The 72,089-nt window shown below is 35.3% G+C and overlaps 1 long non-coding RNA gene across 1 annotated transcript; it reads right to left on the reverse strand.

Annotated features, from left to right (window-relative positions):
- Window positions 1-21,120: 21,120 nt before the first annotated feature.
- Window positions 21,121-41,045, reverse strand: LOC148222820 (uncharacterized). The gene is made up of 5 exons (XR_015805262.1): window positions 40,481-41,045; window positions 34,865-35,020; window positions 25,740-25,839; window positions 24,401-24,539; window positions 21,121-22,686 (listed from the first exon to the last, which is right to left on the reverse strand). It is a non-coding gene; the product is annotated as an uncharacterized LOC148222820 (long non-coding RNA).
- Window positions 41,046-72,089: the final 31,044 nt, after the last annotated feature.

The raw sequence follows: 72,089 nt of genomic DNA on the forward strand, positions 1-72,089 counted from the left end.
AGTTTTGGCAAATTTGAATTCTGATTACCTTTCCTGTCCCAAATTAACAGAAAAGCAGGTTATGTGCACATACTGTAAAACTCACTCGAAGCATATTGTTTCCCTAACTTGATAATAGTGGTGAATGTTACCAGGTATAGTATAGGAATATTTGTTCCATTTAGAGGAAAAAATTAACAAGATGGATGAGAAAATCAACTGAACATGCTGCTTTGCCTACCCTACAACAGGTGCATCCAAACTATATTTGTATGCAAGGATTACTAATTACATTAAGTTACTGTATCTACAACAGCTTTTAGCTATTTCACATATGCACTATAGCTCTGCATATAAACAAGGTAAGTCAAACATTTTTCTACTACTTTTACAGCTGTTACAGAGTGGCAGGTCCTAACCTATATTCAGTTTGGTGCAATAGCTTTCCCATAAAGAGGAGGAAAAAAAAAAATACACTGTTTGCTGTAGATCAAAACTTAATTTCAATTTTCTGAACACACTCCAACAATTGTTTGGCAAGCAAATTCAAAGCTTCGGTTTGGAAGGGATAAAGGACATCAGATAAGCCTATTCAATTCTTATTCATCTGTTTTGCATGGATTCTATTTGTTTTATGTGTGTGTGTATATATGTGTGCATTGCAGGTAGGAAAAGATTTCACATTTGCAAACACAAAGTTCAGTAAGCTTAATCATACATTTTAAAACCTCTGTCTGCAAATTGATATTATACCCTGTGATATTATACCAGGCACTAACTTTTGAGTTAGTGGACTGTTAACTTCTGATATTTTGAATAACTTTTTATGCCCTCACTTATTACAGATAACAAAAATTACATTATGTCAATACCTACACCAATGAAACAATTATTCATCTTCTCTACCTGCCCATATAACAGACACAAGAATTGTCTGTATTGAGGAAAGACTATTTAATTTAAATGAAGACCTTAGATTTAAGTGATCAATACCAATAATCTGTTGTCTTCATTGGTTTGCAACTGGACAAATGAGTAAAGTTAGATTTAAAGAGATATCCTCAAAATCTGAAAGACCTCATAAGTAGTCAAGTTTTGCTAAAAGTATAAAACCATGTTTTCTGAAATAAATTAACACAAAGTATTATGATGAGCAATAAAGTATTTGTGCAACATCATTTTTATTTCACAATGCTTGTTTTACACGGTTTGTGAAATGCCTAAGAATTTTCAGAGCAATATTTGATTAATACTATTCAGACAGTTGTATTAGTAATAAGATACACAAGTGTTCCACGGTACACAACCATTTCTGTTTCAATATTTTAATGGGTAAACAACATTTCCCATAGTGTCCATTTCTACTTAAATTTCCTGATTGTCACTAATCAAAGCAGATATTATCCCTTTTCCTCCAAAACAACAGAGATTAATTTCCTATCTGAACCCAAAATTGTAGTTTCAGTTCAGGTCAGTGGACTGATGACCTATTCTCAAGAGACATATGGCTGAAATGTCACATTGTGGCCAAGATTTTAAACATTATAACCCGTACTAAACACACATTTGGATTATAAATGGATTGGCCTTTGTGAGAATCCACCTCTCATGATTCCTTTTGAAAAGAAGACTGGCTTTGTTTCAAAGGCAAGCAGGGTATGACACAGGACACTGTTACACAAATACAGACACATGCACAAGAAGGAGCAGCATCCCAAGGCTTCTCACTTCTCAAACTGTCTGGCAAACTACCTTTTCACTAACAGAAGAGAGTCCAGCTGGACCAAGGAATCAGTTATTTACTGTAATGCAGACTGACTTTCTACTGACATCAGATAGTGAAGGCATTTACTGCAAAGTTAGAGAAGTTTGCAACAGAAGTTTGAACTATTTTTCAGTATTACTACAGATTTAATTTTCGGTTTACAACCCAGATTTGAAAACTTACTTTAGCAACAACCAATGTGAGATTCAAATTCCAATTTTGATGGCAGAAGTTGCTATTTACTAATCCCTTTTGCCTCTGATTGACAAGCAATTAGAGAGGGGGGGAAAAAATGTATTTTTTAACCTTTTGAACAGCTGAATGAGAAAGGTTTTGCCAGAAAAAGCAGGGAGACTTAGGTGGTATCCCCTGCTGCAAAACTTTAATAAGCTTTAAACTAGATCCTGTAACATTTCAGTGTTAAGGAAGAAGGAGAGAAAAGCATTCCAGCAGAGCTCCAGTAATAAAAAACTGTTATCTTAGGCTGGCAAAAAGAAATGACATTATGCAGTTTACATGGAGGTTTATGACGGATGAATGGCAGCTCAGTGACAGAACAGACTCCTGAGAGCAGCATGATGCTCCTACCTCAGGCCTAGCTGCTATAGAAGAACTTGGAGAGGATAAGACCCCTCATAGCAGCTCTGGTCAACTTTTGCTTTTTTGAGTTTTCTTTTTTCCATTATGGTTGACATTTTCAAGTGTATTATCTGTCCCAGAGTATTAGTCTATCACTGTGAACTGCTGAAGACTCCACTTAGAGACAGAATACATATTTTTAATTCTATATGAAAACAAAAAGGATTAATTTATTTTTAAATGTCTGCTTGAAAGATATTTTTAAGTGATAGAACCAAGAGGCAGATTTAATATATCATTCCAGGTTAAAATGTCTTTCTAAATTTGTTTCATTTTATAACTGTAGAGATAAATGAATTTATTATGTGATCAAATTAGAGCCTGACAGTGACAATAAACCCAGTTCTGTAGAGCATTACACTCACTTGGGAGGAACAGAACTGTAAAGAAATAATTTTGTATCTAGCATACTAAAAAAAAAAAAGAAAAAGTAATACAGCAGGTAATAAGGGACAAAATACCAAGTAGTAGAAAAATTCTGCATTTTACCATTCTCTAGTCATGTGAAATGTATTCTCCTTTAGAATTGGAATAAATCTTAAACTGAGTCTTCAATACCCTTCAAGGCACATGCTTAACTTATCTTCAGTTTAAGAAGTTTAAACTTCACTTTGAAATATTTACTGAGACAAATATTACGTGTATGATGCTAGAATAGGAGCAAAGTGTCTGAACAGTGCCTTAATTCAGGTATCTTAATTTCATAGCTTTACTTGCTTATTAGATTTCAAAGGGACAACATTTTTAACAGCAACCTCAATGTTTACATAGAGTTGACCAACAACTACTCTAGCTATGGCCAAAACTTGATAAAGTTACTAAAAATATATTGTTGACTCATAAGAAAGAGAAAAACCACAAGATACTTTTATTTGATTCTAAACAACCACAAATTTTCCCAACAGAACTGGTAGATTATGTTATCTTTGCTGAGATACAGTATAATTCACAAGGACCTTATTTGCTGTAGGGGTTTTTTGCACATATAGTAATCAAAATAGCATCAAAAGAGAAGAATTTTTCTCAGTAAGATACATGCATGAAAAAGAAAAATAGTTCTGTATTCGCATTTAACATCTTACCTTTGCAGAAATATGATGTCCATTTTGTTAGCAATAAAATTATTACATAGGTACTAAACTAGTGAAGTATTATGCTTGCCCTTTTCAAATTAAAAATACATATTTCCATATTTAAGACTAAGGGAACAAAGCAAGACCAAACAGAAAAACAAAAAAGGGCCTGTCTTCAGTAAGGACAGGCTACAACTGAACTGAACACACGATAGGAGTGGCTTCCTACAGGCAGCAAACTCACAGCAGATTAAAAAGTCAGTACTCAACAGTCACCCTACAATCATACAGATACACATCAGGAAAGTAAACAGTATCACAAGAAGTATTGACCAGTTTGCTGACTTGTATCCAAATCACAAAATTAGCTATTAATTTCATACATATTGTTGTATTCTTTTGTCAGTCTTTATCCCTTCTATTATGAAAATATTTAAAAAGATATGCACTAAGACTGGCTTCAGCTAGCAATCCTGTTGTCAGGCTTGACAAATATGCCAAGGCCAAAACAAAGCATGTTAACATCTTTGTCTGAGCCCTAAAATACATATATATGTATGTATACATGTATATAAATAGAGATTGCTGTTATATGAGCTCTACCTGCTTGTGGATGCAGTCGGAGAGGTTGACAGCACCTTTAGCTGAGGAAGTGACACATCCAGGTTCCTTTCAAAAAACAGATGGGATTTAAAACCTAATTATCTAATTTCTAGCTGTCTTTGTAACTATAAACACAGGATGAGACTCCTACTTACAGGCAAATCATACTAAATGCCAAACATAATGTGAAAGCTAACAGTAAACAGCTGTAAATCTTAAGAAACAAGACCTACCGGCCACAAGAATTTCTCAGCCCATACCAACTGATTGATTTCAGTTGCTGTTCTTGGTCTCCTTTATAAGATCAAATCTATTAACACATGTGCCTTTTTAACCCCTCTTAATTACCTATTTCCATTCCCTGGCAGGTTTTGGGTGAATCTATTAGGGGTGCTACTTGCAGCGTTGGGCAGTTCTTGCATCCCTTCAAACTGCTCTTCACTCCAGCTCCAATGGCACTTGCAGCCCCTCCTTTGTCTTTCCAGTGGCAACGTGGAGTGAAAAAACAGCACTTCCATGTCTACGTGGTTTGAAGCACTCTTTAGTATTTGCAGCTTAGAACAGCAAGTGTTCCTTCTATCTCAACAGGGGTCTGTCTGCAAAAACAGAAAGAGGCTGTAAAGCTTTACTTTACAGCATATATTGACCAGAAATAGAATTTGCTCTAATAATATGATTGTTGCCAGTAGACTTCTTATTACCACTGTGCTTCTTTTAAAATGTTAAATTAATCCAGAAACAGAAATATCTGATTAGATAAGGGCCAATGATGGAAACAGGTGCTTAAATAGCCTGGCATTAAAGCACGGAAGTGTAATGAAAGAAAAGTTGGTTTATCACACAGCTATCTAACTAGATTGACAGCAATTAAAGTGCATTTCTCACAATTAGCCAGCTGTACCTGACCTATACTAAAAGACTAATAAGGCTTACCTGACCTAAAACATTTGTTAATTTTACTTTTTGCTTCAAATTTGGATTGTGAAGGGAGGTTAATTAGGTAGCCAGACATTACTTTGAGTCTCACTGTGTGTTACAGTTGGCCTATTAGCAAGAGCTACCACTGCTTCATGTGTCTGCTCCCTTCTCTGAGGAGGTACACAAGAAAAGAATATTTCTAATTTTTGTGTTGTCACATATAAGACTGATATGTGACTACAAAATGTACATTTTGCTAAGAGTCATTGGGAAATGAGAAGAATCATGCATTCAACACCACGCAAAGCCAACACAAACACAGGGTACTCAGTGTCAATCAGAGAGTGTGTTGAAAAAAGCATGAGAGGAAAACGGAGTAGTGTAAAGAAAATAAATTACTTAAAGGACATAATGCTTATTCCAGAGGACTCTTAAATGCCAATAGTTTTCAAGGTAGTTGAGAGACTCAACTACTACTGAGAGGGTTTCTTCAGAACGTGATTACTGATCTTTCATATAGGAAAGCAAGGCAGAGTTTACCTCAGTTTCACAGGTTTCTTTTCAACATTTCCTGAATTCAGAAGTTTTTTGCTAAAATACCAATAACCCATTCATTCTTTGCATTTGCCATATATACAGTGAGTGCATCATGAAGATAATTTAAGATGTTCACATCTGGCACGTGATATAGTCTATTATAGCAAAAGTAACCAACATTCCATCATGCATTCTGAAAGAATGAATTAATTTTTTAATGATTTGTTTTTTCAGCATGGAGATTCCTACATTTCATTGCCATAAAGAAAAGTTTTCAACTTCAGAAATGGGTTATGTATCATGTGGAGATTAAAAACAGAAGTAACTATTTCACTTAATTCTATAGCTCTCACAACTACATTCTTGAAACAGGGCTTAGATTTTTTCTTACTTCTTGCTCTTACGGGTTCTTATTCCCTAATTAAATATGTATTAATGATATAAAATTTTCTAAAATAAGAGTTGGAAATTTACAATTGCTTTAAAAATTTTTAAATGTAGGTTTTTTAGAGCGATGGAATTCAACGTGTCATCTGAAAGCATTACTGATTTTTTTTTTAATTTCACACTAAAAGTTATTGCATCTTCATCATCCACTTGCTTTACCACAGAATGTCAGCATGCAATTTTTAAGTTGATTTCTTTCAATAAGGCAGTTCAAAACTTCAGTTTGTGCAATGTAGCAGTTGCAGCACAGACAAGGGCCCAGTTGTGTTTCTGTGATTTTATCCTCCTTGAGATCTACACTTCTCACACTGGGAATACTTGTCTGTAGCTCTAAGCCTCCCTGAAAGTTGAAATGTACTAAAAGGTAATAGGTGCTTTAGAACTGTTTTGGAATATCTCTGCATGCCACTTTTAATATGTAGGATTTCAAAACCATCAATTCATACCCATAAAGTACAAAGGAAGCCTGTATATAAAAGTAGTACCAACAATTTTTGAGGCGAAGTGAGGCCTATGTGAAAGTTTGATGATGTTAAAAAGAATAGGCTGTTACCTTTACAAATTGATATTTTGTTTATTTTGATTCTATCATGCAGCATAAAGTCCTTTAATATGTGTGCCTAGGTAAGTTTTCGAGTTATTGCTACAGAAATTTTATCTCCATCCTTACACAAAAGATTTTTTTTTCTCTTAGAGAGATGAATCTCAGTAGAAAGAGGAAAAAACCTCTAAATTACTTCTGTTCCCAATAATAAAACTGGTTCCTTTTTTTATCATGTTTCTTCATTTCAACGAGATTTTAAACTCAGTTTCTTGCCTATTAGCACATATGGGTATAATCCTCTGACAAGGATTTTGTGAAGTGGCAGTTCAAACTGTCAATTATTTCTTCAGGGTCCATGACTTCATGGCAAAATTTGCTTTTGATACCTTTGCAATTAAACATTTCACACAAATTTTGGGTTCCGGAACATTTGTATTACTATTTTCAAACTTAATGTACCAGTATTGCTGTCTTATCCTGTAAAGTGCATATGAGATAAGAACTATCATTAACTTCACATGCAATTCAGGGTCCAATCACTTGATGTTGTGCCATTCAGTTTTCTTTATTAAATATTTTAGCAGAAGGATACATAACTTTGCATTAATCTTTATTAAACATTACTTCCATTTTTACAGCAGTCTTTCTGAATTGTTTGTGATAGCAAAACAGCCTGCAATATCAACACTGTTAAAAAAACTTACTGTCTCATCATGATTTCTTTCTACTTCTATAGGATTAAAATAAAAACAATAAAGCAGAGAAGCCAGGTTATGAGAGCATTTTCCCAGTTTTGTGTGCAGTAAATGAGATGAGACTCGATTCAGCTTCACAGATCTGCTAATAATAACGGGAGTTGTAAGCCTAACTCAAAGCTTAAGAAATTGAAAGAACTGACCTTCTTTGATTCTACAATTCCAACATTCTCATTTCCCAGCTCTTTTAAAATAATCTTGTAGTGTTTAATGATGCCACAAATGATAATAAATTTATTGACAAAGTTTACAGCACTGCAAAGTATTTATTCAGAACTCTGTGTATGGATATCATAAATTAATCTATACTAAAGTGAAAGCTTTTAAATAATTATTTAGATTTTGGAGTTATATATCCTTTGGGATACAGTATGTCTCTCTGTCTTTAAGGTAATAGGCTAGAGTAGTGTAAGTGTGTCTGAACACCACAAAATATTACCGAAAAACTCAAAAACATAGCTGTGGATCATGAATGCTCTTGACTTCAGTGGTGCACACTTTCTGCTAATAATAATTTCTGCATAATGGCAAGCTGAGGAGGTCCATTTTTTAAAATATGTTGTGGATAGTACATTATCCTCTTTTTCTCTCAGATTGAAGAGTAATAACTCATCCATTTGAAATAGCAAAAAGGCACGAAGTGTAAACCTTAAATCTTGAGAATTTTTTTCTAGAGTTCTTACAATGTACATAATTGCCTGAGGGGTGGACTCAAAAAGACAAGCAATCTTCGGCCATTGATCCTGTCCTGCAGCCTATAAGCTTCATTGCTGTCTTACAAGAGCATAATAAACAAAATTATGTCTGTATCATTTACTAGTGGCCCTAACTCTGAGCTTCTTGATCAAAGCCAAGTAATTAGATTATTCACACATTTCCTTCTTTAGAAAGTCTAAAAGTGTGTCTACTTTATTGCTACAAAAGCCATTGCATGTGGGTAAAACAAATCAAGACACTTTGATTTCAGTTAGAATCATGAAAGTCACTGCACAGTCAGGTTCATGGAGCTAGAGATTATAACTTGATTTTTTTACCTTGTCGATTTCATTGTTTGCCAGATAAACTTCAGAACACATTAAAATTCTTTCAATGGAATCCTACCTGCACATGGCATTTTTAATATTGTTATTTCTCAAAATTCTTTTACCATCAGGTCTACAAGAGTTCTATTTACATGTCAAGGGGAATTTACTTTTCATTTAGGACATACTACATAACAATGACTTTATATAACAAACAAGGTATTCATTCAGTGCTGATAACACTGCTGTTTGGGGTGTTTTTTAAATTTTTTATGGTTTAAGAGATTAAAAAACATTCTACAGACAAGAATCAGTTACACACAAGACCCTGGAAATCAGATGAGGTCATGACTTCACAGCTGGCTAAACTATTCATCTGGAAGTTCAATCCAGCTGCAATTGCCATTTTTTCCATATTTATGCGGATTGGCCATGAAGTACAACAAAAGTCCTTGCTACTGGAAGAAAAACTACAAAATTTTATTCTCTTTTTATAAAACATAAGGAATTTCTATAGACAGAGTCAGAAGTAACTTGCTCTACAGACATCTGCTATAGTTGTGTGCTAAATACAAAACGTTATGTTAAAATGAACTAATATTTAGAAATTGACATCACAAAACGTTAGGCAAAGTAACAAATAAATATCTACTTATGTTTTTAAACTGTCCCATTTTTACACAGCATCTGTTTCTGGGGATATAGATAAATGCATGGACCGGAGAAGGAAAAGTAGATTTATTGTTCTTATAAGTCACATTTTCTAGAAAGATTATTGTCCCTTAGTGCAAAATTCAATTTTGGAAGAACGCTTAGAGTAAGGAGGAATTATTTTTATGAGGCTGGTGCCAAGTACATTGCTAAAAGCTTTTATACAGGTTTATCAGTACAAATACATGTATTGCCATGTAAAGTGTATGCTTCTCCTAATTTAATAAAAATGGGTATTTTTTCTCTCTCTAGCAATGGAGTCTCTTGAAGTATAATGATTTAAAGTGGAGAAAACTTTGGCTGAACAGAATATGCAGGGATATAATGAGAAACTCTGCAAACCCACTTATTATAACTTTAAAAGACATAATAATAAAGAGATAATGTCCACATTAAAACAGGGTTTGGTCATGAAAAAGTTTTGAAAGCACTATACACAGCTAGTCTGTTCTTCTTACCTTTGAAAATGGGAGTCAGAAATAAAATATGAGAAAGTAGTAAATACAGTGACTTATATCAAAAATAGGTTGCAATTACAATGAAAGGTATATTCCCTGTCTTAGTCTCATTGTACATTTTAAATAAAATCACTGGCAAATGTCTACTTATTTCTATATAAGCGCATGAATTGTTATGGCCTCTTAATTACCATAACTTTTATTCTGATAATTTGCATTTTATTAACATAAACTACATATTTCCTTTGGAGAAACATGCAGATTTCTGTAAAACAAACACATATCCATGTTCAATATAGCTGCTCCACTACAAAATTAAAACTCCATGACATTTAATTTCCAGGAAAATCTTATATATAACAGCTGTGGAACACACAATATTATAGTGTGCTGCAGAAAACCTTCAAAACATTAAGTGGAAGGATTTTCAAAATATACTGATTGACATTATAGTTTGAATTTTCCTGTCTTTAGAATGTTGACTATCCCAGAAGTATTTTTAAAAAGATCTTTTTCTTTTTCCATAAGTACATTATGATTGAAAATCACATATCTGAATAGTGCCATCTGCTAGAAGAATATTCCTGGTTATATTAGGTATCTGGGAATCATCCTCTGCTGATGGCTGAGACTTCAGTTTTTAACCTTGTGGACTGAATGTGTGTTAACCACATTTAGAGACATGGCGTTAAAACATCTAAGCAAGCTGTCACTGCACTGATTCTTCCCTTCTCTAGACTGGGTGAGTATAACTTGAGATGAAATCCCACCTCCAGTGGATGAGGAAAGGAGGACTTTAAAAGAGTCTTTTATTGTAATGGTAGCTGTGTGAACCTGCTGCAAGTTTTGAAGAGGAAGCCCTGGGAGAGAAGGATTCATAGGCAGAGGGCAGGTAAAAAAGTCAAAGGTTCAAATTGAAGCGATGTATCACATGGTTACACAATTTACCCGTGGTCACATGCACCATGGCCTGATGCTGTTATCACCAAAATCAGTTATAAATTGCACGTGTAAGATTCATGTTTCTCATTAAAAATTCTTTAGAAAGCTTTCAAGGGATTCAGAATCATCAACAGTAAACAATTTGTTCGCTTTGGCTTCATCAAGCAGTAAGGCTCAATTATTTAGATAGTAAATCTAAATAATCACTAAGGCAAAAGCAGGAATTTTATAATAAATAAAATTCACCCATTTATACTATGCTGAAATTAAAGAAAGGCAAGAAAAATACAGAAAATCTTTTCTGGCCTACTGGCCAGTTTTCCACTGTTTTTTCCCACGTCTCTACAGACCACTTTTTAGGGATGTCACAAAGTACTGCTTGAAGTTAATGGGCTAACTGGTAAATTTTTATATCCACTTATATAAAGAATTTTCTCTGCATTAGTGTGGCAACCTGTTTTGCAACTGCTGAGATACCAGTCTGCAGTTTTGAAGATATGTTTCTTAGTGTTAAAGTAAAAAGACTATGTGCACTTAGTTAAAATATTGAACGTGGAAGACAGTATTTCCCTAGAGGAGGAGATCAAAGAGCTGAAACATAAGCAAGAATTTTGATCAAACCTTAGAAGTGTTTGATATTTTAAATAAACAAATATTGACTCCTTGACTTCATGATAGTAAACCTGGAGAGCTCTTTGCTCATGCTTGCTCTGTTAAAGCTGTCCCTTCCAGCCTTTGCCTGATACTCTGTACGACCTCCATTATGTTCAAGTGGAGTCTTGGGACTGAGATTGATGGAATTCTTTTCTGTTTTTCTCTCTTAGTTTTCTTTACACAAATCCACAAGCCTACATAAACTGGCTGGATTGGAACTACAGCTGGATCAGGACACAAAGAAGAAAAGATTTCAGCTGGATGCAGCTGTCATCGCTGCAGACTGATCATAGGAGAAGTTGTTGGGAAGCAGATTGTTTTTCACTGTTGTATGAAAACTGAATATTGCTGATATAAGCCTCCCAAAGTGTATCTGAGGTTATTTTATTGCTCTTATTACATTCATTTCCCCAAAGCAAAATGTTGATATAACTCGTTTAAGAGTTCTCATTTATTCAGAAAGTCTCTTCCAGAGCATTCTGCAGGTGCCATTGTAAGAATGGTGGAAGTTGTAATATATTGTAATATTGGTGGAATTTTCCCCTTCAAATATAAGAAAGGAGCTAAAATTAAAGTAGAAAAAACAAAGTATCACGGCATGATGAATGTCGTGCTGTCTAACATCCTCTGCTGTGCAGGAATCTATTTACTTTCTCAATAAATACAATTACAGAACAGTTTTCTATCTATGAAGCTGTCCCTTAACTCTCCCTTATTGCACAGGAGACACTGGGAGAAGTCAGAGGGCCAGGTTCCTTCCGTGAACATGATTATAAAATATTTTTTTATCTCCTCATTAGTTTCTTGAGATTTTTTTTTTAATCCCTTTAACTGTGACTGTCTGGGGTTTTTTCTTACTTTCTGGGCAATTAGTGAGAGAATTCTAACAGTGACATCGTCTCTTTCTTCCCTTCAGTCTTTATTAGACAAAAAGGAGGTTTCCTTTGTTCTCTGACTAGAGTGGCTAAAAGAATATAGGCTTTCATGGAGCACCTTCTTGTCTTTTCTTGTTTCAAAGGTGCAGTAAAGTAGAAGCTTAGCAGGCCTACTGACTCAGAGGCTATTCCTGTTAATTGTCTAGGGGGGGTTGTTTGCTTGTTTTGAGTTCAAAGGGGCACTAGACAAGAATGTGGAGGGCAGAGGCTGTACATCCTACTAAGTCAATGTGTTACATCCATACTGCTACTTTACCTGATGTCCTCCCAGAAAGCTGCAGGGAAAGTTCTTTTCACCCCTTCCTGCTTCTATTTCACACAAATTAAATCAAGAGTTTCTTGCATGAACATGAGCATCTCTTTTTTACAGTGAACAAAAGCAGATTTATCTCAACCTTGGGTGAAAGCAAAGAACTCAGTCTAAAACAAATACTAAAGAAGGGCAAGAACTTTACATATGAAACAGCTTTGGCATCTACAAGCTTTTACATAATACACTGTTGCTGAATAGTGACTTATGATTTAGGTAAAATATCATGCTGCCGTACTGATGACTATAAAGCCAGAAAATAACAGTCACAACAGCAATATTGAAATTTATTTTGGGCAAATACTGCTCCAGTCTATGAGACATTGCAAGACTTATTTGTTTTCATTGTATCGGAAAACAATAGAGAATGGGAAAAATATGATGATGAAACTTCTGTAATCTGAGTAGGTCAGTTAATACAAAGCCTTCAAAGCTGAAGGATAACTCAAGTTTACTTTACTTACCTAAGTTAGAATGTGTTATATACTTGATGCAAAATCAAAATATAGTATGTCAACTCACAAGCAGTTTTATTACAACCAAGATAAAACAGGACTTTCAAAACTCTTGTGAATGGGAAAAAATATTGTCTAATCGCTTGACATATAAAGGAACTTGCTTTTTCTCAGCAGCAGATAGAGTTGAGGGGAAGAAACAGCTCCAGATTCATTTTTTTAAGGAAACCATTTATATTTTAAGTTTATATTCCACCTTTTTTATACGGAGCTGTAATGTCAATATCATCACTGTACGCTTATGAGAAGACAACTGACATACTTAATGTCTACAGATTCAGATGCCAGGCTGTGTTGTGTATTATAATAATTGCTTCCTTTTCTTTTTATGTCGTCTTCTCAAACAGGGTGCCACAAAGGCAAGAACTTTGCAAGAATCTTAAAGGCAAGAGGAATACATTTTCCTTGCAGCGTGGGACTGAAATTTGAATACTTTGTGTTTGAGGAGGAGAAGATAAACAACCCTTTGGGATACTTTTATACAGTACTTTGCCATGGGATTTTAACTCTCATGTCATTAAAACCCTCATTGGACCACCCAAAGGCAGGAGCAAATCCAGAGCCAGTGGGTTCTATAGCATGTACTTCTACCAATAAAAAGAGTCCCAATGGTGTTGTCAAGGACTCTCTCAGGATCTTTGAATTCTCTCAGTGACTGCTCAAATGAACCATTTTAAAGTTTAACACTTAAAATTACACAGAAAATATTCTCCAGGATTTTAATTCAAGCTGTTGAACAGCTTCAAGGCCATTCATCTTTTCAAGTAAACATAGATTATGTGTTTAATATACACATAACATCCAAATTGCCAGCTCATGCTTTACAAGACAAATGTACATATATATTTTATTACATACTTACTAAAAAGACACAAGGCAAAAAATAATCAAACAGCTTCTAAAAGCAATCAGGTATAGTCAAAGATAAAAACATCTTGCCCCATTGTATTTATCTTATTTTTCTTCTAAATTTGGGATGAAAATACAAAAGAGCAGTGATTTTAAAATCAGTTGCATAAAACATTTATTTTCTTAAGGCTTAAGAAAACTTAGATAATTTGAGGAAATTCAGTTCAAGTTTCTTAACATAAGGAAAAGCAAGGTTTTATTCCAATTATTTTGAATAAAATAGAGTAGTTAGAGAGCTTCACTACTAAAACCCAACTGTTTTGTAGACACATGAAATCTCTTTCCTTACACATTCAGAAATTCTGATAAATTTGAACCCCGAGACTGAGGCAGGCAATGCTAGGAGTAACATGGAGGCCAGCTGTGCAGATATTTATCTCACAGGGCATGAAATTGTATTAATCTCTGTTAAAACTTCAACATAAATTCAACATCCCCTCAATCTTTGGACCTGGGATTGACAGACCCATTCAAATTAGCAAATTTGAAAAATTACACATCCAGGGAAAGATCTTAATCCCTGGAAACACAGAATACAATGAAGCTGTAATTTTCTGTCATTTATGACAGATCCAGGTGACAATTAAAAAATTAATGTTACCTATATGCCTGTTATAGCCATACAGTGTTATCTATATGCCTGAATTTTGATGGTACATTAAACTGCTGAATCTGACGTCTGCTTTACAAAGAATTCAAAGAGATTTTCCTGAACTCACATTATAAAAATATCTGTAGAGAATGTTATGTCCCTGAGAGAAGACATATAATTTCAAAAGAAAAACAGGTTTAAGAAAGACACTTACAATATTATAAATGTTTTTGCCCACAGGTCTTTATACCAGAAAATTAGAACATATATCAGTTTGGCTGAAATTTTGGCTTCAACCTGCCTTTTCAGTGCCCCTGTTCTCCACACGTCAAATGAAGATAACACCTTCTTTTGTCTGTCTTATCCTGTTGACCTTTTCAAAACCGTGGCTGTGTCAATACATCTACAACACCTACAAGTGAGATTCTGCCCTCTGGATTATCTCTAGGTTGCCTATATGATAAAATGAGTAATAAAAATAAGACTCCATACTGACTGACATCTAATCTCAGAAAACTAAAATTTTCACAACAATGCACATTATGAAGTGTGAGAACTGTACTGCAAAATCTTAGTTCTAAAAAAGCCATGTGTTTGCAATACAGAAAACCAATTCTTCTCAACCTTTCTTTTCATACTGACAATTATTTTTAGCCTAATGCTGGAAGCCCTAAGATTTCCTTCAGTGAATTTTAAAATAGGCTCATTATTCGACTGAAGAAGCCAAAGTGATTGTTCACATCAGGAGAATTACTTGCACAGGTTTTAATCCACTGTGCCAGGACCTTAATTTACTGTGCCATTTCCCAACTATTTTCATAGAACCTGAGCAAAGAACCACAGAATAGCACAAAAATCTTACAAGTAATCTTCTATTACTTCCCAATAATTACTTAGTCTCTCTACATTTCTTTCAGCGTCTTCAAAGAAGTAAAAAAAATGTTGTCCATGTTAAAATTTGAAGGTGGAAAGCATCAAGAAATTTCCAGCATTCCTTTTTATTTTTGAGCTAGGAACCTGAGAAAGGAGCTGAAGAGTTTAATAATTCTTCACACAATATTGACATGAAATTTCTTTCTTAAAAATAACCAGCTCACAATAAAGTTTTGCTGCACTTTAGTTTTGCAAAAGTGCAGCATATTCACAGGTTTATTAACCCAGGTATTCATGTTGGGGAATACAGGCTTCAATAAAATGTGCTTGTACAATATATTTTTGATTCCAATTTGAAGGCACTGAAAAGAATTAATTTGAAATTTAGGCAGATTAATTAAAATATCCAGGTACGTGTTGTTATCATATTGAATTTACATCTTTTTATATTAAGGTTGCATTAGCTTGATAAAATGATATATTAATCCCAAGAGGTGCTAATTAGGTGTGAATAAATGTCACAATGAACTTTTCAGGGAAGCTCAATAGGACATTGTCAGTCAGTGTCAACGTAAATGTCTCTTACTGATAAACACACAAACCCTCCAATCCTGTCTTCAGAAAGGCGAAGCAGAATTTCAATAGTAACAGCAGGGACCAATCAGTTTCTTGGGTTGCATTACCTACTAATGTTTGTAGATTTGGTAAAAAGAGTTATTGTAGCATCAGGCTATAGATGTCATTACAGCTGATGGCACATGTATCTGGTCATTCACCTTAAGAGTCTAGTATTTGCCTTGCAATATTCATTTTACAGACAATCTGCCCCCACCTTCACAAATGAGGTAATTTTAGATCTATCCTTTTAGTGAAGCTTTTTTAAAAGCATCTTTTTTTAACCAGTAAGAGAAAACAATTTCTTTCACTTACATCACATATCTATGAAGTAGAAATCTACATTCTGCTCATGTGTTGAATTGTATCTAATTCTAGTATAAATTTCCATAGCTCCAGTTAGATATGTAAAAGACTACATGTGCTGTTTGAGCTACATCAACAAAGGAAACCCCAGTGAAATGGCATGAAAAACAGCTGTAATAACTGGCACCTTGCTTCGTAAATGATTCCCTCACTGGGACTGAATAAGAATTTCAGTATCTGGCATTCTACAAGAAAACGTCCATCAACTATAATACAGACATTCACACATAATATATATATTTGAAATTTGGGATGATTTTTGTATTCACTAAAATAAAGGACTGACAACATGAGAGCACAGTATAACATAGACAGACACTGCACAGGCTTCCCCACAAAACCTTGTCAGTGAGCAAGTGACTTGCAACCCTTCTGCTATTCCAGTTCTTGGCCTTTTTTGACTAAAGACTGCCAAGTGTGGTGAACAAAGCCAAACTCTGTGATGTGAATAAATATCCACTGGCCACATGGATGTACTTTCAGCATGCTAAATATTATTTGTAGTATAGTAAAACTTAGAGCTATGGAAGTCAGTAAAATCCGAATTGACAATCCAGCTCTATTGCTGTCTTTTAAATTTTTTTTTAAACTCTGAAAATTTCCATCTAAAAGGAACTAAGGTTAAGGTACTATTTAATACTACCTTTGGAAATTCTTATTTGTACTCTATGGTCAATTCCAGCTGGTGCTCCCATTATGACCTCCCCTGAGAGGCACATACATCAAGTGAAAGCTGATATTATTGGAGGAGACTGTATGAAGCAAAGTATCTCAACTTACAGATTTCATTAGACCATAAACATTCTGGACAGACCTGTCATTTCAAAATTTGTTTGCTTGGCTGCTTTCTCTTTGATGATTCTTGAAGAGGCTCCCTCTCTAGAGTCATCTAGAAGCAGTGCAGGAATAAGAGCACTTTTAAAATGCCAGGACTAAGGAGCCATTTAGAAGTAAGCTCACTTACTTTGCTTCCAGTGAACTCCCTCCACTTCAAAAGTTTAGGCCAAGAATATGCAAAACTCTTCAGGCATCATTAATATGAAGAAGGGAAACTCCGATTCAAGCTATTGTTTTAGTACTTCAAGCTCAAGCAAAATTTTGAAGTATTACTTATTTCACATACCCTAGGTAAGAGAATCTGCATTTTCTTCCCTACAGACTTCAAACACCCCAGACAAACAGTGTCCAAAGTATTACCCTGTTACCCAAACTGGCAACTTGCATGAATGTCTAAATTCTAAGTGGATTGTTAAAAAAAAACCCTAGAAATTATATCACAAAGAATTGTCTCATGAACCTTCTGGTACATTTTCATCAGCTTCAAACACCTTTCTTAAAGTCGTTGAGGAAACATTACAAATGTGATCCAAAATTAAATTGGAAATGTTTCCCAACTAACTTCAAGAGACCTTTGAACAAAGCAAGGAAAAGAAAAAAAGTTTGAAAATTTAATGTGTTTCTTCTGTCCCCTGCTGCTGAATCAATCATTGTGCATGAAGAAAAATGTGAACCTGGAGAGGTTATATATAAATAAATATATCTCCCTCAGAAAATGTTTTTTATTAAAGCTGAAACACTTTTCAGGAATAGAATTGACCTGACAAAACTTTCAGAAGAAACTAGAAAAGCTCTGAGATGAACAGCCTTTCATAATTCCTAATATGGGAAAGCAATTCTCTATGTCATTTACAGTAATTTCATAAAGCAATTTAAATTCTGCAATCTTAAGAAAGAAATTGTAAAAATTTTGTTAAAATAAATCATACTACTGTTGTGTATTCATTTGTAATGTCCCAAATTTTAGCAAAAATAGAAATTAATACCTCTAGTTGTTTTCATTACACTTGAATGATTGAGAGCTCAGAGTGCCCAGCCTAAATTCTATTCTTTGCTTCATTGCTGGGAGTAGGGACTTGAATAGACCATACGGGAAGTAATGATGGCTTTAAATACTTACTGGTAGCTCTTGGACTTCACACTCTGAGTGAATATGGGCCAACTAGCTATAAAACAAGTATCATACCATTTTGCTAGAGGAAATGACCCTTTTGAGATTCAAACTTCATTCTAGCTCTATTTTGTACAATTTATTAGGTGAGAACAGCTTTTGTATAGTATAGCTTAGCAACTTCAGTGACAGATTTAATTTCCAGTTATCTCTGCTACAATAGTAAATAAATCTCTCAACTGACAGTGTTCCTGTGTGTTTCCATATTGTTCTAAAATGAAACATATTCCACCATAACTGTTTATTGGCCATTCAACTTTAAGTGACCAATTTTTCGGCAGTTATCAGTTGGCTATTTTCTTTAGAGTAGATAACATTCCTGACAGTCAAACTCCTTTTCCTTCCCTGTTGGCAATGAGTAAAATTATGTATTTGTGAAACTTTATAAAACATTTCCTCCATCAGCTGAAACATGGAATTGATGGAAAAAGAGAACAATACCCTGTGACTGGGGTGCATATTTCCTCTTTCAGTCATGAAGGGTTTACAGCAAATTACAAATGGGTATCCTAAAAAGTAAGCGTTTTTCATTATTTCATTATCTAAAATAAATAAATAAAATTACAAAATAAAATAAAAAATTAACAAAACAAAATAAAATCCTGAGTGTCTTTTACAAATCTTCAGTATTATTTGTGAGTGCCTAAAATCCAAATATAAAAAGATTGCTTACCAATATGGCAACTAAGCGAGAAACAGACACTAAGAATTAAATTCAACTTGATATTTTCAATTCAGCTTGGTTTTTATTTTTCTTTATGGTTGCCAAAATGTTTTTAAGATATCTTTCATGGAATTCTGCAGTCCTATGAAATGCCACTTAGTAGTTTAAATCTGTGTCACCAAGTAGGGAAAAGTATATACTTGATATTAAAAGGAAAAAAGGTAACAGAAATAGATTTCATTTTCAATTCACTGCCAAAACCCATCTGACAAATGCTTGGCTTTTTGCCAATCACAGTTGAGGCTGACATTAAGATTTGTCAAACTGGGTTGACATTACTATAGGAATTCTATTCTTTATTTTGGGAGGTTGGCAAGGAGAATTCCTAGTAGAGGTGGTAACAATCTGGAGACTAACAGTAAGCTATTGGATAATGCTTTGTGGAAATGAAGTAGATGGAAAACAAATAATATGTTGTCACATAGCCATCTTTACCAGAGCAAACACAAGCAACAGTGAAATACTGAGGCAAGTATAGATGTTCTACACATACATGCACACAAACATTCTAAGTAATGCTCTCTGATATTAAGTGGCAAAGACTAATAATTTAAAGTTAAATACTCCTTCTTCAGCCTTAGTTAGATCCTGTTTTGGTATGTTTTATCTTATAACTTTAATAATATGAAGTACATACTCTAACTAACTCCATATTTTCTTCAGTAGTGCCTGATCTTGAAAAATGGCACTCTTTCTGTGACTTACCATGACAGCAGAACAGAAGATTAAGCAGGCTGTTTGGATCTTTGAATCCAGTGCCAGAAGTTGATGTATCATAAAATTTTTCTGAATATTTCAGATGTCTGTACTCAGAAATTTGACCACATCTTGGTCATGCCTTGCCAAACTTTAGTGTGCTGTAACTGTTACTTCGAGATTTCTTTCATTTTCCTGGTTTCTTCTGACTCCCTTCTCCCATACGCCCTTCCTTTGCATTTCTGAATTCAAGGAGCACAAGGTCTTACTACCCCATACAATCATATCTGGTTTTTTTAAGTTAATTAGAGAATACTGGGTGATCAAATATTCCAAAGTTGAAACTTTGAGAGAATAGAATTTTTGACAGGGCTATTCCTCCTGTTTGTCCAGAAAGGACCAGTTAATTTACCCTTACACAACAATATGTTCTTTATTCCTTGTTTCTGAATATTAAGAATAATTATGACACTACTGTTACACTCACAGTCAAGGTCCTTTTCCTTCAAGACAAATGATATGAAGGTCTCTCTTCAGCAAGGGGTTTTTGATTCTTTTTGTTTGCTTGCTTTTCCTAGTAGAATTCAAAATGCGTGTCAAATATTTTATTCGATATCATAAAACTAAATGGTTTATAATGTTGTTGTTTACAGTATTTTGTTAATTTTAATGCAAATAAAATATAAAATATTAGAACAGATCTGAAAGACATAAATTGGAGAAGAAAGATATAGTCTTGATGCTGTAAATTGTTATATATTAACTTCCTCTGCAAAGGACCAGTCCCAACAAAGGTTACTGGACTTGTAATACTTAGGCAGTTCTACACACAAAAGTCAGACTGAAGGAGTTTTGCAGATCAGGGAAAGGCATGGTTGGAATTGTGAGCTCATAGTAGAAACAGCTGAACATTTTTGCATCTGGAAACTGGTTGTAGTTATAAATGATATGACTTTGGGAAACTTTTGTTGTGGTTCTTTAATCTTATAGTTTTCAACTGAAACGTGTTTCATTAAAGGGGGGAATGCCTATTCAAGGGCTTCTTTTATAATTTGTGTTACTAGTTCAGATGGAGATCTGGTTTATGTGTATGATTTCAGCAATGAAGTTTATCGTATTTATTAAACCATATGTTTTTCTACAGTCTGCTTGGAATTTATGATGAGATTGTTTTGCTTTAAGATGACAACCACAGTGTGTTTCAAGTTAACTGATTTCCACTGAAAATTGTAGCCTCTAATGAAATGAAATTTTGAAATTTTCAGGCAATTACATTTTTCAGTTTTGGTGATGCAGTTCTGTTACAAGGATTAGTTTGGGAAATTTTTGTTGTTTTTTGGGTATTCTGTTTATTTATGTTGGGATTTTTATTATTTTATTTGTCTCTACAAATTGATATAATTCTTTGAAAGGCCTTATTATTGCCTTTTGTGGCAAATTCGTTATTTTGTGTAGGATCTAGAAATTGAGAGTTCTATATATGTAAGCATTCATTCCATTAAAAGAAATAGCAAAAATACACTCAGACAATTTAGAAACACTTGTCAAACACCCTTTATTTGCCTGAGTATTCTAAAACTGGAAACATGTCACATGGCTATTTTTGAAAAATACCAGCCTAACAAGACTAGAGCAGTAGTTCCTGAAAAGTAGGGGATGCCCATAAAATGCAGAACAAGAAAGATCATCCAGATGGGTAGAGCAGACTGGCTTCTCATTCACTTAATGGGACATCTGCTGAAGTCCTTGGATAAGTTGTTTGAACCACTAACTCACCACAGCAGGAATATCTGAATTCCATAAGACCTCAGTTTCAAATCTTGTTTGTGTAGTTACAGGTCTAAAACGTCCTCAGCTGAATCAGAGATATTCTCTGGCAGATCCTGCTGGGAGGTGTCTTAGGTGTAGCCTTTGGATCAATGCATGTAAACACACTCTGTCTCAGATTTGCATGGATTATATAGACTCTATTTTAAAGTATGGAGTAATCTGAGGATGCCTTTTTTGATAGGTTGTTCACCTCTCAAACAGTTGTGTTGTAAAAAATAGAAATTATTAACGATGCTTCAAATATTACATATTACAATGAAATTAAAAATAGCACAAGAAATGCAAATTTAAAACTACAAATTCCTTTAGCACTTACAGAATGAATGGCAAAAGCTACTGTATAAAATCTAGCCTGTCTCATTTCTTTTTATTTTCCCAAGACCATCATGTTTGTTAACAACTAAATATAGTATTTACTAAATAAATTATTTTCTCAGATATATCATTTTATTTATCATTGGCCATAGGACAGATGAATCTTATCAACAAGGAGGGAACAGAAAATATGTAAAGTCTACTGATGAGCACAATCTTTATTTTCCCCTTACAGGCTGCTCTCTCATGTCAACAGCCTATTCTAACAGCAGTTGCCTTAAAAAGAAGTACTTTACAATGCACAATTGTTTCCATCTTTGCAAACAGTATTGTTCAAAATCAGCACACTGGTTCTGTCTAGGAGGGAGTTGGATTCTCAGCAATGCTGTGCTTTGGGCTTGTGGCTACAGCAGTGCTGACAATGCCCTGATGTAAAGACATTTCAGCACCTTCCTTTTCCTCCCCAGCGAGTAGGCTGGGGGCAGGTGAGACATTGGAGGGAAGTGTCTGGGAGAGCTGACCCAAACTGACCAAAGGGATATCCTAAACCATATGACATTGTGCTCAGCAGTAAAAGCTCAGGGAAAGGAGGAATGTTTGTGGTGGCAGCATTTGTCTTCCTAAGCAACCATTACATATGTTTAGGCACAGCTTTCCAGAAAATGGCTAAATGTCTGCCAGCCTATTGGTAAATGCTTTCCCCTTCTTTCTTTGCTTATATGCACAGCTTTTGATATTAAGCTTTCATCATCCTGATCCACAAGTCTTCACACTTTCCTTCTATTTTGTCCCACTTCCATGGGAGAAGGGAGTGAGTGAGTAACCAGGTGGGCATTTTGCTTCCAGCCAAGGCTAACCCACAACAGTTAGGAAATCAGGCAGGCTGATCTGTGTCAGTGGTCAAATGATACAAGGCAGTTATCAAATAAATTTCTAGATTAATTGCAGACTCTGTGAAAAAAAAAAAAAGAAAATAAAAAGCTTAATATAAATTTTGGCGGAGGAGGTAAGAGATTAATAAACACTCTCCATGCTGAGAAGTCCAGTTCCCTTGCTTCTCTACAAAGTGATATAACTTATTAGGAACAAATAAAGACAGGTCATCTCAAATATTCAAAAGTCATTCTCTAAAAAAGAAGTAACAGTCTGAATAGTATACAGGCTTACAAACATGGATAAGTTCCAGTGTAAGAGCTTTAAAGAAACCACTAGAAGGGAAGTGGTAGGTTTTAGGAAATGTATTTTCTAGGTTACCTTCTTCCTTATGTTAGGTTGTATCACTTCTATTAAGATTAAATAGCTTTGCAATTCAGAAGATTCTCAATAATTTCAAAAAACTATTTACAAATTCTCAAAATTTATCCTGAATTGACCAGTGGAGTAATTCTGATCAATGTACATATGAATATAGTAGGTAAAAGGTCTGAATACTGGGAGCTTCCACATCTGAGCAAAAGCCAAAGGATAAAAGCCATTTCACCTACTGGCAGTGGAGTATGAGTTAACATGAACCAGTACTACAGGAGACAATTACCACTAAAGCTGTAAAAAAGTAAACAAGGTCCATATTCATCAAGTTTCAAACGAATGAGTCTTACATAAACAATTTTTTTCATTCCTATAACACTGTCCTAATGACTCAAGGTCTCAAGATCCCCATAACAACATCAAATCTTACTTTCCACACTGTATATCTACACTGCATTATTTCTCTGGTTTCTCAGACATACATTTTTGTCATATTACCTTGTAGTGTAAGATGCTGAAGGTTCTTTGGCCTATGACCAGAAACTGACATGATACAATTCAGAAGACTTTTAAGAGCCACATAAAATGCTTTGAAAATAATTTTGGAAGATGAAGGCATACCAAATCTGGTTATGATTATTTTCCCACTGTTATGTTATGTATCCATGGCAGGTATGTTACATAGAGAAGGCATAGATAGAAAATTAATTTTCATTGCTTTTTCTATGGAAAACATACTTAACTCAGTACCCAGAAAAATATTGATAAAATAGTAAAAGTGTGTTTTAAATAAATTCTGTCGCAAAAATGTACTTAAAAGATTTTAACCGATTATTTGTGCAGTTCATTTAACTGATGGGATATTATGAAATACACATGGATGTGCTGCTCTGAGCCCACTCAATTCTTTACAAACATTTAAAATTTTATTAGCTGATAGAGTAGGAGAGATTTTTTTTATTTTTGTTCCTGCTATTTTCATATGTTCAACATATGGTAAATCTCTCTGAAGCCCAGCTGACACTAGAAATCAATAAAGCCTACTTGCACTTATGTCCAAGCATCATTTGTGAATGGCTTTAACTGTATTTTTATTAATTCAAATGTTATGATAAGCTTCTGATCAATAAAAAACAAGTCATGAGATTTATAAATTCCATTTGTCCCAGGCTATTATTGGGTAGAGTTTTACAATATGTCATCCTCTTTCTTTCTTCCAGGGCTGGGTATTTTATTAAATTCTAAGTAATCAGTCTAACGCAAAAAGTAAGTTGGAAGTTTGTTTTTAACTGGTTTTGACCTTTTTTAAAAATTATTCCAGTGCAGTATGTCATATACAACAAGTTGTAATTATGCAACCCCAAGTGTGAATTGATTTAATGTATCAACCAGTTATCCAATTTAGAAATGGATTTACCTTTCTAAGGATGAAGTTGCATCAATGTAAAAGTGAGTATGAGCTTAACAGCATCCCACCTCCAGCAAGATTCAAATTTTATAAGATGCTTCCTCTGAGTTTGCCTCCTCTCTCTTGAATTCTGATATCCTAATACAAGCTTCAGCAGAAAATATAGTCATCAGATAATTATTTTCTAATTGCATGAAGTTACTTAAAGGTTAGAGATAAAAAAGTAAACATTCCTCATAAAGGGTATAAATATTTAGCTTGCATTTCAATGTACATTTGCAACTTGACCAGCACTGCTCACCAAACTCCTCTCTGCAACAATGACCTCTATGAAGTTAAACATGTTAGTTTACTGTATTTACTGTAACAAGACTATTCTATTCCAAATAAATGTCTAATGTTTTGTCAGGTCTGAAGATTTAGTGTCCATTTTATTATTTTCTCTTTATCTGTCTTTAAATCATCTTTGTAGCTATCAAGCCCAAGCATACTAAATTGCATCACAGTTATATTGTGAGCTTTATTTTGCCTTTATTAAAATCTGACTCCTTGTTCACTGGCTAAACTTATAATTCTCACCTTAGGGGCAAAATCTTTTGCCCCAGTACATAATCCTGATAAGGGAACAACTTGGATGCCTCTTATTTCAACAAATGGTTTTAACATTTCTTTGACTCCTCGCATACACATTCAGAATGAAGATGGTACCTAATGGCATTTTACAAGAAGTATCTCAAAATATCCTGTAACTCTACATTCCCTTCACCCACTTAAGCATGCCAGTACCCACTTGGCTCATTGAACAATATTCCAAGTAAGTTTGCTTGTTTTGGTTTTGATTTTGCTGAGTTTGCTAAAGCTGGAAAGATTATGTAACTGTTTCATATTTTTGTTCTATTTTAAAATTTCAAGATCAAAGGCCTAGGAACAGTTCAGTGATTCTACAGCCTCTTGGAAAGGATTTCATGGTGATTCAGAGTGATTAGGTTCCACCTCAGAACAAGATAATATGGCCAGCACTCTGCAGAATTGTTGGTAAGGTGGAATGTTACTTTAAAAAATTCATTTTCTAATATAACTTCTGTTAAAACAATGCTAGGTACTGTTAGTCAGTTAATTACCAAAGTGAGATTTTACTTCCTGTTTAATATTTTATAATCTTCACCAATCCTCTTAGGACATGCATTTAAAAAAAAATAAAGCTCACAACACTGTCACTTAGCCACTCTTGGGGAGTGTTCAGATCACTAATATAACAATAAATTGCATAAATCCAGAACATGAACATGATTAAAATGTCAAATTCAGTGGACTGATAAGCACTATTAAAGGAAGATAGACAACTTACATATTGTCATGCAACTCATGAATGTAGAAATGGCTGAGACTCCTTCATAACTCTTCCTCTCAATTTTGAGAATTTCACTGCACTGGATAGAATTTAATCACTGAAAAAGAAAAGATTCATATACAATGCTTTAAGTCTTGAGGTATCCTTCTATTCCATTTGACTTTAAAGTAATATAGGTTGGTGTTCTAAGAATTTCTAGGCCTTTTTTACTTGGAAGTTTCATCTTCTACTATGACTGTAATCAACAGAGCCTCGTACTTTACAGCAACACAGACATTTTATACAAAACAAAGGAATCTGCTCTGCATTTTTTACATGGAGGGCGTAGATGACAACAATGCAGAAAAATCTCTTCCTCACTGAATTTTGTTTTACCAGTTTTTAAAATAAAATTTTATGACCTATTACATCATGAGTTTATATGATATGAGTTTATCTCTAGACCAATATCAGTAAATGGGAAATGTGATATCTCCAGGTATCCTAAAAATGGGAAAATCCAGAAACCTCATTTTCTATGCAGCTGACAACAAAGGGCAAATGCAGAAACCATAAGAGGAAGCCAACACTTTCTATACAGCTCTGATGAGATCCCACCATTTCCCTTAGACTGACAGATGACAGCTCTCCTATCAAAAGGGCTTTTAGCAAATATTATAGCAAAATTAGCCTGTGCTTTATCTGAAGTACCACATCTGAAGCTGGTTCATGATAAATATTTCATGAGGGGTTTTTTTGGAGGTTTTTGACTGATTATGTTATTCATTTTTAAAAATAAAGCAGTGCATTCAGAAAAGGTACTGCAAGTCAAGCACCTTGGGTTCCACTCAGATTGGATTAATAAACCACATCTGACCTGAGGCAAGACATTTAGCCTGGTGTTGTCTCTAGCTGTTTGTAGACATGAACCTAAACATAGCCCAGAGTCTCCTCGGTGTTTTCCCCAGTGAGAATGGTGATTTAAAAGCATTATTTATTTATCTCTCTAAATAAATACTACCCACGAGCAAAGTCTGGCAGTTGGCAGAGCTGCTGCATTACCCTCATTCCTATGCCCTCTACAGAACATTTGACTTCTGCCTACACTTCGGTCAAAAATAGATAGAAAATGAAAATCTTTTAATCAGCAAACATCTCCATGCTACATTTCAAGATTAAGGCTTTGGTAATATTTTGTTAATTATTTGTTTTTGACTCTAGATTCAGTGACTTTTGCTTACAATTCAGAACTGTGTAAGATCAGAACTTTAATGAGAAGAAGAGCTAAATATGAAGAATGTTCATGAATCCTGCATCCAAAACAACTCAGAGAACAAAGGCTAAGAATTTGGGGTAAGTTTTAGAAAGCAGTAAAACATATAATATAGAGGCCATGTATGCATATAATCCACAGGGAAGCATTATCATAAGGACACAAATACCATTGATTTACATCTAGACTATATTCTGACAGTAGGTAAAGGGTATTTGAAACAGCATTCTGTTTGTAGGTGAGTACTTTGACCTAAAGGAATTTGTTCCTATATCACAAGTTTATATGCATTGCTAGCCTTTTATTGTTGAGAATATACTACTCTTCAATATTTTAATATAAATACAAATACAAAACAAAAAAAAGGGCTCAGAAATAGAAGACATGTAACTGCCAGAGAAAGACATTAATAGTAATATGTTGATGGGTTGAATCTTGTATTTAAAAAATTTCAAATTACAGTCAAATTATGACAATTAGACAATTGATGTGTTTTTCTAAAAACAACCTAATTTCAAATTAAACAGAAGCCTTTATTATCTGATATAAAATTATCACTTTGCCACATCTTTCCTTTCACAATCAAAGAAAACTCAAAAATAAATTCTTGAATTATTAGAAATCAAACCAAGTATTCCATATCTGGAATAATGTGTGATGAAAATTATATAGAACATAAAGTTTATTTTTGGAAACTAATATAGAACATAATAATATTGTTTGAAACCATCTCTTTACCTTCGTTTTAAAACTGAGTTGAACAAAGGATGTCACTGCAGGCCCTGCTTAAGATCATTCAGTCATTCTGTTCATATGCCTCAAAAACACAGAATTTAATTTTCTTTTATCTCTAACATGAGTAGCATGGTAAGATCACAAGCTGAGTAGATCCTGAAATGTTATTTTAGTAGGCTGTAGGAAGTTTATAAATTTAACATTGCTATGAAACATATACCAGTGTTCTGGTTTTTTTCAGGACTGCTCAACATACCACACAGTTGTGTTACAACTTTAGTAGATTGCTGATTCTGAAAAGTCTGTTTTTTGAAGTCATTTCTAGCCCCGAAGAAGTGACCTTTTGTCACTTTCAACTCATCAACTGCTCTCTCCGATGACATCCAAAATGATAGTTTGGCACTTTGAAAGCACTTAGCACAAATGTTGCCGTATGGTAAAGGCTTTGTCTTTGAATGCCATTATTCAGTTTTCTTTCCAGCCTTCTGAGCAGTTATGTTCAATAGAGTCTGATTCTAAATAAGTGCTGTACACGTGCAGGGCAGCATTTCCCTTCTGCTGCCAGTTCCTGCTATTTATCCCCTTTTGTGCTGATAAAGGTATTACATTTCTCAAATAGCTTATCTGTGATTTCCATTTAAGTGAAACATGCCAGTTCTCAGTTGTTTAGGAAGACATCCAGCCTTGAGCCTTCTCTGCCTTCCAGTCCAGCAGAAGAATCCCCTTCTCAGCAGCAAACTCTTTCACACACTACGTTCTAGTTTCCTAACAACTTTAGGGCAATGGAGCCAAAACCCTGAGCTTGCATGAATTACACAGCCTCTGTCTGGGGCAGTGGAGCTAATAATCTCAGCTGAGAGAGTAGTTTAAATTTTTGGTATCCATCTTTCTCAGACTAAAGTAATCTCTAAGAAGTAAATGCAAGTCATCATTCAAAGCATGCCCTCATGCAAAAATGTTAATTGTAGTCACTGGGAAAAATAAATTAAGTTAGTGAAGAAGGTGTAGAACAGTTCTGAAAATACTGGCCAATGTGAGAAGCAGAGAAGTCGAGGACAGCCAAGTGGTCAAACCTGTGAGCTCCAGTGATAATCTTCAGGGGACTTATCTGAACCAAGTGTCCCTCTGACAGTCCTTGAATAAATTAAAAAAGAAATACAACCCATATTTTTATGTTAGTCTGATTCTCCTTCAGATCATGACCAGACAATTTATCTGATACATGCCTGCAAATTAACAAAATTAAATTTAAAAAATAATAATTCTTTTTAGGAAATAATAGAGACCCTTTTAGCTCAGTACTAAAGAAAACAAAAGAGTTGCTAGATGGATAGCTTTCTTTAAGGCAATTTTGTACTGCTATTGAACATGTTATAAAATTCAGCAAAGTGGCTAACTGATACAAGAACTTACAAGAATTTTCTGTCAACTTGCATGAAGAGAAAAAGCATTTGACCACTTGGTATACATTTTCAGATTTCATAGAATGGATTATTCCAATCAAAATTACCATGGACATTAATGTCCTGTTTTCTCTTATATCACTTTTACAGTGACATAATTAAGTTCAGTGGAGTTATTTCTAATTTACAATATAACATGTGAGAAGGATCAGATCGTGAGACTTTAACAGATCTAACATCACAATATAAATAAGCAATCTCCACTGTGAATCAGAAACCTCTAAAACTGATAAGGAGCTTAGTACAGAATTATCATTATGTTGGGTGGGAGAGGTTTAGTACTTTAAAACAAAACAAAACAAACAAAAAAAATGGCAGCAACAAAACCCAGACATCAGCAGTATTGTACATATTTGTATTAAGTTTCTGGATTACTTCTCGGTATGCAATTTTAATATCCTTCTCTCTTTGACAAAGTCAGGTCTGCTTTCTCTTTTAGGCAGCTCACAAGATTCAAGTTATAGCTAATTGGTTTGATTATTTGTTCTGTAACCTCTAATTCCCCATGACCTTTTCCAAGCCCATTTTCAATTTAATGAGCCAAACTAGTAAAGTTTATACTAGACTTTTGATGAGACCTGTCAGAATGTCTTGACAAATTAAGTGTTCCTCATTCTTGGTTACTTTCAGACCAAGTGGAACTGTAGAGTTGTTATTTTTCTTTTAAGGTATACCATTCATCTGTAGAGAACCATTGATTTTCACTGAAAAAAAATACAACCAAACAAAAAATATTTATTTTTCTATACTAACCATACAGGCTGGTCTCTAAAGATTAAAATGGATATATATTTGTATGCATCCAACACTGTAACTTTGATCTTTTTCTTATTCCCTTCACTATCTGATTAAGGTACACTGACGAATACAAGAAGTATACCAGGGTGAATACTACAGCTGGGATAGAAACATCTTTACAGAGTACAAACATTCCTAATTTAAAAAAAAAAAAATAAAAATTAAGAAATCCTGAACTTTTCCCTTAAGATAAATTATCATTGTTTATCATGAGCATAATAGAGAACTGACAAAAGCAAGTTGTTTGGTGTTCTGTTTTAGACTTTATTATCAAAATCTTTATAAATGGCATGACTTTCCTTTTTAAGAAAACAAAAAATAAAGCCCCCTTGCCACACTATGGTCACTTTTGACAGTGGGATGCAGTGTTGACTTGTTTCAGGAAAGCTGTTTTCTCTTTGGCTTTGAAAAATGTATATTTGTACTTGTTTTTATAAAATTGGCTCTCTGAATACATCCCAACAGCTCCATTATCTAGCATAATGAATGGTTGGGATATGGAAAATAGGAGGAGGAGAAAAAGGGAGGAAAGGTGCTACAAGTAACTAGTTAACACCTTCTGGAAGGGACTGGGTACCTTACAACTGACTTTAGTTCATCTACAGCATTCTTCCTAGCACTTGCTTTGTCCATACCATAGCACAAAGACATTTCTGTGATGCCATGCTTTACCAACCACATGTGCTATCCAGCAAGTTTCAGAGGAGGCGTCTGCGTTTTGTTTCAGAAATTTGTTTTGTTTTTAATTCTTTTAAGATTCTTTCTCTTAAATTGGATTTTCTATTACTTTGGTTTAGAGCAACTTTATATTTAATTTACAGTGAATAAAGTTCAAACTAAAAAACTGAAGCTTAGTGCCTTGGTGAGCATGAGCCAGACTTGCCTATGCAAAGTTAATCCTACACATTGATTTTTTTAAATTATTCTATTTCTTGAGTGAGATATTGAGCTTGTATTTAACCTGCTTTATAGTAGTCGTGTATTGTGTGGTCAATTTAATTTTTCCCATATTAGAGCAACATTTTTCTCATTCTAAGAGATGCTGCTGCACATTATTAATCAAGATAAGGAAATATCAGTGTGTTTCTAGAGCAGTTACAGTAATGTTATAATTATAATTCGATACCTGATATTATACAATATCAAAGGACAGGAAGGTAGAAAAACTTCTTAAATGCTGACCACTGGCCCAATAAAAGGAAAGTGACAGAGATATTACCCTACACAGAAAGAAAGACAAGATCATTCCTGAGAAAGCAGGCAAGAGAAGATGAGAGCGTGCAGACTGGCAAGGATTAGCATTGGAAGAAATGTTAGTATTAAATGGCAGCTGTGACAAAAATCTTATTTTTTACATTCATACTCTTTTGTAGGGGAATTATTTAACAGTGAATCCTGAAAATAGTGGGAGGATTACAATTTTTAGGTGTTTACAGAAGCATGTGTGAAGGCAAATGATACAAAGCAAATTAGTACAGTGATAATTGTCAGTACACATCTCTATTCCTTGTACATGCTGCCTCAGGGAAGGAAAAAAGTGAAGGGAATATGCACAACCATCTTTTTTACTCTTGACATTATTCAGTCAGCATTAGACAGAGGTAATAAACTGACTATACAATGTACCAAGGGCTCATCTGGCTCACTGGTGAGGCTGCAAGCATAGTGCTTTTACCCTGAAGGGGCTGAAAATATTTGAAATCAACAACTTGATTTACCAGGATTGTGACAGCAGGTCTGTATCTTTTTAGTGCAGCATGTCAAACTGAAGAAAATAGGGAAAGCAACATGGGACAAATGTTTTGACCTCACAGTACCATGCTACAGTGATGAGATACTACAAGTCATTTTTTCCCTGTTAACGTTTGCCAGGAGCAATACCTTCTGCTGTACTTAGGACTGGTCTTGTTTATATACCTGTTCTGTTATACACTGGCAGAGAAAGTTGCTAATATTAAATGTTTCTAAATATCCCCTCCATTCCATTCAGAAATATATCAATCTCTTAGTCAATATAAATAGCTTTATTTTCAGATCAGAAAAAGGATATGTAAACTTACATACCTTATTTAAATAGTCAAAAAATATTTTGAAAAGACCGTGAGATATAATAATGGCCAAGGGAAAAATAAGTCCAGTGCATTGTTCACATATGAAAATCTCAACGGAGTTTCCTTAACAAAATTCAAAACATAAACCTCTGATAGTGCATATCTTCAAGGGTCAGATGTACTTTCATATTTTTTTTAAGAGATTCTTCTTGTATTGTTAGCAATGGTATAGGCCTGCTATACAGTGAAATATTAAGTTAGTTAAATAGTATATTTGAGCAACACAGAGGTTTCTTCCACTCCCAGCTCCTCACCCCCAAATTGGCCTCTTTTATTTCCATTCTTCAAGAAAAGTGGAAGCAAAATCCTACATAATGATCATAAAATAGTTTGAAGTGGAAGAGACCTTTAAAGTTCGAGTCCAACCCCCCTGCAATGAGCAGGGTTATCTTTGACCAGATCAGGTTGCTCAGGGCACTGTCCAGCCTGACTCAGAATGTTTCCAGGGATAGGGCATCCACCACCCCCCTGAGCAACCTGTTCCAGTGTTTCACTACCCTCCTCATAAGTAATTTATTTTATATATGTACCCCAAATCTACCTATCATATATCTATCATCTCTCTCTATATTCTACCTGTCATTTCTCAATCATATCTCTCTTCATCACAATTTTCTTTCAACAAACAAGTTCAAACAATCAAATAAACAATAAAAAATTCCAATATTCAATAAAGCATTAACGAAATCCAGGGAGTATGTGACAGGCTCCTTCAGGCTGTTGAAGCGAAAACATTCTGAACAGAATTAAAAATAATTTTATCAGTTCATACTGTAATTCTTTTGTTAATTTCTAGGCATATCAATAGATTCACCAATAAGAAAAGGGATTGTAAAAATCTCACTATGTGTCTAAAAGAATTTTACCTAGATCCATATACAAAGATATAGTATATATAATATTGACTATTAACTGCAAGTACACACAGTTCAAAAATAGCAAGACTAAGCCATCGAAAAACTTGAATGTATGTATGGCAGAGGAGTTTTAGTGTCACAATTGCACCATTGCATAAAGAATCTGGGGGGAAAAGAAGTATTTTAGGAATTTTCAGGCAGAATAGTGGTTTTCTTCTACATCCTGATTAAAAATGTTATTTTCGATATGCTTCTTATATCAGATGTTATTCTTTCGTGTAGCAAGAGCACCACAATTAATGTGCTATTAATGGAAGTGTGTGATATTTGCATCTCTTTGGGAGAATGGTATTGAAAGAAAAGCGTTCACAGAAGAACAGGACTGCTGAATATTAATAAAAATATGGTGATCAGTTTTCTAGATACATATATGGAGGTGATTCTACTGCTAATTTCAGTGTGAAATAATTTGTTAATCATGAGCAGACAGGCAAAAACAAGTACTACCAACCGAGTAGTACTGAGAGTCTGCAAGGGCAGGAATTTTTTCAATTTCTGGGTTTTTTTCTACCTAAATTAATCATAAGAACACTCAAGACATTATTTGTTGTTTTCTAACATTAAAGCTGTCATAGTTTGTCCCAGATCAGAAAACACACCAGTGGACCTTAGGCAAGGAGTCACATCATCAATACATCCAATGTTAAAATCCCACAAAATGAAAGTTCTTCACCTATATCATTGGGTGCTCTCTGTGGCAGCACTGCAGGATGTACTTCCTTTGGGAATGCAGATTTGAAGGCCAATGCCAGACAAACCTTTCTCAAATAAGAATAGAGAATTAAATTGTATTTGGAACTAATAATTGAACCTCTTCCACTACAGAACTTCAGCCAACCCTCTGACAGTGAAACAATGCACTTTCATAATTTTTCTAACACAGTGATATTTGTATGTCCTGATAGTGTGAAGTAAAACTTTTCTTTAAGAAAAGAGAACTATTTTTGCTATTTACCATGGCTTTAGGTTGACATATTTTATTTACATCTTGTTTCTCCCCATCTGAGGTTTCATACTGATGGTCCTTTGAGGAAGTTAAGTGCCCCAAAGCACTACCTCTTTCAGTGTTTTGTTGAATTTGAATTAAGCTTCCCTGTAGTAAGTTGCAAAATTGTTCAAAATTGACTCCAGGCATCCTAAGAACCCTAAAGCTTCTAAGGGACTTGTTTAAAGCTAAAAACTGAATATCTCCTAAAGGAAAACTTCATGTCAGATTTATATTATAATGTGTTATTGTGCTTTTTGTTCTAATTGGGTTTGAAGCCAAAATGCTGTTGTTTTGCAAATGCTCCTGTTATTATTATTGCCACATAGAAAACCAAACAATGAAACAGCATAACAAAAAAAAACCCACCAGAACAATAGAAATTCCTGCAAGTTTTCCATTCATTATTTATTTTATTTAATTATACAGTTTTATGTCACATAGGAGTAAGAATTTTTAATATTTATGTAGAAGCACAGTGACAGATTATTTTTTATACAAACGAAGTAAAATTACTTTGAGTGTCAAAGAGGAAAATATTTTTAGTTTTAAAAATTTAGTTTACCCTCAAGAATTAGATAAAGAATATGAAAAAGTAAATAATATCTGCCAATAAAGGATATGTGATCATCAGCAAAAGAACTATTACTATGTACTTTAGCAATATTAAAATACTCTTGTTTAATCCTGACAGTGAAAGCACCCAAATATGAGATGCCTAAATGCAGTGTTTCTTTAATCATAAATTAATAATCTGGGCTCTCAAGATGTTCCATCTTTCTAAGAGCCAGTTTGGCACCAGGACTGTGTGTACACATGGAAACAAAATGGAATGGGGAGCTTCAGTTGAACACTCCTTACCTACTACTGAGAAAGTTCTCCTCCACAGGGATGTTTCACATCAGATCCAGTTCCTCCATTCAGAAGTTATCTGAGATTTGGATATCCTCAACAAGTACTGGCACAGTGAGACTATGCCTTCCTTCATTACTGTGAGAGATACCATAACACTCAGGCCTTAAATACACAAACAAGCAGAAAATAACTGCACTCAAAATTCCACTCTAGTAACTATTCAGATTCTTGAAACAAACATTTAAATTGTAGTTTACTGAACAGATTAAAATTCAGTTCTCTCAACGTCTATACATTTCTTGCACTACAGGAAACAGATGGCCTTTGACATCAACCAACCTTTGGAAAGAAAAAGGAAAGGAGTTCAAACACAAGTCAAGTCAATGGGTATTTCAAGTTGCCTATTTACTTATAAATCCTTTACAAGTTTGTATCTCAACCCAGTCTACACAAGAAGAATTCCTACCTTAAACACACATGCATTTTAATTCTCGGTAAGAAAATAACAGAAAAAGGTTAAGTACCTTTTACACCATAGTTGTAATGTACTTGAACAGTATAGAAAAATCTGCATTATAGGAGACAAATTTTAGTGCAGCTGTCCATACCAGTTAGTTCACAGTACAGTTAAAGATTCCATGGGAGATGTAATTGAAAACATTTCTAATCTAGGTTGTATCTTACAGGAACACTTTTCAATGCCTTGTGTAGTGGCTAGCATACATCCTCAGGAGGCTTATTCCATAGGCTAGCAATATTTTCAGCCAGTTAAAATTGTTCAGGATGTTTTGATCTTCAGTTTTGGCATTAGATGGACTTCATTAGGTGCAGAAAACTTAAACTCTCAGATTTGTTCATATTGTGGTAACTATATACAGTATTGGGCAGCCTGTATGATGGGAAGGTTCCAGTATAAAAGGTCTACAAGCAAGAAAATATGCTTTATGTATTAATCAATTACCAATGGGTCATACAATTCATTGATAATTATATCTGTTATCAACTGATAACCTACATTAGAAACAGAAGATGGGTTTTAATTCATTTAAATGAATATGTATTCATAACAGAAACAAGGTTTTTTAAAAAATTGTATATACATGAGATAAAAATACCTTTATCTAATCTGGGAACTTCTGTAAAATACTTATTTCATTGAGTTACCACAAAACCTATCTTTCTTTTTCAACATACATGTCACTACAGTAAAAAAGGATTTTTTAGGGTGTTTCCTTTAATTAAAGTACAAAAGAACTTTACTCATTTAGAAGCTAAGCACAATAGGAAGAAGGAAGTTTACATGCTTGCAATTTCAAGCAAGGATCAAGACATTGTTCCTCAGCATGACTCATAACCAGGAATTCATAGCTGATTCCTGTTAGGTTGCATATCTGACTCATGTCCTCTCACAAGGTATGGTGCAGAAGATATTCCAAAAGTTGTAAGACAATAATTCTCAAATATACCAGGGAGACTTATAAAACTGAGCTATTTCAGTCTCCTGGAAATTACTAATGAGAATTGTTTCAGCCATTATTTGCAAATATCTATTCTCCAAGGCACGAGGCCATAATTACCAAGGTTTTAACAATGCAAATACTGAGTAGATACACTTCCCAAACATTATCGGCCTATTAATATTATGTTTCATGAAGAATAGACAAGCCACTACTACTGTCTCTAGGTATATAGAGGTATTTAACACATTTTAAATAACCCAAAAATCCCTTTGAATACCTAAAAAGGACCAGACTACTTTTTTTTCCTCAATTTTTAAAAATTGTTTGTTTTTCTTTCTTTTGTTTTTAAATTCTTCATTAGCACAAACACAAAAATTATTCTGGAAGGTAGAATAGAAATTAAACTCATGCATTAAGGAGATTAGAGAGGGTCTCCCTTTACAGATTGCCTGAAGAATTCTTCAGACATATGAAAGAGACAGCTCCATAGACATTTGCATCTCCTAAAGACTTCATCTACCTATTCTTCTCATACTTTCTTTTCTCTGTGTGCATGAGCCCATGTCCAGGACAGGTTTTCCTGGCATTTCTGTTAAATCCATGCTTAGGGACCCCTTCTTTCCTTTTCCACACCTCTGTCATTGCTACTTGTACCAAGTAAGCAGTTAAATCAAGTAGCCTTGGTCTCATGGGCTACCTGTCTGATACAAAAACTGTCAATGGAATTCAAAAAGAGAAATGAGATTGCAGTCCTACACAGTAATCAAGATTCCACTGTGACATATGCTGTGAACTCCTGGAGGTGAAAAGCACTCTTCCCCAAAGAGCACATATCCCTCCAGCACACATTGCACAAACACAGTGGAAGAAAAAGTCTCCAGCAATACAAGGGGGAGTGGAGACTGAGGCAAGCTAAGCCCTTGCATGGGTGTTTTGTCCTTAAAAAAAATCTGAATTAGGCTATCTAACCACACTTCACGGTCATCTGAAAAATCTTCCTTTCTCTTCCCTTCTCTATCAGTATTTGTTGGGACCTACCACAAGTGGCAGAACATGAAACAAAAAAGCAATGGTCACATGGAAACAAACAGATCCATGTCAGTGTAAAAAACTACTTTTCACTTTGCTGTACTCAGAGTTCTCTGGGAAATAGAGCAGTCATTCCTCGTAGTTTTAACCCCATATTTAACTCTTCCCCATGTACAGTCACTCCATAATGGTTCAGGTCTGTAAATTAACATCCAGTGCCCTTTCTTTGGTGTTAACGGCAGATTCACTTGATAAAGACTTGGGGAGTGTGTTCCAGACTGAGTGAAAATATTTTCTCCAGCAAGCAAGGACAAACACTTATTGAATACAGTTAAACAAAACTATCTTTTAGGAAAATTTGCCTACTTTCAACAAGATAATATAAGGTTTTCCTTTATTTTCATTACTAGAATATCATCTGATAATTTTATTTTTAATGAAAGTTAACCTTTGGCTCCCAACAGTCAATGATGAAACTTCAAATCAAGTCATACCAGAAAAGAAAGTATTTATAGTAATATTATAACTTTGCTTATTATATGACCAATGACTTCAACTCTTAAGGAAGCTTCCCAGCATGACCATTCATGAGACTGTCACTGCTGGGACTAAAGCCCCTTTACAGCAGTATCTTGACTCCCTGCACATGCACAGACACAGTCAGAGCAGCTTTCCCTTAGCAGAGTCTCAGATGTTTCTTTCCACAAACCCATTTACTCATGGCACAGTAACCCAAAGTTACACAGGACCCCCAACAAAGGAGCCCCTGGACTTTCATCCACCCCCTTAACCGACTTGTGTTTAAGTCTCACTGTTCCTGCCCAGTCTTTGGCTCCTGCTGTCTCTCCCAGTGCCTGTTCACTTGCTCAGGGCCCTTTGTGATCCCAAGGGTTTGCAGTTCATGGTCTCTTGTCTCTCTGGCTCCCACCCAGAGCTCAGTCTGTACCTTGAACTGTAACTTGCAAATCAAGCTATCTGCACCAGACGTGTTCTTCCACGTTAACCACATTTTGCAAACAGGATTTCTTTTTAAAAGATTCCCTAGAGAAAGAGTTTTTCCTGATCAGAGGACAATTTTTATCATCTCTCCCAGCATTCAGGTAAATAGGCATCTGGGCCACAAAGTTCTTTGTGCTTTGTCGTAGTTTGTATTGAGAGGTCAAACCAATTGATTAAAATGGCAACTAGCAGGTCCATATAATGTGGTTACAGGGTGGCCCAATGGTCTCCATGTGCACCTCATTAGATCTAATTGCATTGAAGTGAACTGTAATTCACTGTTAATCTAAAACAGCCAAGAGGATGGAGTTCTTCACACAAAGTGCAGTCAGGTAGGTAATTTCAAGCATGCTTTGTGTCCTTGCAAATTACAGCAGAGTTAAGAGAAAGCTTGCATATTACTGACAAAATGAAAAGGCCAGTAATTGGTAGATCAGGCTGGAGAGAAAAAGGCTTAATACTTAAGTGCAATGCAATTTTTGCTGGCAAAATTATCAGGGATGTGCATACATTAGACATCCATAGTTTTGCTAGAATACTATTCAAATTATTTCTTATTTGTTCAAGGTCTCATCCCACTCCCAAGTCTTCATACTCCCGAAAAAACCCAAATATTTCTACATAAAGAATATTCAGGAATAGAGTGAGTTTCTGCTTAAAACTCCCCTGTGTGTTGTACGATGGAAACTTTATTGCCAGCTATTTGTGAAGCCTTATGTTCCTGAAGATAGTTTCCCCTCTAGATTATGAGAAACAAAACAAAACCTAAACAAACAAACAAATCAAATAAGCAAGGAAAACAAATTGGAAGAGAAGTAAAAGCGTTTCAAGGTTAAATCCAAAATCTAGCCTTTGGGCAGCATAAATGTTTACTTCAGCTAACATCTGAATACTATTATAGGTTTCAGATTAGGCCTCTCATAACTTAATCTCTTCCTGTTTCTGACCTATTAAGTCTTACTTTGCATGGCCAACACAAGGAGAAAAATTTAAAAAGATAATGTAAAATAGTCAAATGCCATCACAAAAGCAATTTTATGTAAGACTGATAAGCTTAACCACCTAGAAATTTGAACCAGTCTAGTTGAATATGCATAACTCAATTCCTAAATGTATTACTCATTAAAACAGCATTTAATTTGACCACATTGTGAGTCATCAAATCATGGAGTGGGACTGTGCTGTGCTGGGTAGCATGAGGACAAAACTGTCACTTCCCAGGGACTGCAAAACAAACTAGACAGACCAGTGGGATGTAAGCAGAGACAGGTGCACAAGGAAACCAAGAAATGCAACGCAGAACACCCACAGCCTGACATTTCTTCTCATTTCTTTCATAGGCATTATAACAAGGGAGAGTTTTAAGGACTTGGATTTAATGAGGTCATCCTTTAAACATTTATGGCAACTTTAAAGTACAGGGTCAACACAGAAGAAAGAACAAAAGTGCTTGTTTGAACATCTAACAAGTGGGCAATGAAGGTATAATGGAAGGCAGAAGCTGACAATTCAACAGAAAGGGAAGACAGACTACACTGCATTCTTATATCATACAATAGAGACAGAGGCTTTGTTGCAGCATTCACCTGAACGTGATGAACTTGTCAAGGCCAGAAAAAAACTCTATTATCACAACTGAGACATAAGATGTTAGGAGCATGGACAAGAGTTTTAAATGATTCCCTATCAATCCAAACAATCATCTGAGAGATTTTATGCAAAAAGGAATTGCAAGAATAAGATGAAACTTAGCTAGGATGAGGTCTGATGTTATCATGATGAAACTGGGCCTCCATGAGAAGCAAGGTAGAAGAAAATAAAAGCTATGCAGGGAAAGCCTCAGGCAGGGGAAACATCTCTAATAAATTGTTCTGGTTTATTCATCTACAGCTGGATCAGTCAATTCCATTAATTTAGAGGTAATGCTAATGAGAAACAAAGATTATATTATGAAAAATTAGAAAATAGCCCAGAGGTGGCATCTTTGTTTAAATCCCTAGCACAGGAGATCAGAGATGGTAGCTGAAACAGAGTTTGTACACAAGATTACTGTGTTACATTACATGTGTTACATTAATAAATTACATTTATCAATTTAAAACTACATAATATAAGAGTTGGCTTGTATACTTACATGAAAACAGGAGGTGGAGATTACATTTTCCAGCTTTCCCATAGCTTGGAAGTTCATTCTAAAATCAGGGGAGCAAAAGATGATGTATGAAAAATATGTCCATGAGCCATCAACTACGCATGTTAACGACTACAATATCATGTAAAAACACAAGCTGTCAAGGACAATATGTAACATTGATGCATTTACTTGACAGACAGGTACATAATTAAGTTTATGAGAACCACTCAATCTCAAGCCATGGGAAAATATTTCCATTTACTATATGACAAAAATATTTTTTCGTTTTACTCAATTATTTATGATGAAGGAATTTATTGGTAAAAACTTCTTCATCCCTTGTGGTAGGATATTTCTTGAGAGAAATTAAGTAAAGCTCTGCATGAAGCATCATGGATTACAAATCAGTACTAAAAGCACCTGGTGATAAATTTCTCAGTTTCACTCAATTTTAAAACTCTAAAAATGAGTGTTAAATCCCAGACTTCATTTGCAGGATGCAATCTCCATTTGTGTTTCTTTGTTTGTGTAAGGTGACCCCTAAAAGAAATAATAAGTAAATAGAGTTAACTTCACTAATAGTGGAAGAAAAAAAATATAAGTGTTGCCAAAGCAATAAATACAATTGTCTGATAGAAGAAGGAGATCCCTTCCTGAAGCCCTCCTCAAATGCTTTCATCCACTGTGCTTCAACTGATCTTCACTGCTTTTTCACATAAGAGGAGGATCTCTACTCCCCTCATTTCATGCTTATGAGAGAAAAAGCATCCATATAAACTGAAAGGAGAATTCACCTTGAAGAGTGTCAGATGCTAATGGTGGGAAGTTTAAGTGGTAAGCATTGCTTTCTGAACCTACTGCTTCTTTAATTCCAATTAAAATGAGCGTCAATTGCATTACCTTAGGAACAACAGGGAGAAGAAATTTGATATACTGCTCTTATTGCATCATACTGTAGCTTCTTTATAATTTTCCCTGTTCTGATCCTTTAGGCACAGTACTTTGATCATTAAATGTCCCTGAGGACATTAAGTTGCAAAATAGCTAAATACAGTTACCCAGGTAGTCCCCACTAAGGATGTGCCTTGTATTAAGTGTTCTGATTACCTCTATTGTCATGATTTTGTTCCTTTGTTACCAATAAGCTAATTCACTAATTCACAGTAAGAATGCTTCATTAATAACTCCAATTACTTATAATCACAGGATCATATAATGAACATATGATTATGTTCATACAGGATTAGCTGCTTGAGTCAAAGTAGAACATTAAAGCACTAAAACACTGACAGTGTACAAAAATAATATTTTAACTCAACAGACTCATGGGCTCTGGGAAAATCAGAAACCACTTGCACAAACTGTGTTGCTTGTTGAGTCATACATGGCAGTGAATAAAACCTCTATTGCTTCATATTCCATTTAAGATAATCAAAAATTTTAACTCACATCACATTACTGTCCAGTCTTTTTTAAGGGTCTTTTTTGACTGCCTTTGAAGGCTGTCCCACCTATTTTTTAGAAGCTTTGTTTCTTCACTAGCATCTCTAATACTTCATTTTTGCTTTGAAGGCTTGATTTAATACAAGGAAAATCTACTTAATGGTTTGGATAGTAAAGTTTTGATCAGACCCTCAAATTTACATACATCCTATAGCTGAGTGCTCTGCGCTCATATGTGCAGAAGAGTAGTGCAACATATTACCAACACCTATATAAGAACGATACTAAAAGGATATGGAAAGTCCCTATATATTAATAGAAAATACCATAGTTTTCCAAATAAAAATAACTGCATGATCAGTTTGTGATTTACTTGCAACAGGCTGCTTTTTATAGTCCAAGGTAAATTCATAAATTCCTTCCTCTTTCTGGCTCAACTTCAGCTTAGTATCTTTTATTTCCTTTTTTTTTTCTTAATATTAAAGAAAAATTATCCCTGAAATGTCACTTGATTGAGTGTAATGGCCAGCTGTGACAATCTCAATGGAAGTATAAGAACTGCTGCTGAAGGTGCACTGAAGAGTGCCAAGCCTCATAGCAACTCAGCTCATCCTAAAAAGCACCAGTCTGGAGTGAAAACTGCAATTTAAAATTCTCCCAGAGAACCATTATTTGCAAACCATTGACACAAACAGCTCCAGTCTCCCCATCAGAGTGTACCTGGGGAGCTCTCCATCCACAGAGCTGCATGCTCTGTAACTTTACATACCAGAAGTCCTAAAGAAATTTTGGCTAAAGAGATGTTCTTACAAACGTAAAATGTTTTTTTCTTACTATCCCAAAAGATCATCAATATACTGAAATGCATACTCAGTTCATCTTGATTTAGGATATTTTCAGTACAGAAGACAAGCCTGCTTTTGAATAAATATAACAAAAAATATAGTAAGATAATCTGCTAAAGTTTCTAAGTAGCTTTAAAGAACAGCATAATATATTTATAAATGACTGGAATTAAGAGGGGCAAATGAATCTATAATTTTGAATCCCTGGAAACGTAATCCCTAAGGATCTTTATTTCAGTTAGAAATACTTGTGAAAAGGGATTTATGTGTAAACACTACAACATAAATATTACTGTACAATGGAATATGCTGCACAAATCTCCTCCATTTATACTCACTTTATATAGAACCTAAAAAATCCACAATCTATTAAAGACAGGTTGAATCTAATTTGATTAATTGAAGGAAACCAACATTAAACATGAGCATCTGATGCTTGTATGAACAATGATTCTAGAAAGCATTTGGAATACTGCATTTTCTTGCTTTGCTTACCCATTTTAAAAATAAAGCTGTGTCAGCCTCTCTAGATTATTTACAATCAAAACAAATTATAATAATTATTAATATATAATTGATTTAAAATTATAGAAAGATTCAGGATGCAGAAGTGGAAGATGTTTGATAGTTTGTGGACTAAAGCTACACTTTTCCCAATTTATATTTCGATATCTATCCTAAGCATCCTCATTGAGACATCAATTGCATCTTTAGATAAGTTTTCTGCGCTTTTCTGCTTTATTTCTAAAAAAAAGCTTCACAAAAAGAGCATTTCAGTTTTTATTTTTAACCTAATTTTTCTTTTCAAAAAAAGAGAATATGCTTGAATGGCAAAACACACTAGTTTTGCTCAGATTCTGCTACATTAGAAATTCAATATGGCCTTTTTTGATGTACCCCAGAGTTCAGCTCAGTTCTGTAAAAAGAGCAGGTAATATTCACACCGTATGGCCTGGAGATTTTGCATATTACTAAATACAGGTTAAAGAATTCACCCATCCTTTCTAATGTTCTAGTATTATTGTATCGACAAGTTTCTCCCTATATTTATCAAGATTTCTTTTTTTTTTTTTTTATTAGTCACACTTTATCTTCTGATGTTTTCCTAATAGATATACTGGCGAAAGAGGAACATAATATCATAGTCAGTGACACTCCAATCACTGCTCTTTCTAAAGAGAAATTGGCTCCTTTCCTCTACAATTAGAAAGTTTTCATGCCAGCAACCAAATTCCAAGCAAATCTGAGAATGAGCAGGAAAGGTGGAAATAAACCAGCCAGGATGGCAAATAACAAACAATGAGAGGAACATAAAACTCACAGAGAGCCAAAGCACTGCAGCCAAATCCGAGCAGCAGTGCATGTATGGCACTGCACACACTCTCTGTGGCAGCAGCAACTGCAGCACAACATCACCTGAGCTCCAGCTGTGAGCAAGCATTAACAGCTCGTTGCATCAATCCCATGGCAAAAGCGACACTGAGACGTGAAGTTGTTGCTAATTATCCACCAGCCATTAATATATCTCCTCCTACTGAATCCTATCTCCTATCTCCTAACATTCCATCTGTGATGCTTTTTTTTTTTCACTTTATTTCCAATTCAGCTACTGAAAATTTCATATATAGGATATGTTTCTTGGTTGAAGCAAATTGCGGCTCTGAGAAGGTTTCAATCCACAGAACCATGTTACAAAAAAATGCTCATTGCAGTCCTTAGCAAATACCTTCATCTAAAAACCATCAAAATATTTTGGATTATAGTGTGAAACTTTGCAGCTGTTTTCTCTCATCATTTTTGTGTGACAGAATAAGAAGAAACTTGTAAAATCAGCAAAAAAATCCCCCTTTTACTGGCCAAAACAATTTTTTTTGTACCACAGAAAGAAATAATTTCATATTATTATGTTTGATTTTTTCCTCTAAGGATGCAGTAAAAATATTTTTAATACACAAACATGAAATAAAGAATTTTTTTTATAATATATGTAAAAGACAATATTAAAAATGAGTAAGTTTATTGTAGCTTAAAGTCTTTGTTGGCACTTAATGGATTTTGCACAATATATTTAATATTTTTGCTGCACTGGGAAAACAGAATAAATATTAATCTTTTCCACCAATTAATTTGCTCAACAGTCAGCTTCTACTAAATGGGCTTTTGCATAGGCTTACAACACCATGGCTAATGAAATGGCACCCTTGGTAACCTATACAAAGAAAATACGTAAGTGACAATATAAGTTTTCTCTGAGATTTTATTTGGAGTGAAAATTAAAAATATCTGTGATACCCCATCTCCTTGGTATGGAGGGACTATAAAGGTTTCTCGTCTATAAGGCCAAAATGCACCTCAGGCCGAGTTAGTAACCAGCAGAACAATTAAATCAGTGCTCAGATGCAAATGAAAATAACTTAATTTCACTTTTCAGATCTCCAAACGTGCCACAGCTAAATGCTTGATACATGAAGAATAGTCTAAGACACACGTGGTTCTTTTAAAAAGCAGATACAAATCCCATGCAGGAACTTCTTACAAAAGTTTGTAGCACTGATATAATGTACTACAAATTTAATTTTTCATATTTGTATCATATACAATATTTTATGTACCAGCTCAATTTAGCTTCTAGCAATGCTTTCCATGCCTCTAAAATTTGTTCAGAACTTCTGTTTAAAACCATTGCCAGGGGTCATTTACGTTCTCTACCTTTCCTAGTCATACTTCCCAAATCTCGTGCAGTCATCTTGTTTCATGGGCACCTCTCCTAATCTTTCTCCAAATTTCTTAACACTACTCTTCCACCTCTCTTGTGTGTGTATATGTGTGTATATATATATATATACATACACATACACAAATATTTCAAAGGATTTTTCTTAAAGCATCTGTAAGTTTACCTTTTTAACATTAAAAATTGTGGAATACCCTATAAACCTTTTTACTATCACTAATTAATTTCTTTCATTTCCTCTTGAGCTTTTATGATTTTTTTTCTTGAGGTATGTGTTTTTTTCTTGACTACAAAGTTCTTTGCAGGAGGTTTGCAGAACACCCAGGCATGGCAATAACGCTCACAATGCACAAGGAAGCAGACATTCAAAACTATTTTTGTATTTGGGACTATACCTTAAAAATATCAAGTTTGTGAGAAAAATACATTCCTTTGACAAGAGCAATGATCAATCAATTCTAAACCAAGTAATTTTCCCAGCTGGAGAATGAAGGAGTCTGAATATTATTTAGGTGCAATATGCTATATCTGATATAAAAGATCAGTACTTACAAATATTACAAAAGGTAGTGTATTAAACAATAGCAGTAAGGATATCTAGGTGCCTTGACTATTACTTTTACAGAATTTTTGTGGTTTTCCATCAGTAAGAGGCCTACCCTCACAACTCACAGGTAAGGAAGCTTCTATTCTACAGAAGCATAAAAATACTATGGGCATCAAGAAGGCCTATGCTGGAGCCAACAAATAAACCCAGAATTTCTGAGTCCTTATCCCTTGTCCAAATTACAAGACTACTATGAATCATTCTGGATTAGGGCTATCATCAGAGAAGCACAGAATGCCAGAATCAAATGAAAAACATTATAAATATATCTGAATTCAACATTTCAGTATAATGAAATATTTTATATATTTCCTGAGGCACATGCATAAAAAATCCAAAACCCAGATTTTTCATAAGATTAAAAGCTAAATTTTACATTATACAATTTTTATAGACTTTGATGAACTACTGAGTTGGTGCTTTCTACACCCAAGTATTCCAATTGGCATTCTATGACTAGGTTGTATAGTCAATGCTTTGATTTAAAAAAAGGGGGGGGGGGGAAAGGTACAGTATGAAAATTTGGAGTGCTTTTCAGAATAGAACGACACTAAAAATTCTCCAGACTTTTTAGTGAAACTCTTCACTAAAATTAACTTCATCTCCACTCCACTTCATCTCCACTTTATCTCTCATTTCTGCACTACAAATACTTCAAATACTTTTTGGAGAAATGTTTTCAGGTTTGGCCAAGAGAAGAAAACAAGATCAAATTTCTTCTGTTTTGTCAGAGTCAGGAAGTTAATGCCACTGTTCAAACAACTTGGAAGAGAAGCACAAGAACTAACGAATGGATTTACAGCACATAGCAGATATACAGCTGCAGAGAGACTGTACAGGCAAAGAGGGGTAATCACACCATCTCATATAACTAAGTGCAGATTCCTTTTGAAAAAGAAATTATATTTTTTTATTGAGAGAGATTGATGCTGTGATAACCTTCTGCTATTACTGAACATTGTTTTTACAGGATTTGACAAACAAGGAGGATTTTGTTAGAATCCCTCCTCTTTGTTTATGGCACCTTCACATTTGATTATAAAAACTTGCACATATAGAAACATGAAAAGTATTTCTTAGAGAATGAGGTAGCAAGGCTCTTTGTAGCTTTACACAATAGCATTCCTAACTTATTAAAGGCATAATAGGTTTTTATAAAACCCGAAAAGCAAGCAAGCAAATGATACATTTGGTGGCTTAGGAGTGAGATGAATATCACTGCCTGTGCCTAAAGTGAGTCCACTGAATTCTGTGAAGTTCCTTTAGTGCTGGTCACCCAATGCACAGTGAGCTGGGTGTGTAACGAGGCATCCTTGTGCCCCACATCCTGGTACACTTGCTTCTCCTTTGGAAGGAAACTTGGGCTCTCTGGTATGGACAATCACAGTGCCAGGACAGCACTGACTCCTCTAGAGCTCACTATTTCAAGATGTGGAAGCAGCCAGAGAAATCACTCTATCCTTATTTTAGCACAGCCAAATGGATTCTGTTCCTAAACACAAATGCTGTGCATAATGTATATTGCATCAGAATGATTGCAATATCACAATCCTATTGAAATAGATTATCTCTAGTGGAAAAGCAATGCACTAAATTTAGCTTTTTAATACTCTGCTATGTAAATCCTAACCAGGGAAAAATGACATACTGAAAAGGTGGTTTTACAGGATGTGTTGTGCCTTCTGTAAATTTTTAGGAACCTTTGAAATTAAATGAATAATGACTTGTATCTAGAGCAATAGTACACACACAACGTATATGTGAAATAGAAACTTTTAGCCTTTTTAGTTTAGATGCTGGAGTAATTATGCACTGATTCACTAAAAACCCCTCTCTTTTCATAAGCAGAACCAGTCCCCATACATACAACCCACTGAAAAGAAAAAAACATACTGCACCCTGACTTCATTCTCCGTCCTCCCAACTGCTTTATAACCTCAGGAGTTGTTGTCTTGGTATTTTTTTTTGCTTTTAATTATCAAATTTTTCAATTACACTCTCCAACTTTCTTCTTCCTGAGTACAAACACACTGTGCACACACAAACCTGAACCCTGAATAAGGCCTTTTTAGAAATTTGCCTTCTGGTGTTCAAACAGTTAGATACTGAAACTTCACTTTGTCTCTTAATGCAAGAAAACACTAAAGGGCATGACTTCAAACATTAGGAACTAGATACCATTTTCTTTTCCTCAGCAGTTCCAATTACCTCATTAATATTTTCTTTTCATGCTACAGAGAATATACTTTGGAACATCTGTTTGTTGAGCTGGGTATCAGTGAATCACAATTGGCTACTAATAGCTGCAACAAAGAAAATTATGGGAAGATTGTTTCTAAAGCACAAATGTTTGCAGTTGCTGTTTTCCAGCAGCGAATATGCTTTTGGAAAAAAGAAATAAACATTAAGAAGGGAAGCACTGTGGTCTCCCCGCTGTCAGTATCACATATTCCATGAATGGGAGCATCATTTTGTTACTGTGTAGCTAAACAACTGCTTAAGTGATCGATAAAGACCATTATCTTAAATCATAGCATGAATTCCCAATATCATACATAAAATCAATAAAACATACAAAGAAAAGGACTGAAATTTTCCACTAAAACATAGCCTGCTGCTTTGGAAAATAATATTTAGTAGGTTGGATTTTTTTTTGTTTTACTAATTATGAGCTCTGTGGCAGTTTATTCTGCAGTAAATCTGCTGGTGTGAGATTAAACCTGTTATTGAACAGAGTTTTGAATCTACTGCAAGGCACTCATCACTGCTGGAGAGTGAACATTGCTGTTATCTCATTTAAAAGTTGGCCAGCAAAGCAGCCCATTTGTTTAAAATGCAATTAAGCTGGTGTCTTGAAGAGAAATTAGCAAGGAGTACTTCATTCTGGAGGCATAAGAGGTCTGTCCATAGACACATTAATCCTGTGATTTGGGACACCACTATGATTTGGGACTGTGTTCCAATAGGATGTGCAGTACACACAAGCACAAAAAAGAAAAGCTGTTCATTTAGATGGGTCAGCTTTTCTTCCACAAGCTCCTAAGATCTTCCCTAATTCATGCATCTTGCATGCACTTGCTACAGGAAAAAATGTTATTTTCTATTGCTGCCAAATTGAAATTATTGAGCATTTAGCAGTTCACAGATCACTAGATTAGGTTAAAGAGCAAGTTTAAGCCTATTCTTTAGAAACCTAGAGAAAGATTATTTCAGTTATGGTAAATATTCCAGCGTTATTTGATTTCTAAAACTTTGATTAATATTATATGTTAAAAATGAGTTAATTATAACAGGTAGAAAAAAGCTAGAAATGAAAAAAAATCTGCTGTTTATCTGCAGCACTTCAGAAAGCAAACTGTGACATAAAGACTCTACACTTTTTTGAAATAACAAATATTTTAGAAGTCTGCAAAGTGGAATAGTGAAGGACACATTCTTCTCTGGAGGAACTTGACCAAAGTCAAATGTCAAGTTCAGTCTGTACAGAAGTCAGCAGTGTTATAGCAAAGCAGCTTTTTTCCTACTGATCTGTGTAACATGAGAGGACAGCCCCACTTTGAAGAAAAGAAAACAAAGGCAGGTGCATTTTCAAATGCTGTGTGTCTAAATGTGCACCCAATTCTTTCACAGAAACAGTAGAGAAGTGTCCACTTCTGGGTTCACACTACAGGGTCTGTCTCTACCTACTTGGATGTTCCTGTGATTTTATAGGAAATATATAGTAATCCAGAAAAATGATGAATTAGAACATTTTTTATGTAATTTCTCTCACTTTGTCAATCATTGTAAAGCAAAAAGCATTTTTGGCCAGAATATCTTCAAAGGTAAGCAATATTCTGTTCTTTGTTTTACTGGAAACATCTGGGCCATTTCAAATCCAGGACTGTGGCATAAAAGCAGTATTTTTATCATTCTGCTCTTCCACCAGTATAAACAGAGTTTCAAGAGAAGGGATTCTGTATGCTGTGAGCTTTGTGGCAGCTCCTTATGACAACTGCATCCTCCTCAGACAAAAAAAAAGAAGTCTGCTGGCCAGAATCTACATTTGGTTTTTGTTCTCTGCATTGCTCCATAGGGTTAATGAGTGACACAGACCTGAGCATGGCTGATGTTTATTTTATATTGCTTTGATTCCACAATCTCATATAAAAACTTCATATAGTATTTTCAATCAGGTAAGAGCAGTGGGATGCTGCTAGCAGAATCCAGTTAAAAGTTGCTGCTACTGTGGACAGAAATTATTTTTTAAATTGCCAATTCAAAATAAACTCAATGATCTATTATTAGTTTCTGATACCCCTCTGTGATCTGGCTTCAGAAAAAATTGATGAAGAAACTGGATCAGCAGTTTTTTGATCATTGCCATTCATTCCCCTGAGGTCATAGAGCTTAAATATGAGCACAGGAACATCTGAAGCACAGCAGCCCCTTATAGCATGTGCAAACTGTCCTGAGCAGTGCTTTTCAAGTAAGTGCTGATTGGCAAATACCCAACACCAACAAAGGAGCAGTGTGCTACTGGGATTTAAGCAATCTTTCCACAAAATCAAATGTCTGAAAGAAATGAATATCAGAACATAGTCTTTGGCTGTCTCATGATTTTGTCTTGCTGCTTCTGAACTCAATGAGACTGAGGAACAAGCCCTGAGAGAGAAAGAGCACCAACACTTCTGACCATCGTTGCAAACTAACACTGGATGCAAGCTGACTGAATTTTTAACACTCCATACTTTCTTGTACTTAGAAGAGCTCCTGTTGGGACACTTCAAAGATTTCAAAAGGTAGGAAAGACTCAGGAGAAGGCTATACCCTTTCTGTGGAGCCTGCATAGAAGCCACTCAGCACAAGGCAGCTCTGTGGTTTTAAACACTAGACTTAAATTCTACTTACAAGCAAAAATTAGTCTGTAGTGGCAGTGAGAAAAGATGTGGAATCAAAGCTTCCTCACCTCAGAAAACAACTGTTCTGTATCTGCCAAGGGCACTTTCAGCCCCAGCTGCATTTAGTTCAAAGACAAAAGAGTCCGCAGCTGGGGCTCAAATCGAAAATGATACTTTCAAATGACACTGGAGGCTTTAGGTCCCCAAGGTTTTTATTCGTTTAAATGAATAAATAAACAATAACAAAACAGAAAAGAAAAAATCTTTCACTCTTTTCCTTCTAGTTTTCCCTTGGACATACTAATTCAGCTAGTCTGAAAAAGCAAATAAGCTCCAGCACCATGTATAGAGGCTGGAACCTTCATTAGTTAATCAGATCCTTCCCATTTTTGTATTCTGTTATTACAATGCTTTTACTGATTTCTATAACCTTTCATTTTGGACACAATTAGTGTAATCACACTTCCCACAATTTGGAGATGATTTCTTGCTAGCAAACTGCTACATATAGTGATGTGCTTCCTATTTCTGGCTTGATTCCTCAGCAGCCAACAGAAATGGGAGTTTGAAGTTAAGTCAATTTCTTTTTAATTATCTTTTCTTTCTTTCTAATTATCCTTTGATCACAGATAAGAGGAACAAATTACAAGAGTTTTTTCATTATCCTCAAAAGCTGATGATGTCTGCACGTCTCATATAACATTGGTGATGCTTATTGTTTCTGCAAGATGCCTTAACGTTTTCGAAGGAAAGCATGTATGTTACACTAGTACAAGATAACTTTGAAGAAAACACACAACTAACAAGATCATGAAGCCAACTATATCCATGAAATGACTGATTGATTTTTTTATTAGATACAAGGCAGGAAAAAACCTATGTTCAGTCCTTGATGCCCCATGCAAACAAGCTTAATGTGAAAGTTAAATATTTCAAAGTTACTCTGGAGAAAGCAGAAACATTCTTATCCAAATGCCCCAGCTTCAAGTTTATAACGGAGTAAGTCACCACCTCACTAGAGTAGCACATCTCTACAATATTTTTCTAGATTTCGTCTAGCATCTCCAACAAGCCAAGCAATTTGGCATCTACTTTTGCCTTTGGGAGACTATTTCACAATCTAATAGATCTCATTGTCAGGAAAATTTCTGCACTGCCAAGTCGTTCCCAAGAGTGCCACTTTTATTTAAGGGAGGGGAACTGATTCTGGCAATGGTGTAGTGGCTCCTCTGATATTTTGAGTTAGTGGGTGCAAGTAGCCAAACACCATCTGGTACCCAGCTGGTACAGTATATTTAGAGGCACCTAAAATCTTTCCAACCCTCCCTGGCTCATCTTTGCTTTTGGAATCAGCTTCTTAATCATTTTTAATCATTGTATTGTTTTGCTATCTGGAAAATTCCTTTGTATGTATACAATTATTGGAAGGAAGAATTTAATTATAGTTCAGAGACTATTATTATGAACAAAGCAGTGAGGCAGGTTTTTTTCCCTCCACTTCAGTTTAATTATCTTTAACAAGTTTTAATTGTGTATCTTTTTTCAGTTTACAGCATACAAAGTGTCTCATGAGATGAACAAATCTGTGAAAGTGGGGCAAGGTTAGTGGCCACATTTGTACATAAACATGAGCAGCAGTAGATCTTTTATTATATTTATATATTATTATTTTATATTTGCAATAAAAACATGAAAAGGGGATTCTATATGGCAGATTTAGCAGATAAATACTTTTAAATATTCAGAAAGCATGCTTCAAAGACATGCTTTTGAAACTGACTGTATACAGTAAATTATTTTGTCTATGATTAGACTTAAGAAAAAGGTAGACAAGTTAGAGTGATAGCTTTTAAATGTACAAGGTGGTTAATGACTGTCTTATTATAGCTCCAAAGGCAGTCCTTCACAGAGCAAACCCTTATTTAATATTTTTCTCAAGACTCAGTACAGTGAAAAACGTATTTAGTCTGTGGCACACTCCTGCAAAGTAAAAACACAACCTATTCTTTATGACCTGATTCCAAATCCCACCGAAGTGAATGGCAGTCTTTGCACTGACATTAGACCCCAATGCATAGCTAAATATTTTACAATATCATAATAAAAATTGCAGTAGGAGTCAGGGTAGAGCAGGGATCTGATGCAAATCTTCAGTAAACTCATTGGAGCGATAGATCATGTAAAAGTAAATGTGTGCTCTGTGCATTTGCTATTTAAGTCACTGAGTTTTGCCTCAGAATTTAAGAAAAAGGATGTGGGGCATCCTCAGCTGGTTTCACCAAGGCAGAGAGGTAAAATCTTTCGTAACAAAAATAAATTATCTGTTCCAGGGAATATAGGAAAGCAATATGGGCTCCACCATCTTCAAGATGTGAAATGAATGTGCAAAATTAAGATCAGTCACTACTGAGAAAAAAGCTTATTTCCCTATATGAAATCATATAACACAAAAAATTGAAGCACACAAGGAAAATAAGATCTCATCTTTTGCAGTAAACATCTTCACAGCAGAAAGTAACTTGCAATGGCTGGGAGCAAACAAATGCAATTCTCCACAAAACTGCCTCTGTAAAGGACATTTAGAGCAAATATTTTCATCCCATCTGTGAAACTAGCATACAATAATAAAATTTTAAAAATCTGATTAAAAGAGAAATAGTAATTTTTTATCACTTTTTAACACTAAAATCCGAATTCCTTTCTCTGCCCTGGCCAAGTAATAATCCTTAACATGCAAGCTTTTCCCTTTGGAAGAACTTCCCATGGCCATATTTATACCTGTATATTGTCTGCTATATTAGAAGAAATCTAAAGGATTTGTTAGCTTCAAAAAATGCTTCTGAGGGAGTTATGGGAATCATCTACTGATGTTCCTTCAGATATTTTATCTAGAGCAGAAGACATTCTGTCCTAAATGACAGTGCATACTGCCCTGGCAGTTTACAGAATCTGCTTTTCTCATGTTTTTTTCCTGACCCATTTCTATTAAAGAGAGAGTAGCTGAGGACTTATGCACTTTCCCCTCTCTGTTCATTTTACAGCCTCAAATCTGTCACTCAATAGGAATGTTTACTGTGTCATTCACTATGCTCAAAAAAAAAAAGATAAGAGAGGCCAATATTTGAAAAAATATGTAGGCCTTCAATCTATAATGCTTTATTAGACTTTCTTTTAAGTACTCCATAACAAAGAAGCTATTATTTGAAAGCAAGAACTTCTGATACATCAAACATTTCAACCATACCAAATGTCTCGGTCAGTCAATCAAATCAATCAATCAATTTAATAAATAAAATTCCTTGTGTCTGTTACAAAACTGACAGTAGAAGAAGAGTGGGAAAGGAAACAGCATTTTGGGACTGGATTTACATATCTCTAACTGATTTTTTCAGCTGGTACCAATAGTTTTGGTTTTGCAAGAATAAAGCCAAATATAAAAATTAAAAATGCCTCCATGTTGTCAAGTAAGTTTCCAAAGAATATAGGCCAAAACTGTTCTGACTGGGTGCAGAACATAGAACAATAAAGCAAATTAACTCCTACAGAAATAAGTTGGGTATTAGTTGAGTAAGACATTTTCTGTTTATTCATCATAAAGATTATTTGGGTTTGTGGCAGATAAGGCTGTTCTAAAGAAAGAGGCCATAATGAATATGATTCATCATTTAATGACTGCCTAATCCTTAGCCTTTAATACTCCATACCATCATCTACACACTAGACAGATGTTATTTATAATGCCAAGCAGGAAGACTGAATATCTGCTTACAGGAAAGCAGTTCATCAAGCCTTCAAAGAAGCAGCCAAATGCTAAAGCATCGTAACTGTCCTGCTTCTTCTTGAGAAACTGTATTTTGAAATCACCAAAACTTAACCTGTGGTTCCAGATGACACTTACTTAGGCACAGAAGCTAAACTTTCTAATTGATACTTGCATCATCTTTGGAACTGTTTGAGAAGTTAATTCTGAAATTTCCTTTACTATTCAGGCACTAAATATGCACATATTAAATAATTAATTTCACTGCCCAACAACTTCTTTTCAGTAATGAAGAAAGGGTATTACATTCATCTGGAGACCTTAGCACCATCAAAAAGAAATCAAGATTTAGTCAGTTATAAGTCAGGTGGTTGAGCACTTCCACTGCTTACTTTTAAAGAGCTCAGCAGGGAAATTAGACATGGGCATCACAATAGTTTCAAAATTGGCTTATCTCTGGTTTTCTCCTTCATTGTCTGTACATGAGATTTAGCATGAATAACAATAGAAAGGTGTTGAGTTTCCATTTTGTCACCATCATGGCAGCAGTCACTTAAAACAGTAGAGTGTTTTGAGTCTGGAAATCAGCACCATCTGCACAGATCCATAGGAAAGGCAGCATGGTCAGCATGGCTGGTATCAACAGCTGAAGTTCACTTATATGTGTGAATCTCGTGGAATTCTAGGAACACTGGTAATTTCATATTTGTAATTTATATTTCATATAGCAATTTACTCTGAGATGAAACCTAAACTTTTTCTAAAGATACTGTATCAGAATTGTCTCTTTAGAATGGCATTCCAGGCACAATCAGCAATCCACACATAATGCTACTTTCTGAGCCTGACAGATAGACATTATTCAATCTTGTTTAAACAGGAAGACCCATACATGCAATAAATATTCTGAGCAAGAATGTTTTCCTAAGCAACCAACACGATTTTTCTTTAATCTGAAACAGATCTATATTGAAAACCTATGAGTATGTAATGTGTGTGAAAACCAACAGGTTGCTGACATACCAAATTCTCAAATATAAAGCTCTTGGAATATACACACAGTAATAGTGACAAAACAGTAATAGTCTTACACTTGTTTTCATGCACAACATCCACTAATGACAGTGTATGTTAGAATCTAGTATAAACCAGATGCATAAACCTTGGAAGCAATCACCTGAAATTCTGTCTATACTTGAAAATTAGGAGCTACTCTGCATTAACTCTTTTTATTGATCCAGTAAATTCTGAGTCAGATGATGTGGAGAATTTTCCATTTACATTCACAATCTCTGGCCCAGAAAAATAGATTCAGGCTGTACTCATTCCATATTCAGCATCTAACTGATGAGTTTCTATTTAATCATTCTTTTACTCTAGCAAATAATTGTACTATATTTTTTCTTAGAATGTATTCAGGAAGGATTGAATCCACAAAAATCATATAAGCATCTTAACCCTAAAAATTGTTGGTAACTTGAGAGCTACTTATAAAAAGACCAAGAATCCAGAAAAATATCAGAGATAATCCAGAAAGAGTGTTACAACTCCACAGTGGCACTGAAATGAGATGACAGCAAATATGCATAAGTGAGTATGGCTCTTCTTAAAGAATTAAACCATTAACTCCAGATCATCAAGTAATGACAACTACTCACCTGTTGCAGCAAGAAATACGTGAGTGGCATATCGATTGCAGCAAGTTTCCTCTCACAAATAGAGAGCAGGGAAGGGAACAAATGAACAAAAGAAAAGAAACAAAACAACCATGCTGTCCGTCTTTTTTATACTTTGAAACATAATGTTTCAAACAATTGCTGGGAGATCTAAAATAGAATCCGTTTCACACCACACTTGAAGGAAGTGCTTGAATACAGGATTGCAGCTTCACAATGAGCTGAACAGCTCAATACTCAGGACTTCCAGAGAAGTTGCAGCTAATGAAAGTCCTTGTCCAGCTGGGCCAAGGCAGGCTCCTGGAGTCCGTGTCACAGATGAAGCGACTGTAGCTTGCAAGGGGTACAGGAGAGGAAGGAAGACAGAACGCCAATCCTCTGGGAAATTTGTGTTCTACAAGCTTTAAATTAATCAAACCCAGAGGCAGAACAAGCAAAGGAATGCATCCTCGCTCAGCAACACCTGGGAGCAAGGGAAGAGCCAGCTGGCACCCTCAGGACACAGGGAATTAGGGCCACCAGCAGAAACAAGCGCTGCATTTAGCTGCAGCTTTAGGCTAGAAGTGGCAATGACACAACCAATTTAAGCAAAACTGAGATGTGTGAATATTTTTGAATTTAATCCCTTAATATAAAGAGAGTAGCAGTATTTTTCCCCCATGAAGTGGGTTTTTTGGCCATGGTTTATACATCAGGTGTCCATGTGTGCACAGCCCGGCTCAGGAGGGAGGGGAGGAGAGGCAGGAGCCGCAGGGCAGCCGGACAGCGAGGGGCTGGGGCAGCACCTCGGGGAAATGTGCTTGGGAAAGGACAGAACACTGCCCAGGGAGCAGGGGACAGAGTGACCGAGCCCTGTGAGCTCCCAGAGGGGATGGGGAGGGATGGAGCCCAGGCACTGGGGCATGCAGGCACCCTGCAGCCCACGAAGGCAAACTGGAGGAGCAGGTTTTCTTCTGCAGCCTGGTCACACCAGCATGAGCCGTGAGCTTTTCCACCTTATTTTGCCTCCATGCTTGAGGAGAGGAAGTGAGAATGGCTGCCTGGGTGTCTGGCAGCCTGTCAGGATCATCCCACCACAGTTTGTAAGGAAGATCTGATTTTTGCTGCACTTCTCCAGGGGATTATCTGCATTGGTTATGACTCTAATATTTTCTATAGCTATATAATCACATAAAAGTGAAAATTCTGAGTGCCAGTGGTGTTTTTCATCTCTATATCCAGACTATAACCTTTAACTTTACTTTTTCAAGCTATCACACTTCTCTATATGTATTTTTATCATTGCATAATATTTATAAAATGACTACTAAAGCATTCTTTAATGATACTGGCAATCTCTATCTCAATGGCAGATTGCAATCCTTTTATTTTTCCTCCTTTTTTTTTTTTTTTCCCTTTAATACAAAAGCTAATTAAAATGGCAATATTCCAGTGGCTTCTCTACCAGGAAAAGAAAAATTACAACTGTACAGGATAAAGATAATGGGGTGGGGGCTTCTGGTATATTTTCTGGGGTTTTTTTTCTAGATATGCAATGAAAATATTCTGTTGTGCTTGCCCAAGCCAGAGTTCTTGGGTTTCCAGATGCACTGTCCCTCTCAAAAGGGACTCTTTTGAGATCACTTTTGTTAAGAGTGAATCTTGCCTTCAAGAGAACATGAGAATTTGCCACTATGCAGTGGTAGCATTTAGCATCAAGGTATATTCAGAAGATAAAAACCAGAAATATTCACATTTGAGCTAATCCAGCTTTCTTCTCAGGGAATTTTTAGAGAATTATGAATGATACAGAAGAGGGGAGAAAAACGTACTATCATGCTTTGCTATGTAGTTGACTGACAAATATTTCACTTTTCAGTGTTTGCCTCTGATTCAAAAGCATTAAGGGTGAGCAAAGCCTATTGCAGGTTCAAGCAAACCTGATGGTTTCATGAAATCTTTGAGCTCCCTCAGACAGTACATGTACACTGGACTGTTTATCTCAATTCTCCACTTTTATAGTCCTGTACCTTTGGATAGTGTCGATGTTTTAGGATCTCACAAAGATTTATTCAATTGTACATCAGGAAAAATAATAATTTTTGATAGAAAAATGAGAATAAAGATTTATTGCAGGAAAGTTCCTAGTTGATAATATCTCATTCTAAGAGCTTTAACTCGAAAGGCAGGATCAGAGCTTGTTTCTCTCCAGGTTCCAGCTTTCATGTGTCACCAAGCACAAAATTACCAGTTAGAAAAACTCGAGAATGGTACGAAAGTGCTGGGAAAAGAGCCTTTCTACAGTGCATGCACTGGTGCCCTGACCCAGGTGAATGCTAAACTAATATGCAACTAAAGTCCATTTCTTTAGCATAGATGTATCTCTTTTGTTTTGAGTGATGTATCCCGTCTTGAAGCTGTGCCAAAAGAATGAGAAACTTGTAATTCTTTCTTTCAATTGTTGAAAGAATTGAAAATAATTTTAATCTACCAATATAGTAAAATAGATTTACCTGATACTTAAAATTCCCTGATGGCTTTGAAAGCCTATTTTAATTAAGAAGCAGATGATGCTTTGAACATTTCAGGTCAAGCCAATTTCCTGAAAGTGGGTTAAATACGAACAGTAGTGATGGAAAGTACAAATGAAAAATGTCATTAAATCCTCAGTTTCGCAGGACACAACAAGACACAACAAGACACAACCAACCACCTAAAAAATGTAACACGAGGAAAAAATATTTAATGATTCTAGATCACAGTGAGCCTGCCTCCAAAGAGAGGGAAATTAGGCAGAGGATAGAGACCCATAAACACATAAGAAACAGAAATGTCTCACTGAAATCAGTGCAAAACTCCTGGGAGTAGCTAAACAATCTTATACTTAGCAAACTGAAGAAGTAGAAAAAGTTAAATTAAAAAATTTCATCAGGATAGGAGAACCTGACCAGAGATAGAATTGCTATTGCTTCTTTGTTATGCACTATGATTAACACCAAATTATTGCAGAAATAAGAACATCAAAAAGTCAGCAAATTTTATGCAAATTTTTTTTTTCTATGAATGTGAAAAGAAAGTTTCACAATTTCAAGGATGAATTTGTCATTGCAAGAAAAATGCAGGTTGCTATTTGGATTAAAGCATTATTATTTCACAGTGTAGTTTCACTCCTTCTTTCCCAGCCATCAATAGAGAACTGAAAATCTTATTGATTCATTCTGCATGTATCCATTCATTTAATATTCTTTTGCTCTAACTTTTAATCAGCAGCAGGAAAGTCTCATCTCTTCCTAGCAAACAAGGCAGTATTTTCATCTTCAAAACCCCAGAGAACTTAAATACGTTTTTTATAAAATTGAGAAGTAGAGAGAAATTCTCTCTGGACTGATTCTTTCTCCTATTTTTGCACCTGCATTATCCTCCTGGATTATCCTGCTGTCAGCTGCTTCTGCATAGAAAACACTGATATATGCACACCACTGACTGAAGTATTTTGCTTTTTCAAGCCATGCTCACCCACTTCACAGGTGATGCTGCACCATCAGCAGCATTTGAGTACAGATATGAAAAAGCATTTCAATATTTAGGTTTCTGCAACAAGAACACCCTGTATCCTGTGGCAAAAGAGGTGTAGGATAGGAAAAAACCACAGCTGACTAGTGTAGAGGGAACAGTGACAAAGGTTCTGACCATTGTTTGCAGAGAAGTCTGGAGCTGAATGAATAATGCCAGTGCAGGTCTCTTGTGGCACCACATTCCTTTTAACATGAGCAAGGAATCATTGGCATCTGTAAACCTTGCTTACCTGGTCAAACTGATGGAATATTTCATTGGTTAGAATTGTTGAGGATTACAGTGAAACTGTTCCTTTAACATGCACTTGAAAGTCTATTTCAGAACACAGAAGAGAGTTTTCTGTAACTAGTGTATTATTTGAAAATATCGAGAAGACAGCCTGTGTTTGCAAAGGTCAAAGATATTAGTGAAAAATATCTAAAATTTTAGCGAAAATGCTAGGTGTTGCAACAAGGAGAAAGTGTAGAAAAAGGAATAAGAAGCTGAAAAAAAAGAGTCCTGTGGGGCACAAATAGAAGATCTGACATTTTCTGACAGTTTAGATAAATCCATTGTAATGAGAAAAGAAAGATTCTGTATGAAATCAAATCTGTTTGCAATACTTATCCTTGGATGTTCTGAAAAACCATTTCACATCTCAGAGATGACATCCTTTTCTTTAGGGCCTAATCCAAAAACCATTTAAGTTAGTGGGCTGAAAAAGACTCAGCTCAACTTGGAGTGATAGCATCTGCCATAAGATTTGTTTCACATCTTTACAGCTTCAAAAGCATCACAGACATATCTCCAGGAAGTGAAGAGGGAGGAGGCACATGTCCAACTGCCCCCAAATCTTTGTTTAGCTTTTCCACTGTTTGAAATCTTTCCCATATATTTTTTTACGGTGATAAAAAATTATCCATCCCATCACAGCACTCCATGGAAAATGAAGAACACATTGTTTTTGCAATGTGCAGTCTGCATTCTTATAGTTACATTATAATTATTTTAAGTTGATTAAAACACTTGATCTAAAATGTGTAAATAAAATAGAAGATACAATGGAAACACTTATAAACATGTCACATTAAAGGGTTTACTTGAAAACGAATAGACTGGAGAAAAAGGAATCGTGATGCATATGGAAAAAGATAAAAAGAGCAGAAACCAAAAACTAAAATACTCAAGCCAAGACTCCTACACAAACAAATATACTGTGGCAGAAGAGAATGTGAAGTTTTACATTTAGACTTTTCTAAACCATTTTACTTTGTATATTTAAACAATGAGAAAACAGGAAGCTTCCTCCACAGAACAGTCTGGATGGCAGTTTGTTCCAGTGAGAGGTAGAAACAAGTAAGGATATAAATACTGCCACAGTGACAGTTTTACACACGATTCTGTTACCAGACAAGTCCAACAAATCAAAGATGCATTTGTAAAAGAACTTGTAAAAAGATCCCTGGAAGATTAACTCCAAATTCAGATTCTATTAGTAGTAAATGAAGAAAATTTTTTCCTGGTTTTGAGACTTAAATTTAAGTAAAATTCAAAAAAAACCCCTCTCCTTAACTCGATGTCAAAACACAGTGCTGAAGCTGATGCTGATTAAATCCTTTGCCAAAGCAGTATGTCAGATGTCCCATAGCTTAAGATAACAGAAACTTGGAAAAAACCTCCCAGGGAACGGCTGTAGGAAATAGGCTGGAGGACAGCCAAAATGACCAACACATCTTTACTACCACTGATCCAAGTAAGGAAGGAAAAGAAAGATAAAGAAGAATAAACGGTGCTCTCCCTTCCTTCTCTGGCTGCAATGGGCAGCAGCATCTGCAAGGCTGCAATCACCACATCTTTCCTCCTCCCACCCTGTTCCTGCACCATGTGTGTGCTCCAGTGACCTCCATGGACAATAACAAACTCCTCTTTTCCTTCAGCTGAGTGGAAATCAGGCCTAAGGGAAAAAGCTGAAGGGCACATCTCATCCTCTATACCTCACTAATTAGGCTTGTCTTTGTTCACTTCAAATACAGCTCTTCAGAACACTTTTGCCTTTAAACAGCTGATGTCATGGGAGAGGAACACATGGTGTGGGTTGGGTTTTTTCCATAACTCTGTGCTCCTTGATTAGGTTTTAAAATTCTTTATGTTCTTCATAAGGAGAGAAGTCGCATGAGCGCAGCTTTGTTTTGAGATAACTCCTGTAGGAAGCAAGTCTGCCTACCACTTTGTATGATACCTTGGTGATTAAAGTTCTTCCTCAGAAAATTGGAAATCCAGGATCAATTCTTCCTTCTGCTTTAGCATATTCAGGGTCACACCTTCTACTTCTCAAGTGACGTACATGATGCCATAGGCTGCTAGGTGACAAAACATCAGAAACATCTTTTGGTAAAACTGCATCAATGTACTGAGAGAAGAAACTGAGATTATATGGGTTGTAGATAATGAATAGAAAGAGGAAGATTTTATATTCAAACAGGTTAAGACAAGTGCTTCTAGTCCAGGGATGAATGGGAATCCTAATTTTCAATCCTTATATTTAGGACTACTTGCTTATTTGATTCAACAACCATTTAACCACTGAGATAATAAAAGAAAAATTAGAGCGATACCTGTCTTATTTTGTACTATTTTTAGCATGTTTGTTTTCTATCTTTGCTAAGTCACTTGACAGTTTTCCAGCATCTGTGGTTTTCAGCATTTTTGTAATGTTTCTGAAGTGAAGCATAAGATGATAAAAAAAGAGCAGAATGTTTAATATCTAAGGCTACTCCAGGAAAGTGTTGGTAGGCAGTGAAGACACACATTCAAGCAAGAAAAACTCAAAATCAGCTTTCATTCCTATCTTTACCTCTGCACTCAGTAAAATTCATATACCTTATTGAAAATAAATTCACAAATTCAATTTCACTTTCTATTTTCTCTGTCTCTAGTATAAATTATGAATACAACTAGCAAAATCACTTTGTTTAATAATAGTTTGAGGGCAGAATCCATGTTCTGGAATGTTTTTTACATACCCCTCTCTATTACTTGCCTGGTTGACAAACGTCCTCAAGGAAACTCCTTAACACTATACCAGTGTAGGACACTTCAGCTTTTTTTTTACTTCCCTACTCTATGTTAAAATACAAGTTTTGGGGTTTTGTCTTGAACAGTTTTATATTTCATGTGCATTCATTGTTCTATAAGTGTATGAATGTTTCCTAATAAGTAAGTTTTCAACTAGCTAAAATACCCAAACACATACAGTTTACTCATGAAAATTTGATGTCAATTTTTTCATATTTCCTGCAATCTGTACATATTTCATCTAATTATATTTGGAAGTACATCTGCTTGGACACCTGCAGAATTACTACAAGCTGTCATTTTCATTCTTGAAACATTATTTAAATTTTAAATTTGGCATCTGTCAAAAACAAACAAAAAATATTATTGGGAATTATAACACAGCAGCTAAAATTTGCCGAATTTTACTGAATCACACAGAATGACAGACAGTGCTTTCAAACTGGATCTTTATGTCAGCACTGTGGAGCAGAAGAAAAATCACCATGAAGTGATATATTCCTAGTAAGATATCTTTTATTCTGATTAAGTCCCTACAAATCTGATTGGATGAGATGACTAGAAAGCACTGACAATATGTTTTTTCTCCTCAAAGTAATGTCTAAAACTTTCACATTGGTCCCAGTAATATGAGTCTCAGTAACAGGCCCTGTTTGACAGACTAGGACAGAGAAAGCTGTCAACCCAAGAGTAGTCTGAAGATTATTGTTAAGGGGATTTGGTATTTCGTGTATTTTGCCTAATAGGGGAGCCTGTGCTCAGCATTTCCTGAAGCAAAAGAAGACAGATGAAATCTCTGGGCACTTCATTGCTGCTGTCTTTCAAAGATTTCCTGTCAAAATGGGCCTATAAGGGAAGAAAGGTTTTCAATAACATTTTTTTTTTACCTGGCAGGATTTCCAGTCTTGCTATGAAAGAGTTTGAAGGCGCTGTCTTTGTGAAAACACTGCTGCCAAACTACCATATCTAGTTGTGTTTAAAAATAAAAAAGCAATATGACTCACATTACCATAGTGTATACTAGAAACCCATGTTTGATTGACACTCTATCCATATTTTATACAGTGCCTTTTTCCTTCCGTCAAATGGAGCAAGTGACCTTGATGTTACTGTGCTTTGCAACTTAAACAGGGAAAGCATATTTGTTGTCAACTTCTTTAGGGACACAAATTTTAACCGAGTACGTAGGGGAAAGAAGCACAACTCCTATTATTAATAATAGGAGTTATTCATGTAACTTCTCATTCATCTCATAGAGACTTCACCCTTTTATATCAGCCTTCTCAGAGGGTTGCCATGTAAATTTTAGCTGCCCAGAATTAAAAGGAGCAATGGAAATTATCATCCTTTTTGGCATCAATTCTAAATAAAAAACGTTGTACCTGTCTGGAAATACTAGAGCTCCCCAGGGAATTTAATCTTGGGTGTCACAGTGCCACACCCAAGAGAAAAAGCTGCATTGAAAAACAGCTACACACACATAGCCACTGCAACCATAAAAACTAAGTGCTTTCCCTTACTTCATCATTAAAAATGAGTAAACAAAAATGTAATTTTCAAAACTACCTCAGATTCTGGAGACTGTTTTGGGAAAAAGATTATGAAATCCAAAATTATCAAATCATACAAAATCTGAAGCTTAAATATAACAAATACTGCTGTCTATTTAAGGTAAGTCATGTAGCAGGGTTGAGATAGGGAGCTTGGCTGTTCCTCTGTTGAGCAGCCTCATCTCTTTTGGGGTTTTGTGGTGCTTTTCTTGCAAGGAAGAGGCTACTTAACCTGCTCTCATGTGAGCTTTCCTTCTAGAAGTGGAGCAGGAAATTCGAGTTTTGTAGGTCTGAGGTGTTAAATTAACTTGATTTATTACAGACTCAACAGAGGATTTTACTTTGTGGCCTGAGAACCCCCTGCTGTCTGAGAAAACTCAAGTGATGCACATTAACTCTGTCTAAACAGACTGTGGAGGATAATTTAATTTGCTGCAGAATGATTTGCTCCAACAGGGGTCTTGAACAAGAAAAAGGGGATGTGAACCTTGTTTTTTATTGGTAAAGACAACTTATCTGATTGGAAAATGGGTAAAAATTACCTTTTTTTTTTTAAAAAAAAAAAAAAGGGAAGAATTTGTCAAATGATAATGATGTATACTTTTTCCAGGAAATGGGAACAGCAGATATTACAGAAAAAAAAAGGATGGACAGGAGAGGACACAGCACTAAAAGCAAGAACTGAAACAAAGAAATGCAATGAACCTGGGAAGAACAGTCTTTTGAAGTAGGTGGCTCTCAGAAGGCTAAAGAAGCCTTTCAGGGTCAGATGGGTGTATTTGAATGGCCAGACAGCCAGAGTTACAGAGGGAAATGACTTTGAAAGACTGGGGAGGATTCAGGATCTGCAGTGACAAATGCGTGAACAAACTGATCAGCAAAGTGAGCAGGAAACTTCAGCAGAGGGAGGTGCCCATAGCTCAGCACAGGGCTGCTGGACAGGGAGCCTGCAGAGCACATCATGCTACACACCAACGACTGTGGAAAGCAGAGCTGAGAAGAGCTGCACAACTGTGAGTCCAAGAAGGAAATCAACATGCCATCACTACATCCGGAGATGGAGTATGTCAGATGGAGGAGGTCAGAGGTACAGCTGAAGGTATTTATCTCTCCAGGACACAGCAAAGAAAGCAGATGCTTTTCTGCAGCCTCAGTCAAACACTCAGTACTCATGCAGATCCCTTAGCATTGTTTATCCATAGCTCAGTGGAGCTCTTCATACACTGCTCTGACTTGGCAGGAAATCTGGGGTTCATATTTCTCAAAGACTGTTTTAGAGGCTACTGAATGAAGTATTTTTAAATGCACTGTCCAAGCATATATGTGAGAATATAGTCTTTTTATCTAAGAAACTATTATGTAATATTCCAATAGCCCATTAAATTTTGGTTGACAGTGGGGCCAGATCTGATTTGGATACTTACCCATGCAAGTAGCCTTTGAGCCATACAGGGAATGCAGAAGTGCAGTAGGAACTTTTAATTCTCTTTTTTATTTCCCCCACAAATCCATGTTTTTACGGGTATTTGTATTTCTGGGGCAAAGGACTCACTCACAAGGTCTTTTCCTGCAGTAACTTTTCATCCAGTGAACCTCCTGCAATTCATGATCCCAGTCTCATGGGAAAAAAAAAAAAAAAAGTAGCTCACCAGACTGGAAAGAGAGAGAAAAGAAAATATCACTGGCAGTATGGTTCAGTCTTTAGCAGTCCTTTGGCTTTGAAACTTCAGATAAAGACACAAAATCAGGCTTTTCCTTAACAGACTGCCAGAACTGCATACACTGATACTTTCAAAAGTAAAGAATTGATGCCCTGGACCTAGACAGGCTTCTCTCACTGTGTCTTGGCATAGACATGGAGTTAAAACTCATCTAGGCCAGAAGACATTAATTCCACTTCCAATAACTTTGTCCAGATATGAGTGGTGAGATGCTGAACAGTGTTTGATAAGTTACAGAAGAAGCTGTGAGACCTGGTCACAAGGCAGGTTTTGTTTGGTTAGATTTTTTCCCCTTGCATAATGTGATTCAAAGTAAAGCAGAATATTCCAGGAGAGAACAAAATCCAGGTAATTTCCCCATCTGTCTTTTCCCTAGTTTAACTTAGGACTTATAAAAATTAACAGACAAAAAATGTTCTTAAAGTCATGGTTAAGGTTTTGGTACATGAACTCTCTAGCACATGCCCTACACGAAGGTTAGGATTAATAAATAAACCAAACTCAAGGTAACTTGACCTTTATGCTTTAGTTTAAAAAAACTAAGCAAACAAACAAAACTAAATTTAAACACACTTATACACAATTTTATATGGAAGCAGAGGGTCTTCTATGATTCAGTTTTAAAAGCTCCATTAGATTATTTGCCAAATCCAGGTGATGCAGTATAATTCATTTCTAAAAATATCTTCTCCAGGAAAGACACACAAGGCTTTTGAGGATTGCCTGCCATCATTTATCATGAGTAGAAACTTATGAATCACAACAATGAATTCCACCATCCCAGAAAAATAATATTTTCCTATACTACTATCACAATTTAATTCTTTTCTCATTACCAGGATTCTTCTTGCAGCAGCTATTCCTAACTCCCTTTATTTTCAATGAAATATAATTTCACATATAACTCTCCCTTTTCCACATCATCTTGCAATATAAAGCAGCTGACTAGAACCAATCTTATAATTAAAAATTTCTATGCCAGCACCTGCTGAGATGTGCAACACTTGTTAGTACAGGGAATGGAGAAACAGGGGAAATACAAGATGGGCTGTTACAAGCATCCTATGCTTTGTATCATCTGAAGCTGTAAGGACATTATTCTTTTCAAGTATGTACATTGCTAAAATTTTTCATGTAGAGAGTCATTAAATTTGTGTCCATTTAGACACTCCATTAAGTTTTCAGCCCACTCTTTTGGTTTAAGATTTTACCAACCTATAAATTATAAGCAAAACTATAACAATATGGAATATGACTTTCTGAACTCTGAGAGTACAAGATAACTTAAGATATCCAGGGCCACACATCCCATCAGATACCTGAACACTGGACAGAGCTGATCTCACCACAGTGGTGCAGAAGGATTTTTGTCAAGTGTTGTGAGCCTCTGATGTGGCCTCATTTAGAGAGTAAGAAGCCAGGAAGGATCAGATAAAAACCTCTTCTATTCAGCATTAAGAAATTGCATGAATATCTTACTTTATAATAAGGGTTTTAAAAAGGACTCTGATATTTTAAGTTTAGGAAGTCCACAGTTCAAATAACTTACTCTTGAAATGCAAGAAAAGATGCAAAAGAATGAGACTGTAAATCACAAGAGGACAATAATATACAAATTTCCAGGAATCTATTCAGCATGCAATGACTGTAAATTAAGTCCTTTTTCTGGAGAACAATATGCCAAACTATGCAAACATAATAATTGGCCTTCTTTATTTCTGTAGATTCTTAAACACTTTGATGATCTTCCTATATATTTTTAATATATAATTTCTAAGTAGCATTCTTGTTCTGGCTCTGTTTTCCTTCATTCTTTATTTTTGTACTAACATCTCTGAGAATCCATGTGTTGAATTTGTGGTGCTAAAAACTCTGAGGCTTCTTTAAACTCCAAATAAATAAAGCAGAATGTGGCATTGGCAGCTTTTTAAGCAGAATTTTAAAAAGCTCTAAAAATTTAAAAAATAAGGAACTAATCAACTACTTAATCTTAAACAGCAAAAGTGGAACTTTAGCAAATGGATGGGTCCAAATACTTAACACACTTAACACTCAATTTTCCCTCATCTTCTGTTTCCATCACATTTATCTTCTTCCATTTGAATCTATGCTTGACTGCTGGGTAAGACCCAGATAGTCAAACACTGTTAACTATCCTTCTAGAAACACATCTACCAATTGTTTCAGCTTTTGCATAAAATGTGTTTCTATAAATAGTAAATAACAGGAAATATAATGAGCAACTAGAAAAATATTTGTCAGTCTTCACCATTTAATCAAACAAGTATTCTTACGAAGTCTTACTAGAATAATCTCCTCGCATTCACAACTTCAGTGTGGTCAGCAAACAAAAAAATGGCCAGTTTTGGGGATCACTCCCAGGGCTCACTCTTTAGCCTCTAAAACCACCTACTCAATGTAATATTCTCAAAGAACTGCACTCAGTTGATTAAAGGCATGTTTGTTGTGATGTAAACATCACAGCATTACCAAAGTGTCAACGTTAATTTTGGAATTATTTTAACACAGTCTAACTACACAACATTTCATCAGGGTATTTGAACTAAAACATCCTTGCTAATTGGTGCAAATATACTACAAATTAATAAAGTAACATACTGCAGGATCTGCTGCCCTTTTTCATACCATAAGCATAAACCACACATCATTTTCCCTATGAAGGCGAGCCATTACTCAATTACAGCCAAATTCCAACATCTGTTTTTTGAAAAACTGAAACATCTAAGTCTGTTACAGAAACTAATAAAATGGTTTCACTTTCTCAAGACAATAATGAATCATAAGCACCAGATTTCTCAAAGCTTTACTGTGAACAGCATGGGAGACAAACAGGCTCAGACTGATACTTTGACATCAGAGTACAGAACGACAGGGATGACAAGGTGAGGCAACCCTCAGAATGAGCTGGCAGCAACTACAGCTCCATTAGACATCATAAATTTTCCACTGAACTCCAGTAGATTGGTGGCCACTAAAATAAAGTCAGAGGGACAATTCCAACTCTAGCATTGCTGGGAAGGGGCCCCACAAAGGTTATTACAGTGTAACAGACTTAGGTCTTAGCATAGTTTGGGTTGGAAGGGATACTCAAAGGTCAGTCAGTCCAACTCCCTGCCCTAGACAGAGATATTTTCAATTAGATCAGTTGCCCCCAGAGCCCTATCCAACCGGATTGTGAGTGTTTCTAGAGATGTGGTATCCACTGCCTCTCCTGGCAACCAATTCCAATGTTTTACCACCCTCATCATAAAAAACTTCATCCTTATATCTAATCTAAATCAACACCATTTAGTTTAACCCATTACCCCTGTCCTATCACAACAGGCCCTCCCATCTTTCTCACAGTCCCCCTTCAAGTACTGAAAAGCCACAGTAAGGTCACCCTAGAGCCTTCTCCAGTGTGAATAACCCCATCTCTCAGCCTCATAGGAGAGCTGCTGCATCCCTTTAATCATGTTTGAGGCTCTCCTCAGGACCTTGTCCATGGGTCCCTGTGCTTCCTCTCCTGAGGAGCCCAGACTTGGAAGCTGTACCTGCTGCATTTGATATGGACCAGAATGCACAGGCAGAGTAAAGGAATGTTCCTCTGTTTACATGACTTTCCTATCTTCAGTAAATTGTCAGGCTTTTTTCCTTACTTTCATATATCTGATGCATATCTGATGTAGCTATACAGGTACTAAGGTTCTTTAAATATTGTATGAATAGGCTGATGTTAAAAGAAATTGTAAAAAAACCCCAAACAATTAGGACATCTGCTCTGGGAAAGACTGAAATATGATCTCATCTTTCCATTGGCACCAGAGATTATGTGGGACAGAAGGGACATTACACATGCCCTAATTTCAGGGAAATCTTCAGTCTGAGAAGTGCCCTGCAAGTCTTCACAGAATCCCATCACTAGACACAGAGCTACAGCACACCAGGTTTCATTAGTTTCACTGCTTGCAAACTACGTGTTTATTTTAATAAAACATGAACAACTGAAAACAGAAACCTGCCTACCAGGTGGGGTTTTTTCTTGTTTGTTTGGTTTCCTTGAAGAGCTTTAGATAAAGCCATAATATTAAGAAGTCATTTTGCCTGCGTTTTAATTCACACTATCAGCACTGAAATAACAGATGAGAGAGGTAGCTAAAATGACTGCTGATGCAGAATGAGCTGAGCTTACCATCCCTACCCAAGCCTGGCACAGGCTGCTACCACCCTAATCAAATTCCTCAGGTTATTCTGGATTCTTGCATTCAATACTGCAGAAGTGAGTTTCCTGGTTAATGCTATAAAGCAACACTGAATAAATACAAATAGTTTAATCTTTCTCTGCAGTCACATCCTCCCACACTGGTAAGTGTAATTAGGAAAATGTTACATTGCATGTCTTGAATAGTGAATGTAGCTGATTGTTAATCATTATATTTACATAGTTTATATGAAAAATATTTAAATTCACGAATGCTCCAACTTTTCTTTGCCATAACATTAATACCTGAACAGCGTCTGAATGTATAATATATTTGCAGTTTATTGATTCTTCTGCAATGTCCTTGTAAGAAAACTGTTAGACAATGAACTTCTGGGTGTAGAGAGCATTTGGGATTAAAAAAGGAGTATTCTTTTGATAAAAGTGACATATGCATGGAGGGAGGGAATGGAAAGGAAAGATACACATCCTAAGCTGACATGAAAAAATGTCCACATAAACAAATAGGTTTTTTTGTGATATATTAAAAAAAAAAATTGGGGAAGTGTATTTTATAAAATTCTTTTTTTGCAGAAGTGATTGTGAATAATCTTTCATCTGTGTTTAACACCCATGAAATAATGATTTCCACAAAACCACAGTGATAAAAAGGTTTATATGAAGCATGCAATTTCATTTTGCCAACAATAACTGTCTTGTATTTGTTTTACAGAGAATAGACAAAACAAAAATGTATCACATATTTTGAGAATGTAAAAAAACAAAAATGCTCTTTTAACGACTCTTTAGAAATTTGATAGGGAAGCAATGTATGCTCACTGGCAATACTTCTGATAGAATTTGTAAAATCATAGGATGAATGCATAGAATATTAATAAAACATATTTTAAAACTTGAGCTAGGAGAAAGAGCAACTCTTAATCCATAAAAAAATTTTATAAACCAGAACAGTGTTTCCAAAATCCCTCAATTCATTTTCTGGGTGCTCAGTCTAGGCTACCATGGACTGAATTTTCAGAAAGTTTATTTTATAAACTTATATATATAAATTATATAAATTTACACCTTTAAAGATCTCATCTCACTTAGAAGTAAAAATGTAGAGCATCTCAACTGAAAATATTAGTATTTTCCTAATTAAAACTGAAAAAAGTGAGATACAAAAATGGCATTCACGTGAATTTATTACCATTTTACTTCAATTTTTTTCCTCTATCTATATTGTTCAACCATAAGAGAGCTCTGTTTCTAAAATATAAATTTAAATCATTACTTACATTACCCTATTACAAATTTTCACATTTAGACCACGTAAATACAAACCAATGGCCATTTGATTTATGCATTCAAATTTGCACATGTTCTAAGCATTCTTATATATACACTTATCTAGTCAAATACATGCATAAATGAAAGCAACAGTGTCCACCTGAAACAGTCTTAAGAAATGCTGCATTCAGGTACACTGTAACTTTGTGAACAAAAGCTTGAAATAACAGTAGTCTCCTTGTAGGCATAACTATTTGCAGTTTTCTGTAGCTCTTAATCTCTGCTTAACTCAT

The sequence above is a fragment of the Sturnus vulgaris genome, chromosome 9 (genome assembly GCF_052056855.1).
Source record: "Sturnus vulgaris isolate bStuVul1 chromosome 9, bStuVul1.hap1, whole genome shotgun sequence".
Classification (NCBI taxonomy): Eukaryota; Metazoa; Chordata; class Aves; order Passeriformes; family Sturnidae; genus Sturnus; species Sturnus vulgaris.